The sequence below is a fragment of the Haemaphysalis longicornis genome, unplaced genomic scaffold (assembly GCF_048455015.1).
Source record: "Haemaphysalis longicornis isolate Haplotype H1 unplaced genomic scaffold, Haemaphysalis longicornis Haplotype H1 scaffold_5, whole genome shotgun sequence".
NCBI classification, from domain to species: domain Eukaryota; kingdom Metazoa; phylum Arthropoda; class Arachnida; order Ixodida; family Ixodidae; genus Haemaphysalis; species Haemaphysalis longicornis.
Genome location: NW_027526385.1, coordinates 119470018 through 119524054, shown reverse-complemented (window position 1 = coordinate 119524054; position 54037 = coordinate 119470018). Strand labels below are relative to the sequence as shown.

The window sequence follows — 54037 nt, the reverse complement described above, 5'->3', positions numbered from 1 at the left end:
TAGAAGTGTTTCTACGAAGCATTGTTCTAAATTTCAAGTGCATTGTTAGGACTGGCGTAATTTCAATTTTCATTATATCTATATGACCAGGGGGTACGGTCCAGTTTACGAAATACGCGCCATTTTTTTAGCATACTCTTCAAGCGATTGGCACTTACAAAATAATCATCATGGTTGGAAGAAAAAATCTGCTTTTCTTGCAATAGCGAGTGCAGACCGAAATTGACATAAAATGAGGCTATCGAGAATGCAACCAAGTCGTGCATCAGCTTTGTTCAGTGGGCACCGTCGTAAATCGTTCCTCAATCGCTCCTAGAAGCACCCGTCACCGAGCTAGTCGGTTTGTACTTGGTTACGCAGTCGAACCACGTTAATTCGAACTCCGAGGGGACAGAAGATCTGTTCGAATTACCCGGAGTTCGAACTAGCAGGAGTCCTTTTGATTGGCGATACAGCGCACGCTACCAGTTTTAGAAACGCATGCACCATAAAGTAGACGGTATTGCACGTGCTTCGGGATGCACTTTCAATAATTACGTGCTGAGAAAGGAAAAAAAAAGAAATAGGCAGCTCCAGTGATAGAAAGAAAGCGACCGCCACCCGCAAGCGCACGAAGCGAGGTCGCGTGATCTATGCCGAAACTTTCCAGAAATATACACAGATAAGTGCAAGTGGTGCGGCACCGCAGCCGCCACGCTCCAACACATGGTTTGGGCGTGTCCCAGTAAACCGGAGACACCACATGTACGCATTACGAGGCACGAGCAATGGGAGGCCGCGCTGCTTATCTCCCAACCCGACGTCCAAACAGCAGTCGTCCAGCTGGCGGAAGACGCCGCCAGGGCCCATGGGTTCCTGACCGCCGTCTGAAGGGACGAGGACACTGCCACTCCCAAGCAGTGGCTCCGTCTTAACAGAGACGACTATAATAAAGTTTTTTTCATCATCATCATCATCATCATCAGCTGTTTCAGCGTGCGCGGAGCGAGCACGCTGTTACGGGTTTGCGAAGCTCCGGAGGCTAGTGACGCATTGAACTTTGACCTTCGGTTTTGGATCTCCCGGAAAGTATTCTGTGCGCACGGGCAATACTGTTCGAATTAACCGTGGCCTGTGTTTCAGCTTCGAATTAGCGACAGTTTTCCAACATTCAAATACACGTCACTTTGACGGGACAAATGAAACAGTTCCAATTATGCGACTTCCAAATAACGAGGTTCGGCTGTAACAATATCGCCAAGCCAATCATATCAGAGGTGCAGAGGATACGCTTCCTTCTAATTGACACGTCACTCTGCGTTTGTCACAGTGCCATTTTAAGGGCGCTGCTGAGTCTATAGGGACGACCCCGCGTCGATCCTAGCTGCAGTGCGGGGTCGCTTTTAAGATGGAGAAAAGCGAAAACGCCCGTGTGCCGAAATTTGGGGGCATGTTAAAGATCCCCAGGTGGTCCAAAATAATCCCGAGCCCTGCAGTACGGCTCCCATCATGCTTCGGCGCGTTAAACCCGCGAAATTTGAGTTTAGATTGTGAGGCTGACTTGTCTCTATAGTGCACTGAAAGTGTATAAACTGATTAGCCCAAAATAAAATTCTATGCGTTTTTTTTTCCTCATGAGAATTGTTGCTTTGATCACAACATTTGCTCTTCCCGATGTAATGTTACGCCGTAAGGTAGTATGCATGATGCGTAATTTGAAGACAGAAAAACAGCATGAAACACCCCTGTATCGCAGTAGCTTCCCTACCCGAAAAAATGAAGTAATCAAGCTAAAACTCCCCATCTAAACGTAGAAGATTGATTTGCTGCATGTCTGTAACAGCTGCATGGTAAAAGTAATTTGATTGCAGCGCATACAAAACGTGTTCGTACTGATGTGTTGTCTTGCCCTGAGGTGCACTGGAAACAAGGCACTCAGAGGAGGCCTTTTTAAAGTACACCTCACCTTCACATCTTATTTAGTCCCATATGAATTTTTAGTTAGCTTTAGAGGTCATTTGTACAGCGACCAAAGTTCCGCCAACCACGACAAAGAGTTAACGCTCACTTCACACAAAAATCAACAAAAGCAGATTTATATTTTCCCGTTATATATATGTGACCAAGGCAAGAGCAATAAGGCGCCGCAGAACTGGACACATCTTTTTTTGTGTGTGTGCTTTTGAGGGGCCAAAATAGATCCCAGAAGATAAAAAAAACAAAGTTGAGGTGCTCGTTATCGATCCCAGTACCTCGCACATGCTAAGCAAGCGCTTACTCATTCGAGCTACAACGCCCCCCCCCCCCCCCCCATTTTTTTATTGCATGGGAGAATACGCTCAAACGTAACGACACTACGATTACATCAAATTGTCAATCAAACAAGAGAATACACAAAAATTAGCGCAAGCACAAATAATTGGGGCGTACACACACACGCGTTTTAAAGGATTACCCAGTCAAATAGTTCGTCAAAAGAAATATGCACACTATGTACAAACTTCCCAGTTTCTCGGATATACGGCTTTGTTAATCTCGGTGGCTCGGCAAAAAGTCGGCATGCCTGTCAAAAGATCCCTATATAATCAAGATATCTGGAGCCCTCCACTGCGGTGCGCCTCATAGCCCAGGTTTGGTTTAACTCCACTGTGGGAAGTTAAACACCAATAATATGAAATTTGAATTTGAACTTGCGCCGCTACCGCCCAATGAACGCAGTTGAAGCTTCTGATATGCTGAGTTGTTATATCTTAACTGCAAGCCCAACCCCAACCTTGAAAGCATGATCAGATAACAAAAAGCAAGGGGAAGCAGTAGGAGAAACAAAAAAAGGAGGTCCAGACCAGGTTTTCGGAGGGGGCAAAGTTTCAAAGAACAAGTTTTCCGACGTTATTTTTCGTAACACCAACAATAAATGTATTTGTGATTCGTGAATTGATAATATTTGCATGCGCATCACAGTCAATGCGTAAAAAGGTGGCAGCAAGTGGACTGCGATTATGGCAAACTGAGAGAAATGACCTAGATGCCATCACTGTTTTAACTAAACAGATGCAATAGTAAAATATGATCATTTTTGAACTTCGACATAGCATATTAGTTAGGGAAGTTGCTATGGTTCTGGTTTTATATAAGAGAGCATGTATAGTCAGGTGTTTTCAGAAACGCATTCCGTTTAGTTCTTCTGCGCTGCTAGCTGGCTATAGAACTGAAAGCAACACATTACTAATTTTCAAACTTCAATTTCTAATTATTTTACTGTAACTAACAAACTATGAGGCCAGAAATGTTGGTGTCAGCCCGAATTGACTAATGCATGTTCCATTCACGTATTAATGTGAGCAAGCGTATTGTGTAAACGGACACACAAGCGATTTTTGTCGGGCATATGCTCTCTATTTCAAATTAAAGGGCATCATTAAAACACCTTGAACCGAAACGGTTTCCCAGATAGGGCCGTTTGAGTTCAAAAGTGGAATTTTTAGATTTATCAGCATTACATATTTTGCCAAAACACGCGCTGGCAACAATAACAGTGCGCTGCGGAGCAACATTATTTTAATGCTTTTAAGTGTACGTGAGATGAAGATGTATTTAACAGCTTGTATTTAGCTAAAAGAATAATAAAAATCCAGTCTTTCCTATTACTTATGCAGTTTTCGAATCACACATTAAAACTGGCGGGTTTGTACACGTGCATCAGTGTCCCATATAGACACTGCAAGGCGCCACCATTCAAACTTCAAAATGTTTAGTACCAAATTAAAATAATTGCCACCAATTTAATAAGATATTTTTTGTGGTTACCCTACTATAAGAAACACTCACTTTCATATGCCCTGTGCACTCTTCCACACCGTAAATTTGTTTGCCACGCTCGCTGTCATTTCTGGGGAACAAGTACGCGCAAGAAGACATCCATGTCCTATGCTGCAGTCCGTGCTGTGAATTGTGCATTTTGGTGCCACTGATTGACTTTAATGTGTTCATTTTGTGATTAGGACCCCAAGACTGCAACCGTGTTCATTGTGCGAGTCGTGACCTTGCCCTTTTACCCTCATCCTTGCCCCCCCGGGGCCCCATGGCCCGTCTAGTAAAGTGTTTCCCTCACTCACTCATGCGCTCCACTAACATTGATTGCCTGTCCTTTAAGTTAAAGCTACGTTGTCATGACACCATTGAATCCTCTGCTTTGATGATCAAGGGGCACTGACGGCCACTGTTTGCATCCGTTACTTAATTACAGCTGCCGCGGCTGGAAATTATGTTCATTCATTGGGCACAAATCACAGGATCGCTGGGTTGAACCCAAGCTATACTACATAAGCGAATTCCACTTGACGCCTCATGTCAAACCTGCGGCGTTCTATCACGCAATATTATAGACTGGAGAGGAAGATACTACCTCCTGCGGATCCGCAGCTAAGTAGAAAAGAGGAGATTTACTGGAGACGTTTACAGACGGGAGTTTTCCAGAACCCAGTCCTATATAGTAAGTGGCATCCCAAAGTCGTCGATCCAAGATGTAAGAAATGTAAGGGTCGAGCGGACCTCGTCCACATGGTGTGGACTTGTCCTTCGTACAATAAACCGCACCGAAACGTAGCATCCTGGGAGGCACTACTCCTCAGCCGAACCTCCGAAACCCAGCGCAAGATCATCGGTCTCGCCCTAGAAGCCGCCAAGTCCCAAGGGATACCGGCCGACTGATGGGGGGAGGGAGCACCTAACGCCCCCTTTTTGACTGGTGTGTAATAAAGTTTTCACTGACTGACTGACTGCCTGTAAGGAAACTGAGCCGACATGCTCGAACGCAATAAACAGACCAGCAACCAGGGCCTTAATGTTCCTACACTCTGTCTGGCCCAGTTTTTATGGTGTAAGATTTTTGCAACAACTTTAAGCACATCTTATCAATTCCCGCTGTGCACTCTTCAACACCATAAATTTGTTCGCCACGCTCGCTATCATTTCTGGAGAACAAGTACGCACAACAAGACATTCATGTGCTATGTTTCAGTCCATGCTGCACGCAGCTTTGTTGCATAGGGCAACAGAATGCACATAAATTTTTTAGCACCATACAGCTATTGATGTTTCGCAAGAGTTAACCAGCAGTACTGAAAAGTGGCAGTCATTTCCTCTCTCATATTATCGGTGCAGTGAATAGGGACAACAAAACCACCAAATCAAAATCAGAGCATGGATTATAAAACCGCAATCAGAAAAAGGTGCACAACCACGAGGCAAAAAAAGTAGTGCGAACATAACATCCAAGCGAACGGCTGCAGCAGAGCAACAACCCACAGTGATCAATACAGTTGCCGGGCGCAAGGTAAGTTGCTTCCCTGCTTTTTTGCTTTTTGTTAAAGGGGCCCTAAATGGGTTCACATTTAGGGCCCCTTTAGGGCCATTTAAGGCCCCTTCAATCGCGCAATCGCTAGAGTACCCCTTCACGACAACTTATACCAAATATTACACCTCTGCGTAAAGCAGAGGACGCACAGTCAAGCAAAAAGATCTACCTTCATTTCCTTGTTTACTACCGACCCTCGTCGCCGTACTGCCGCGCTCTGAAGCGCGGCAGAAAGCTCTGACGCAGCCTCTATGACGCATGAACACTGAACAGTACGGTGCCGCTATTGGTGGGCCCCTTTAAAGGCCAACTGCACTCAAATTTCACTTCGACCAAATTTATTTTTAATGTGTTGTAAGCACCCCCAAATCAGTTGGTTTGGATAAAGATAAACCCACTCAATTGGTTTATCTTAGGAGTGTCATTCCCGCTTTCCACCTGATTGTCCAAGAGACATTAGAGGTGAGTGCATTGGCATGTGCGCAAATATTGTTGCTTGACAGCAGCATTACTTTTCGTACCGAATATTTAATGGTCGTACACCTTTGTAGACTGTAGAACTTTTTCATCCACACGATTTTTCCCCAAAAGCACACAGAAGTGATAGGAATTATGTATTCCAAGTCTAATGTTAATTTCGGGGAGAATTGAAAGGAAGCACAGGAGAAAGAAAATGTGAGCGGGATTTCGCCAAGAGTGTAAGAAGTACGACTTGAACGGTTTTAGATTCGAAGCATTTCATGCTCGGGGATGTGTCCCTCCCTCCTTTGTTGTCGTTGTTGGCCGCCGTCCGCACTCTACTGCGCATGCGCGTCTCTTCAGCCCCGTCAGCGTTTGGCCTGACGTCAGCGCAGTCCACTATAAAAACAAATAGTTTGGCGGCGCCCGGTTTCGATCCCACGACTCTCTGGCCGCAACGGGAGGTACGTGGCCCTCTTCCCACTGCGCCGCAAACCGGGAGCATGTTCTACGAACGCGCCTTATGTCCTTCACTCATTCAAACTACGTCGAGAAGCTACTGATACAACGAAGGCACGCGGAGCTGAACGTCAACGGAAACGACGAACTGAAAACTTCAGAGGAGGATGTTGAATTTCCCGTTGGAAAGCTGTGGCGGTAAGCGCCACGCGCCTTGAAGCTCAACCAGAGAAGAGGACGAAGAGGGCGGGCAGCGGGGTGGGAGCGTGAGCACGCAATAAAGAAAGACGAGAACCAGGAGGTGTTCGATCAGGTAACGCGGGTGTCCGTCACTTCGCTGCCTATACATTTCTATACATTTCTCTGTCTATACATGGGGGTTCACACTACGTTCCCATTTGTGCTCCGATAAATGATACAACATAACGGAAACACAATGGAACCTACACGGAACCCCCATGATGCTTCGCATCCTCCTAATGGTTCCCCACGGGAAGATGGTGGAATTTTTCACTGCTATGGGTGCCTACCAGCCCACTGATCATAGAATGGCACATTAGATGGTCGATCGCAGCGCAAACAATAATTTACCGTGTCGTTTATTTTTCTTTGCTGCATCAGCTGATAACAGTTAGCGACTTTATGTGTTAGGGGGACCCAGAAAAGCATTGTGAAGGTGGCAATCAAATGCATTCAGGTGGTAGAACACATAACAAGACATTTTTGAGCCAAGTGTGAGCCCCATACGTTGTACGGATAATTTGTAAACAATTTTTGAAGATAGCCTTTCTCAGCCGATGAGCGCGACGCCGCAGCGAGCCTATCGCTACTGACGCAACGGTGGTCGCGGCTGACGCAACGGCGAGCCGCCCCCTGATTCGCCCAATCGCCGGCCAGGTCGGCCGCCGGCGAAGTCACTGCCATTGGCTTCCGGCTGCTCTTCCTCCTTCCTGCGAGATCCCGGGGCAAAGGCGGATCCGCAGCGATTGACGCGTGCCTAGGCGCAGGAATGTAGCTAGCGCAGAACGGAAGTCGAGCGTCGCGATGTCACATGGCTATTCACAGTGCTTCCAGATGCTTTGAAAGCAGCAGAGAGGGAGGGGGATTCGTTTGGCAAGGAGGAGAGTTGTATTTAATTGCTTCTGGCGCAGCTAATACTGAATGTAGATCAATAATTCCAACGGCATTGCATCGCTATATTGGTGCCACGCGACAATGCAGGCCTTTTTTTAACTTTTACAAAAGGCTTTTCTGGGCCCCTTTAATAGTAAAACACTACATTTCCATAAGAAATTTACATAACAAAAACGTAGATAAATATTGAGACCTTTACATTTTATATAACACATGAGTACTTAATAGGCTCTAAATGTCTCCATCTCTAGGAAATGTTAATTACAAAAGCTTATTTTACCTTGAGTCTTTCAGATCGCCCACTGGAAAGAGTGGCAATACTGAGGTGCAGTACAGGCACGTGCATTTGACAAGCCGCTGATAAAAAACTCTGCCTAAGAGGCGCTGAAGACTGCAGCCCTTTTTTCAGCTTCGAAAAAGCACACAAAGCAATTGAAAGTGAGGTGAACATACAGTAACATATTCCTTCCCTGAGCATAGGCTATCCGTAACATTAGAAAATGATGGTTAGTAGGCTGCGCCCTTCCCTTTAAAAATATAGAGTTATTACTGTGTGTATATGTAAATGTATTTTGTGTTCACATGGCGTTCCCTGTCAAAAGTTAAAAAAATAAAATAGAAATACGGATAACGCAACAACCACCGGTGATTTCAGTGGACTTCCCGCGAATAACTGGAAAGTACGAATAAAAGCCGAGCGCATCCGTGCCAACAATGACACAGTAAGCTTTTTGCCACAAAAATTCCTAGTGAAAATGTAGAGGCAACTCCAAGGAACCTCAAATTATGTAGGTAGCCGAGTTTGGCAATGACATTTCGGGGGCATGGGGGGAGGGGCGGGGCGCAGGCGTCCGCATCAGCGGGCGGAGATCTGCCTTTCCCGGGAGCGTGTTTCCAAACGCTTCGCACGCTGCATGTTCCATGCCACGCTGGATGCAAGTATAGATGCATCTTTCCTGGAGAATGGTATATAGCTATTGCCAATGCACGATGCTTATGCGCAACGGATGCAGCAATGTCCGCCTTCACATTGCCAGTTATCCCACAATGGGCTGGAATCCACTGAAGTGCAATGTGATGGCGCGGTTGTAGAGCTTGGAGATGTAAAGCGTGTATGTCACACACAAGCTGGTCTTTTGGAAAAGATGCTAGACATTTAAGGGCAGCCCTTGAGTCTGTAAAGATGGCCCACTCTCGAGCGGGTTGCTTGACGATATGAGCGAAAGCCATCCTCAGAGCTGCAAGTTCGGTACCCGTAGTTGACGTTCTGTGACTGAGCATGACACTGATGGTAGTACGGGATGACGGTATCCACACCCCGATAGTGGATGATGTTGATGACACCGACCCGTCATCGCGTCATTACGCGCTGTTATCTTTCATCGATCCCAACTGCAAATTTAAAATGCCCGGGACTCTCCAAGCGGGTGCAAGCAATTCTACATCGCATATGATTGAATGTCGCATACACGCGCAACTTCCTCTTCAAGATAAAACAGGCTACGTCGCCACTCTGCCCACACTGTGATGCGCGAGAAACTCTGCAGCACCTGCTCTGTGAATGTGCTCGATTCGGTGCTCGAAGAGTATCCCTCGCAGTGGCTTTGGGACTGCCGTTTTCCGTGGACATGCAGCTAAAGGACGTTTTAGGACCATGGGCTTGTCCCAAACGTGCTTTACGGGCTACCAAAGCTCTGATAGAGTACCTGCAACACACAGGTCTAGACCAGTCGCTGTGAATAACTCGCCGTATATGTACGCATCAACTTCTTGAACATCATCGCCATCATCTTCATCACGTCATCAACTGGCGTAGCAAGTTAGGCATTTTAGCCCAGCTAACATCGCCAGACTTCATTAAAGATCTCTCTCTCTCTCTCTCTCTCTCTCTCTCTCTCTCTCTCTCTCTCTCTCTCTCTCTCTCTCTATCTATCTATCTATCTCTCTCTTTCTCTCTCTCTCTCTCTCTCTCTCTCTCTCTCTCTCTCTCTCTCTCTCTCTCTCCAAACGCTTCGCTGTACAGCCCCCCCCCCGCCCCCTGCGCGCACTATTCTATTTAACTCCTGATGAAAGGAGCCTGTCGTTTTCTCATCTGGAGTTTTGCTTCGGGCTTTCCGCTGCGGTCGGTTAGCCATGATCGAAGATTATTGAGATTTAAGAAACATGGCCTCCTCCCAGGAAAAACGGTGTCGCTGGTGCCTCCGTTAGAGACACCGTTAATCCTGGGAGGAGGCCATGTTCCTTAAATCTCAATAATCTTCAATCATTGCTAACCGACCGCAGCGGAAAGCCCGAAGCAAAAATCCAGATGAGGAACTCGTGATCATTCAATAGAACTGTAGAGGATTTCGGAATAGGAAAAAAAAGGTTGCATCTCCAATTATATCTCCAGTCCCTCGGCCCCGCACCAGTTATTCTGGCTCTTCAAGAGCCTGGAGCACATGCTAAACTTCCAGGGTATAGCTCATTCCAGGGCGGCCCTTCGACTTGCATCCTGGTCTATCTAGATCTGGAAACCGAACAGGAATACAGTAGGGTAAATGTCCTTCCACTTAGACGTCGTAATCCTTCAATACATGTGCTCAACATTTACAGCCCCCCGCACAAGCCGCGCATAACTTTTATTAACGAAGTCTTCTATCGAGCACTTAAATCGGCCGTAAAAGCACCCCTCGTGATAGTTGGGATTTTAACGCCCCCAGCCTTCATTGGGGATACCACTTCGAGCAAGCCAGGGGACGCAAGTTAGCGGAGTTAATCTCCACGCTTCGACTTACGCTGCCCACGGACCCGGCATGTCCCACCCGTATGGGAAACTCGGTAACTCGCGACACGTGTCTCGACCTATCCCTAGTGAGAAATAGTAGAGACGCTACTTGGGAAAACCTGGAGGAGGCAGGCACTCGGTAGCGATCACTGCCTCCTTATAATCACCCTCTTGGCGAAGGCTGCTAGAAGAAAGTGGGGCCAGGCCAAACTAACGAACTGGCATGAATTTAGGCTGCAAGAAGTTCCACCTGTTCTTGTCACAGACAGCTATACGGAGTGGGCAAAACAGATCACCGCCCTACAACAGCAACACGTTACAACAATTCATACAACCGAAAAGAACCCAACTGTGGACAACCATCTGATGCATATATGGGAGGCACGCCGGAGCCTTACTAAAAGACGGAAGTAACAGAAACTTAATCGCAAGCTTAGAGCCCGTATCAGTGAACTAACTGGAAAAGCGGCGGAATACGCTGTCCAACTTAGCGACGCAAATTGGATAGAGAGATGCAATTAGGCTGCCCGTCAAATGGGATCAAAGGGGACATGGCGCCTTTTTCGTAGCCTCATTGACCCAACTCAGACGAGAGGGGAAACGCAACGTCAACTCCGAAGAGACCTACATGGGTACCAAGGTACGACGACCCAACTCGCGGATACTCTATGTGACAGATATCTCTGCCGCACGGAAGACCACAATGGACCTGAGTATCAGTACGCAGGCAAACAGAACCCAGACATGGATGCCCCCTTTACACTACAAGACCTTCGGGCAGCTTTAGCTAAGATGCGCAGAGGTACAGCCCCGGGAAGAGACCGTATAACACCGTCCAACTATTGGCGAACCTATCGGACTCGGCCTACTTCCAACTGTTAGATTACATAAATCAAACCTGGGACGGCCGTCCACTCCCCCTGAATGGAAGACCTCCTTGGTCACTTTTAAACCCAAACCAAGAAAAAGTGTTAATATTGATAATCTGAGGCCAATTTCGCTCACCTCATGCGCGGGTAAGCTCATGGAAGCGATGGTCCGGGATCGTCTCTCTCCACACATTGAGTCTACGGGCCTCTTTGCTGACACTATGTTCGGGTTCCGCCCACATATGTCAGCACAGGACGTCCTTCTCCAGCTACACCGCGACGTAATTCGACCAACTAGAATGCGACACAAAGATAAAGCCATCCTTGCCCTAGATCTCAAGGGGGCATTTGACAACATCCGGCACAGCAGCGTACTTAGCAAACTTGAGCACAACGGATTGTGGTCAGAAAGCCTTCGCGTACGTCAGGGATTTCCTCTCCAAACGTCAAGCATTTCTGAGGATCAAAGATGAGGAGTACGGTCCATATTACATGGGTACAAGGGATACTCCACAAGGAGCGGCTTTGTCGCCGCTACTCTTTAACATTGGTATGATGCAGCTGCCATACAAATTAGCTCGGGTAGAGGGCATACAACATGCCCTTTACGCCGATGACATAACAATCTGGAGCACAGAAGACAGCCTCGGAGAAATGGAAGACCGCCTTCAAAGGGCTGCCAGCATTGTCGAAAGCTATGCTAATGACTGCGGCCTCCAATGTGCCCCAACAAAATCAGAACTTTAGCACATTAAACCTAAGGCTTTATATTTCTTTAACAGGTGGTTCTATCAGAGAAGTGGAAGAAATCAGGATCCTGGGTCTGCTTATTCACAACAAACTTAGCCCAGAGACCACCATTGCCAAACTGAAGCGAACAGGTGAACAGGTCGGACGGATGATACAACGCCGCGTATCCAACAAAGCGCGGCGGGTTACGGGGCAGGGACGCGCTCCGGCTCGCCCATGCCTTTGTGACCAGTAGGATCCTCTTCTCCGCACCCTACCTACGTACGACCAAGCAACGCGAGAATAGCGTTGACGTCATCATTAGGAAGGCCACAAAACGAGCCATTGGCCTCCCGGTGGCTACCTCCAACACCAGGTTATCGGCGCTGGGAGTGCTCCATTCGTATCAAGAGCTGAAACAGGCTCATCTCACAAATCAGTACACGAGACTCGCACAGACGGCGTCGGGGCGCCACTTGCTTAATCGCCTACAAATCAAACACGAGCGCACCCCAGAGGAGGCGCGCAAACTCCCAGAGTTGGGGCGGCACAGGCTCTGGGTGCATTCACTTCCGCGTAACATGGAAAAACACACTCACGAAGGCAGGAGGGAAGCACGCGCTAAGAACCTGGAAAGGAAATACGGAAATAGGCGCGGTGGGTTCCACGTTGATGTGGCAGTACCGTCGCCTCCAGGGTTCTTCACTGCCGCTGTAATTCACAGGGACCAGCAAGTCGATGGGCTCTCCTACCGGGCTCCTAACTCCACGCAAGCAGAGGCGATTGCCATAGCGCTCGCCGCCTCGGAACCGAAGTCAAGGACAATAATCACGGACTCTCGCCGAGCCTGTGAAAGATATTTAGCGGGCACGGTACCACCCTTGGCCTACAGTGTTTTAAAACGAGTGGGGTGGTTCGTAGACCCCGCACCTAAAGAAATTGTGTGGTCTCCGGGGCATCAGGGTCTGAAGGGTAACGAGGTCGCGCACGCGGCTGCCCGAGCGCTACGCACCGGGCGTCTCACCCATGCTCTCCCGGCTCGGAGATTAGCAAACCACGTCTGCTGTTTAGAGAAATTGTAAAACATTACTGCGATAACCGCCGGCTTTACCCAGCCCCTGCAAAGGGTCTGAGCAAGGGCGATGAGCGAATACTGCGGCGCCTGCAGACGAACACATTTATGTGCCCTGCAGTTGCAAAGCATTTCGACCCTAAAACAGATGGGCGGTGTATGCACTGTGGGGAGGTGTCCGACACCTTCCACATGGTGTGGGCATGCCAGAGCAACCCTGCTTTATCCCCCAACCCTTCCCCTACCAGAGAGGCATGGGAGGCAGCCCTGCTCAATTGCTCGGGGCTGGAGTCTTAAAGGGCTCTACGTAGTTCGATGGGCGAGAGCGGCGGCCTTGACCAATGGGGTCCCGGAATAGGGACTACACCTGTGCGGAGGGCCACAGGCCCTAACTCTCTTTCCTTCCTAACAAAAATAAAGTTTCACTCCTCCTCCTCCTCCTCCTCGAGGTAGAGTTCGACGCCTGGATTCGAGTGCCAGCGGGTTTGCTATTCTTCCTTTTTTTTTTTGCAAAATTTGTTTCATACGTGCTGTTTTTAACAATAATGGTGATTTGGTACGTTTTATGTCGTTTAGGTTCCGGGCGCAGCCTATGACCACGTTAATTTGACGTTCTGTATTACTCGAAGACACATGTCAGGTTGAGTGGGTACAGCGAAGCGTTTGAAAACACGCTTCCCGGGAAACACGGGAGAGCTGGTACCCCGATCCCCCCCATGCGGAAAAGGTGGCACAAATACAAGCAAAAATAGACGGCGTCCGAAACTGGCGTTTCCTGCTTCACTGGAACGTGACGTCATGGCCTCTCCTAAGCCTATCTTCCCTCCAAGAGTGCGGCAAACATGGAGGAAAGAATACTTTTCTTTACTACATGGCGGCGAACGACGCTTGTCATCATCATCGTTTTGTGACACCACTTGCCTTGTGTGAAGTTGGCTTTTCTGTAGTGCGTTTTACTCGGACGACCGACACCATCAGTGAGGAATGGGAAGTTTTGCTTAAAGATGCGCGGGCGATAAGAAATTTCTTTTTGCGCTGTTTCTGCGTCAAAGAGCGAGTATTCAACAAGACACTTTTAAAGGGACCATGAAGACAAAACAAAAGTTTGTTTTATTCGAAAGATTAGGTGTTTCATAGTACCCCAAGCGCTTTCACGGAAGCAAACGATGCTTTATTCACTCAGAAATAAGGCAATTTAAGCCAAATTTTTAAAGCTCCCGCTAAATTGTACATTTCATGACGTGAACAATGGCGTCATATGAGCCGGTACATGAAACAGATACTTAGTACGTCGACTCCATATAGCACCCACACGCGGGAATCAAACAGGAACCGGAACTCGTGCCGAAACCGTGATGGCGGCCATTTTAAAAAACCTAGAACACCCGCAGCCCTAGTCATGGAATCGCCTGATCCGGACAACAAAGCTCTCGCCGAGGAGCTGAGGCTTGCATTTAACAACCTCACACCACTTGAACGCTCAATGCTTCTAAGTGCACCAGCAGCAGGTGTTGTGGGATACATGGATGAACCGGAAAGCGACCATTCCGCGATACCCACAACAGACGAACGCCCAGCCGTCGGCACCGCTGCCTCACCAGCCCTGTCACGACGGACGAATACAGACTGGTACGTATGTGCCGTATTTTTATTACGGTTAATAATAGTTCAATTTCAGTAGCAGTATCGCTTATGCCAGTTGGCCGGTGTCATGTACGGGAAGCCGTTCGCGCGAGCTCTCTGCTCCGACCAGAAAGATAGCGTCAATGCGCGGTGTGTGCGGTATGTTTTTTCCAAGCTCAGAGCGCTTTGACGAATTCGGCGACGAGCGGCGGCGTGTCCCAGGAGTGAGCTAACGTAAGGGTCCCTGCCGTAATCACTTCGTCGGAAATGAAGCGAGCACACTCGTACTTCCTTTAACTCCGTTTCTCCTCCTATGCAAAGTTCACAAAACGTAGCCACTTTATCTCTATGCTTCGCCGAGGTTCGTCATTGGGCAGCGCATGAAACAGATCTCTTCACCGGCGGGAATGTCGCACTCCCTCGACGATTTTCCCGTACTACATGGGCATTTCAGGACGCAGCAATGAAATTTCATTTTAAAGTACTCGAACAAACTGAAGTATTCAGTGGTTGTAAACTGAAAACGAGCTCAGCAGCAAGCCAACACGACCACCATTCCGAAACTTGTGCGACGAGTGGCACTATCTCGTCGCTGCTTGCTGTTCCTTTCTCCCCTCGTTTCTATTTTTACCTTTGCTGGTTGGCGATATGACGTCAACTTCCTGTCAACCCATGCTGTCAACGGATTAAGATACCAAGCAAGGTCGCGGCTGTGCGTGCTAGAACGGTTCGTTGGCCCCAAGGAGCCTGGAACCCGAAAATTCGTCTGCGCTACTGCGAGATGCCCAGCTCGGCCGGCGGTAGTTTCGTACGCATTGGCGTACATGTTTGCGTGTTCGTTCGGAACTTCAACCGTTTACTCCACCGTTCTTAGTTTCATAGGAGGAATGTGCAGTATGTTTCACGGGCATATAGCTCACTGTGCAAACTGGCAAGCCCTGCCTAACTTGCGTTCGCTTTTGCCTGTCTCCGCCAGAGCTTTCTAGTATGACATCATAGGTTCTGTTGCGGGAAATGAGCTAGTGGGTCGCATGGTAATTCCCTTTTTTCCTAATTATGTAGTTTATTTGAGCGAAGTTTGCGTGAAAAGTGGTGTCAGTATGCTTCCAACGAGGCAATCTTTCGAATGAACCAAACTTGCGTTCTCTCTTCATGGCTCCTTTAAAGGGACCCTGCAACACTTGCCATCGACTACTAGTAATGTATTTTGGGATAAAGTCTATTGTCCCAGAAATCTCCTCCCGCAAGAATTATGAAAATCCGTTCACAATTAACGAAACTACGCGCGATGAGAAATCGCGCATAATCGTTCCCTCTCAACTCGACCGCGTACAACGCGACGAAAGCTGCGCGCTCTCTCCCGGAGAGGGGGGCGGCTCGCGGCGTTCTCTTCGGCGGCCTTCGATATATCACATGCCGGGTAGTTTTCTCCTTTTCTCCGCAACGCGGAGGGGCCTATTTCCGGTCTGGTGCCACAAAAAAGCAGGCATGGGTGCCTGCTCGCAAGTGCGCGCTCGGGCTGGTGGGGCGTTTTTGAAGCAATAAACGTTTGTAGTCGAGTGGTCCCGTTGAAAGGGAAGTATTGAGCTCATCACTCAAACTCCGCGCGCACTCAAAACACAAAATAAACGGCAAAACTGTGCCTACAGGTTCAGGCATAGAAGAGGTTCGTACACAGCGATGACGACAACGGAAATGGGAGAATCTAGCCGCGAAGTTGACCAGTGACAGCCGATCGGGCAGCCATGGCCTATGTGACGTCCCTCGGGCCATGCATAATGAGGACAACTGAAGAGAGAGCGGTTGGTTTTTCCGCGTCTTTCACATCCATTTGCGCGCTCACCGCTTCACGTGCACGTGTAATATTTGGCTCAGGTATTCCTGGCAGTGTAATCTAAACGTCGCGCATGTTTACTGGCACTGCTCAAAGAGTGTTGCAGGGTCCCTTTAAGCCTTCGCGGACAAATGCACGTCAAAACAGAGAACCACTGGGAAAAACACGTTTGAAAATACGTAATAAATATGAAAGGAACACCAACAAACCTTCCAGCATTGTCGCCATACTCTGCACTAGCAAGGATTAACGACTCAACGCAAAAAGCTTTCAAAACATGAGCACTCTGCGTGGTTGAAAAGGGCAAATCCTGGCTTGCTGCACTCGAGTTTTGAAAGGTCGTTTACATGAACGACTACGGAATAAATAAACAAAATGAATTACGCGTGTAAATGTTCAATAAATATCCCAGAACGCACTAAGTGCACGTCTGGTTCTGCAGACGACACGTAAAACACTACAAAAAAAAATGAGAAAGCACTAACTTTAAATTTTTGCTTTTTTAAAATATAACTTATAATACTTAATAAGAACGTTTGGCTGTTATTACCGCTAAGCTTTAAATTTTAACTTCTAAATAAGTGAGCCTGCGTGTGGCGCCGCCTATGCTTCTGTGCACATTTGCGTTGTCGCGGCTTTCCTTCTATCATCCTGGGAATTCGTCCGCCGCCATCGCGTCTCCTCGAGCATCCCGAGCGAGCGTTTTCTTCGAGTTTTCACCGATCTTCGCTGATCTCGCTGGTTGCTGGTTGTTCGTGCCATCGTATCGTTTCGCCTAGCTTCATCTGCGTGGAACTCTCAAAATGCCTCCCCGAGGAAGAGGTAGGTGGTGGCAAGCCTAGGGCTACGTTGTAGAGGTCCCGAGGCGTGCTGCCGCGTCCTTTTAGTTCACCAGTCATTTCTCGGGTCAAAAAGTTGCACAACATCTCTGCCTAAGCCGGGCGGAGGCTGATCTGGCTGCAGTGTGTACTTTAGTTAGCTCGGTAAAAACTTCAGCACTGCGCTGTGGTCGTGCTTTAGGAAAAGCTCGGTTACCGCGGCATATGTCGCCGCGCTAACAATGGAGACACGCACGGGAGGCAAAGAATTGAACAAGCGTTCACTCTTTCGTCAGTCGCTGGCGTCTTCCCGCCTTTGCGAAAGCAAACTTTCCAGCCGTCGGGCTTTTTTGGTGCCGTGACGTTGAGAGTAACTTTCGCCCTGCGTATGGCGCAGCGGTGCGAGTTTGAATGGCCTCGAACCCCCGCCCGTTGTATCATGGTCCATAATGTATGCAACGATATGTGTATACAAAACGTGATGCTTGTGTTAAGCAATGAATTCATCATTCACTAATCTCTGCGAAACTCGAAACATGTAGTAGTACTGACCGCAAGTCGCTCGATCGCTTTCGGTTCTACGTTCACAAGTAGACCCTCTTACGTCATCCCGCTACGCGTTGTGTGCAAATGTGGTAGGTTATGGGAAGTGATAGGGGAGTGTTTTGTGTTTCGTCGTTAAAATTGTACTTTGGGCTAAGCGCGCAGGCGTTGCTTGAATTTGAGGGATAATTTAAACTTTTGTAGCTTCTGAAAACCAGAGGTTTTCCATTGATAGCGTCGTAATTACTCGAGCAAAAGGAAAAACAAATGTTGTTAGGAATCACACTACGGTGGAACGTTAAAAAGTTGCATTAATTTGTTCATTATATAGTAAAGAGGGTTTTGGGTTGTACAATTTGTGGGGGGACTATTTAAAAAACTTGCCAGTACCAGCTACAAGTCATGTAGAGACCGCTGAATTCCAGGTAAAAGGAAGCTAAATTCTAAGAACAAGTCGCGTGCTACTATCAAACACACGTTAGCGTGCATATTTAGGTAGAGACTGAGAATAAATCGCTTAAACATGAAGAGAGTCAGTCATCGAAGGCCTATTGTGCGTGTGGTCAGAGCTTGTGGGAGGTAGCTTACCAGAATTGGTCGAAGGCCTGGACTTGTAAACGTTGACGTACCTGCCTGAAAAGCGCTCAAACAGTGCATGTGACAGTTTTGCATAGCTAGCGTAATCGGTGTTGCATACACATCTCCCGTGCTCGTCATTTGTTGCAAGGAATGAGAGGTCGGGTGAAATTTTGGCTTTATTGTGAGATCGTGTAGAGGGTGTAATTCTTCCTTTCAAGGATAGCAAGTGTTCAAGTTAAGATTCAAAATATCGTTCTAAAGGATTGAATTGCTTATTCACCATAGCACATTCATGCATTGTCAGACCACAAAAGCTTGCCCAGCAGCTTGTGTGCTGCTAAACAATGGTGCACTGTTCTGTGATGTTTACAGAGCTTCTCTTAGTCTAGTCAACAATAGTGGTTGACAATGGCTAGTTGCTTTCCCGTTGCAGCAGTGTTAAAGCGTCACAGCTGTTTTTGTCAGTTTTCATGAAGACAGTGCAGACAGATTTATCCGTGCATGCAAATCAGAGGGTCCTGTCCTTCAGGGTATTTACCAATTAGGAATTTCTGTTTGTAGGCAGGTTTTATAGAACAACTTGGCCGTTTGGTTCTAGCTGAAGCTTCAGTGAAACTTGTGTGAGGTCCAAGCAAGTTCATAAATTGTCTGCTCGCATCCAACGTTTGCGCAGTCTTTTGGTCATTCTAAAACAAATAAATAAAAGAAGAGATACGACAAACATGCTGTGGGAATGGTGCTGAAGCACAGTCGACGTGCAAGTTAAAAAGGCTTTGATAAGCCTTGTGCACAGCTGCATATCGACGTATACTATACCCGTTGACAACTTAAGAACGGCACCGGAAGTTGCCGCTGTGCCTTATCACCGTAGCCGGATGTTTCTCCGCGCGGCGCAAGTAGGGCGTTACTGGGAATATTTTGAACGTGGCGTGAGACGTTCCCGTGATTTTGTGTACTTAATGTGCTCATAAACGACTCCAGTGACGACAAACAAACTGCGTGAGACAAGGCAGACGATATCACGCATTCATAGCAAACCCCTTTGAAAACGCGCGCGCACTGATGTCACGGGTTCGGCGCTTTGGCGGAGTGATACACTACATGAGGTGGTGCCGTTCTTGAGTTGTAACCGAGTACAGAGGGAAATCTCTTGCTGCAGCTGTGTGCCGTCATGGAAGCCGCCATAGCAGGCCGGAAGCCTTTCTCCTGTACTTGTCTTGACTTGCAACGTGCCTGCTTGTAGCCTGGGTGACAAAGGCAACAACAGGGCCAAAATTTTTTTACTTGTTCAGGTTGCTTGGAGCTCTTGAACATTGCTGGCATATTTTTTTTTTGCAAGTTATAGTTTTATAATATAAAATAACTTTAACCAGTCATTATGGTTTATGTGGCCGCTGGCAACTGTTGAGCCAGTTTGCGAGCTAATCCAAGCAATGCAGAATGCTTCTCATAGTCACATAAGGGCATGCCTGTTGAGGTGTGGCTCCTGTGTACACTAGTGCCAGGTTTTCCTCTAGTATAGATCAGCGCGAAACTTCATGCTTGTGTCATGTGAAATATTATGCATGTGTACTGCCAGAGCTCATTATGGTAGGTCTGTTTAGAGTTAGAGCCGGTTTTACCTAACACAGTGACCTAAGTTATATTACGTAATGAGGGGTTATCAAAGGTAACATCACTATCTGCCCTGTTTGGATTAAGGGGTTCAAGTGTAATATGTGACAGTTAAACTGCAATGTATCTAAAGCTGGTCATGCATTGATGTGCAGTTGGGGCAACTGTGTTTTTTAAAAATTGCAGGCCAAGGGCACTCAAAATTTCAACCTCCTGGAAACGTTATAGTCCGTATAGCCTGCCTAAAAAAATGGCATTTCACGGGGATACCAGTCATGTCCCAGTTGGTTTGGTGGTGCGTACTGTACGTTCAAAGTAAATTTGACCCAGGTTAAGTGCAGTTGGCCTTTAAGCCCCCTTGAGAACAACACTGTTAACCAGCTTTTTCTGTTTGCTTTTGCGAGTCCACAAGTATTTTTATTATAAACAGCTGAGTTTCCCCAATGTCAGAAAGTATGGTATCAAACTTTTTTTTTCAATCTCTTGCTGCCGAAGACCTGTTTGGTGTTTACTATTTTAAAAAGCCAGGCACAAACAGGTTAGGAATATATTTAAATGTAATCCTTTTATACCTGAAGTGGAGCGTTCAAATTTATTCAACGGAACAAGTACCATTGAAAGGAAGAAGGATGTTTTCTTCAAAGCGTTTGGAAAAAAATTTTGCAAAGAGTATTTTCATTGGGAAACTGCAGCCAATTGGAGTTTTGGGGCATTCTTTGCTTATCGTGGTCCGGCTACACTGGGGTGCATTTTAAGATCTGCGCCTCATCCCGACAGCTGGCGGTTCCTCTGCGTGGCACAGAGTGCATTACTGTGGGGGGTACTTTGAACGTGACGCCAATCGTTTCCACGATTTGGACTTAGTCGACTTATAAATACAGCGATGATGAAAATGGACTACAAGAGCAAAAGTGGGAAAAGTTACGCATGTTGTTTTCAACCGGGTTGAATGGCTTTGGCGACCCGCCGTGGTGGCTCAGTGGCTAAAGCATGGTGCTGCTGAGCACGAGGACGCGGGTTCGATTCTCGGCCGCGGCGGCCGCTTTTCTGATGGAAGTAAAATGCAAAAGCGCCCGTGTGTACGAGATTTTGGCGCACTTGGTTAAAGATCCCCGGGTGGTGAAAGTAATCTGGAGCCCTCCATTGCAGCGCGCCTTATTGCCTGCGTTGCATCGGTGCATTCAACCCTACAATCAATCAATCAATCAATCAATCAATCGCTTTGGCGGAGTGATACACTACATGGGCCCTTCTTAGGCCCTTCTTAACATGTACAGGGGTGTAGTCTGCTCCACCACGCTGCCGCATGAGTGTTCTCACCGGCAATCCTGTCCTACCCAAACTATGCGCGTTTTTGCTCTCCTTTAAGGAAGCGAGGGCCTGTATAGCCAGCCTCTTCCTTCCCTTGTCCCTGAATGTGACGAGGGTGCTCTCCTCCCCCTCAGGCCGTGGGAGCAGCAGCCGTGGAGGAGGAGGCCACAAGGGCCAGCGGAGACACTTCACCAACCTGGAGGAGCTGGAGAAGGAGAAGGAGAAGGAGGAGAGGACCCGCCTGTGGAAGGTGAGGAGAGGGCACTAGGGAGGGGGAACACTCTCGCACCCGTCTGCCTGGAGCGAGCGGCTATCTCGCCTGACGTAGTGGCCTCGAAGTGCCACTCTGAACAACTAGATTGATTGCGCAGTTGTGTTCAGAATTACACGGACCGACATGAGTTCTTCTCTCCTCGCCTGCTTGAACTTGGCAGTGTTGGGGAGAATGGGCACGGTGCTTGTGCCGCCTGATTGAGGTCTGAGGCTGTGCTTTTTTTTCTTTTTACCCGCCTATCTTGCTTGCATGTGCAAGCCGAAGCAGTGATCAGTAAGGCTTCGGAACCTCGGACCTTACAGATCAAGCAGAGAGAGGCCGACTGTTCACCGGCAGAGTGGGATTTCAAAGGCCGTGAAACTCAAGACGCGTGCTCTTGGCTTGGGTGTGGCACACAGGCACTCCTGCTGCCTTTCCGTCTCAGCCAATTTGAGCGTTCTTGTGATTTCGACAGTAGTGGAGTTGTCAGTGGCATTCATTTGAGCGTTTTCAAAACCCTGCTTCTTGTGGCGAGTGTGGGGAAAGGAAATGTGTTGAATGTGGCTTACCTGCATTTTAAAGGAGCGCTGAAGTAGGTTCCCAACATTGTTATTTACAGTACCAATTTAAATCCTGGAATGTGTAGGCAATGATCTGAGATTTTTTTTTCTCTCGTTTTGGTCGGTTCTGCATGTTATGCTTATGTTATGCTTATTAGTTACTCACACAAACTGTTATTACTTGTAGTGTCTTGTAACTAAACTAACTTACAGTGTATCACAAAATAGGGTGTGGCACCGTAGAAGCATATCCAAATACGCTTTTTTCCTGCCAAACAGAAGATGAAAACGTCAAGAGGCAAAAGACGCTTACTCAAAACCTTCAGATGCTTGGCTGAAACAAGCGCAGAAATGTCTGTCTTAATCACCTGATGACGTTCCTATGGGACTTGATAATTCATGACCCGCGGGCTTAAAAAGCATCGGGTACTCATAAGAAAAGTTTTACAAGTGCATAGAGATGTTCGCTTCTTCTAGAAATGTATCACTTCTTTACTGAGATATACAATAAGCGGGAAACGTATTTTGGTTTATGGAGTTTTCACCAGATGGCGCTAGCAGTCTAGCAAGCAAGACTTTTCTTTTTTTATTTCAGTACAGAAGTGACATATCTTTAAGATAAGCAAACTAGGCCATTCTGAACATTTATATGTATTTGTAAAGCTTTTTGTATTGGTGCACGATGGTTTTTTGTTGTACTTGAGTCATGAAGTAGTTACTCCCATAGGAATGTTAAAGGAGTACTGACACCAATTTTTGGCATTAACATTATTGCAAAGTTCGCTTCCTTTACTTAACAGAATACCCTGGCTGAAATATGAGCGGCCTGCAATGCGAAGAACATACTTTAATTGGATCTCATTCATCGTGCCGACGGTACAGCACGCGGAGCGGCAGTCAGCAAATGGACATCAGTGTGGCCTCATCCGGTTGTAGCCAAAAGAAGTGACGCGGACAGGGCTCGTCAAAAGCTCGTGACGTCACTTCACGCGGCGAGCGAGTGCTGGCGCATTCACAATTGGTTGCGCTGTACCCCAACCTACAGGCATAACCACTGCCCAGAAAGGTCCCTGTTTGCAAACATAAAGTTCCACACACTGGAAAGGAAGCGATAATAAGGCTCGGAATCGCAATAGAAGTCGCCATCAGGACTTTTATTGAAAGCGGTCATCGAATTTCCGCCGCAATGGTAGGCCTAGCACCTTCAGGCAGCTCAGCCATTCAGCTCCGGCGGCGGCGCGGTCGAAGCAACGCCCCCACCAGCCTCCGCAGTGTTTTGACGTCCTCACAAGGCGGTGTGGTCATTTCGGGATTCTGTCATATGCGCCTTTTGGGATGAAAACGCGTGAATTTGAAAGAAACGATTTTCAGGATGCAATTAATTATCGCGCGCTGAATTATTTAAAGTGCCGTTTCGGGTTCGCCAGACCATTACGCATCGATAAAAACAATAAAAGTGGAACATAAAATCTTCGTTTCAGTAGTACCTTTAACAAGCGAGTCCTCCTTAAGTTCCTGCGCAGGGACGATTTCCGTATTCGATCAGAAAGGTTCTTCTGTCATTGTGCTCTACAGTAGGATGAAAAGGTGCTTGCACAAGTAGGTGCTCCCAAACATGGCAATGATATTCGCCCCTTTCCAACTGAATGCAGCATGCTTCATCCAGAGACTAGTAGAATTGCGGCACTCGCTTGTCCTGAAACGCTTACGTCATTGTGGCACTACGCTGCAGCTCGAGAAATTTCGTCATCGGCTTGCATTGAGGATGGCAGTGAGAAAACTAGGGAGTCCTTGGCGGGGCTGCTTATGTATCCGACTTGCCTCTCAAATTCTTTCTGAGATTGCGTAGAAGTCTGGAAAGCTCAGAAAAGCCGTCTGTGCTAAGGCTATTGTGTTTTTTGGGGAAGTGGAATGTTTTTTTTTTTTTCTTTATGCCGGAATTTGTAGGCTGCGTGTTTGAGACAGTGAGTGTAGGGCGTATTGTAGAGAATTCAGTGTGGGCTTTGGCTCGTTTTATAGGTTTTTATCTTCACGCATACGTAGCTGGTTCATCCAGTGGGCGTCGAAGCCTCATCACAGTTGAAATGAACACTGGCTAGGACAGTAGCGGTCCCAGAGGTCGGTTTTGGGGGGGAGCGATTTTTTTTTGGGGGGGGGGGGCGAGGCGAATAAAGAATCGCTCCCCTCCTTGCGCCAATTCTGCGGAGGTGGTGATAACCATGGAGGCGTGTGCGCGTATGCGGTGCAACCCGCTGGGATTTAACTTCGCGCAAGTGGAATGCTTAAAAAAACTAAAAATAATAAACTGATCGGACCTCTTTGGGGGGGGCGACCGCCCCCTTCGCCCCCCCCTTGGGACCGCCACTGGGCTAGGAAAACTCTACAAAGACAAAAGTGGCTTTGGATCCAGTATGAAATTGTTAAGCAGGGCCTGACACCCGACATTTTTGATGGTTTAGAGAGCGGCAAGTGTGAATAACAGTGAAAGTTTGCTAGGAAGGGAGGGGTGGTAACAACTGTTTAACATGAAACAAGATACCAGCACAAGGCAGGGCCGTAGCTTGGCCCTATTGCATGTTGCTAGCTTCGAAACCCACTCTCCGCATTCTGCTCAGAATTTTTTCACTTTTAAAGGTAACGGGGACGTGCATTTAGAACTCGCTGGTAATGCTGGCAATGGTCAGTGGCAATGAGTGGGGTGTAACAAATAAAAAAGGAGTGGTTGCATTGCACGAGCCACATCTGTAATTCCCTGAACTACTTGGTGTAGTTTCGGCAGACCCAGCTGTGTTATGTTGAGCCAAAACATGCACCGGTTAACATTTCGCTATGTTTTCTTCCCTTAAATGCGCCAAAAGCCTCGGAAGAAAATGAGGGTGGTGTCGTGCAGCTGAGGTGGTTGTTGGCTGGAGAACTGTGCGTGCACTTGCGAGTGTAGTGGCCGACACAGCCCCTACGTGTGGCTGGGACCGCAGTTGTCTTTGTTGGCCACCTGCATTTGCTTATGACGATCAGTTGTGCCTCTTTTATTCGTTGAAAATCTTGCCCAATGTGCAGGCACGAGCCGGTCCTTAATGCCAGCATGCTTCAGCACTTGCCTTCTTAAGGAGGCTCCCCACCCTTCTTGCTTTGTTTATGGAACGTCATTTTCTCACGTGTTCATCTTTCGATGTGGCCCGTCAGTGTGGAGGTGATGTTGAAAGTATAACAGGCAGGGATGCTTCACTGAAAGAGTGAAGTTTGCCAAACTCTGACAGTGTCTCACCGAATCGATACGGCCAGTGCTGCAGGTAGTAGCATCACGTGACAGAGTGAACGACTGTCATTCGTGCTCTTTTTCTTCTTTTTGAGGGGTTGTGTTTCACTCTGAATGTGACGTGTGCTCTCTCTCTCGATGCCAGGCCCAGCGCGGCGAGGGAGACGACGATGAGAGCGGCTCGGGGAAGGGCAGCGGCAGCAGCAGCAGCAGCGACGACAGCTCGAGCGACGAGTCTGAGGAGGAGGGAAAGAAGGGCGCCGGAGAGGACCAGGTGGGTTCCCACGGCCGCTTACGTCTCGCGGGCGTAGTTTATGTATTCACTCGCATTTGGCCAGAGCATAGTTGTATGCTAACATACACCAGAGGGAAATCTGGGGCTTGTGTTTAGGTGAGCCATGGTTTGGCAAGCGTGCCGTTGTGCACCGGTTAGGAATGTTCCACTTGTGCGTGGCATGGCTCATGAACAGGTTTAAGAGTAGTTGTGTGTGACTGCAAAAGAGCAGCAATATAATCTTTAAGGGAATATTGTGAGGCCGTAGTTAGAAGAAGACGGGACCGTTGCTTTCGCAGCTGGTTTATTCGGAGGCGTCAGGCGGGGAAGAACCAAGATGGCGGGCGACCCGGCGTCCTTGCTGATGATGATCAGCTGAAGAAGTTGTGCCGGTGATGATGAGTATGTGGAGCAGATGATGGGGTAGCTGCAAGCTACTGGTGATGATGATTGTTACCGATGGGGACAAATATCTTCCAGCAGGCAGCGAGACACTAACTCAGCTCACAATATTTATAGTAGATGAATTTCCAGAAAGATATTTTTTTGTCAGGGAATATGTGTAGGCGTGATGCGAGACATATAAGAGGAATGTTACCATTTTTTTGTGGATTTGAACTTTGAGAACGAAAAGTAGCCGCATGGGAAGCCAAGCCAATTAGCGGAGGAATGTTGCTGGCTGCTGTGGCAGCACTCACGCAGGCACGTGATTGCAGTGACAGATTTCCCTCTAGTGTACATTAATATGAAACTTAGTCAACCAGAGTGCTTGTCTTTGTAGGTTTGGGATGTGCACTGTGGCTGTGTTGTTGCGGGCTTCTGTGGCTAAACTTGTCTGTGCATTTCTTACAAAAATCACTTGTGAAAGCTTGCGTCTCTGTGGAAGATTCTTGCTCCTTAGGTGGTGTGCTGTTTTTTTTTTTTTTTTTTTTTTTGTGGAGAGAAAAAAAAAATTTAATGCCAGATGCAGATTTGTGACTTGAGCTTCGAACCTCTCTGGTGAAGTATCTTTAACTTTGGCTTATGCCATAATTTTCTTCTTAATGCCATCTCTTAATGCTACTACTATATTTGTAACAGTAGTTGGATGGTTAGATCAGAATTATAGTATGTCAAATCTTCGGTACTCTCATATGGTGGTGGTGTCCTCATCATTGGCAGCCATTCAGAATTACACAGTTTAATTTATTGTCACCAAGTATTTGTGAACTGCTTGTATTTCATTATTTGGAACTACTCTTACTCTGAGTGATCTTTGCATAACAAAACAAAATTAACATTTGTGCCTTTTTCTTATCCGAATACACAATTTCATTATTGCTCCCGCCTACAACTCTGCTTGCATTGAGCACAGGTCCAAGGTGTGGGACTCGTACTCATTCATGCTCAAGACGTGTGACAACTAACACTTCCCCACAACTGCAGCACCAGCATTGCCCATTCAACAGCTTTAAAGGAGCCATGAAGAGAAAACACAAGTTTGGTTCATTCAAAAAGGTTGTCTCGTTAGAATCATACTGACACCACTTTTAACGTAAACTTCGCTCAAATAAGCTACATAATTAGGAAAAACGGGAACGGTCATGCGACCCACCAGCCCATTTCCCGCAACAGAACCTATGATGTCACATGAGCTAAGCTCTGCGATTGGCGGAGGCTGGCAGAAGCAGACGCAAATTAGGCAGAGCTTACAAACTAGACGAACGAGCGATTTGCGCTTAAATTTAGGGCGCATTCTTTACAAAGCAATAAGAATGATGGGACAAACAGTGGAAGTTACGAAAGCACACGTAAACATAGAAGTACTGATGCGTTCTGCTGCTCGTACTGCGCTCAGCATGCTTGGTCTAGCCAGCTGCACAGCACTACGGGGCTTGGGGTTGTCTCAGACGACACTGGCCGATTGACGCAAGCAACGGTGTCTTACGTGACCCCATTTGTCGAGCGAGCACTGTTTCAGGGAACGAATATTTTCTCCCAGAACAAAAACAAGCCAGGTTTAAATGCGGGCAAAAACAAACCAAACGCTTGCCACGGTATGGTGGCGCCATCTAGGTTACGGAACGTAAAGAAACGCGGGAACAAACCAACACCATAGAGTTAATACTACTGTACAGGGTGGAGACAACCTTTGAACGGTCCCGTGCCGCCGCAATTGGGCCAACGGGCTCAACGCGTTATTATTTTCGTTTCCCACGAGACCTAGCAACGCGAAACAGACAATATGATTCAAACTTCTTTAGTAAACCGCGTTGCGGCGGAAATTTTAGCGCGGTTTTGACACAATGACTTGCTTCGGCGGCGAGCGAGCAACCGAAAATGGCGGCGCCAGTGTATACGTGTCTCTACCCTGTACGGCGGATGCGTGAATGAAGGTACTCTAGGCTGCAGAGCGGTCGGTTCCTGTGATGTCATTTGGGGCCACGAAAACGCACGATTGAGTGGGAAAATCAAAATTTTAACCTAAATTGTTTAATTTCTCAGTGAATAAAGCACCATTTGTATCCGGACAAGCGCTGGGGGCACTATAAAACACGAAATCTTTCAAATAAAACCAACTTGCATTTTCTCTTCATGGCTCCTTTAAAGCTGCCATAACTACTAATGTCGTCACCCGTTCATCTCAGAAACACCTATAGGCCTTGAGAGCGTTTGAACAACTGGCTAACACTAAAAATCATCCCTGCTTTGTAACCCTCTGCTCTACAGACTCTTTTCCTCGTAGTAACATTGCGGGCATTTTATTTCACCCAACGACTGTCATTTTTTTTTTTTTTTTTTTACGGCCAGATCTCACTTTTTACCGGGATTTTTTTCTGTGTTCGTTCGGCAGAAATTTTATGCTAGTAATGCACTATAATGCTGTGCAGGGTGTGTGAACAGCTTTTTTAGCATTACCTTATCCAGCAAAAAAGTTGTACACAATGCGAACAAATTAGTACCGAATTAATTACAAAAATAATTAATTACCTACTAACTAGAATATCCGGGTGTTAGGAAGACCTTTTTAAAAGTATGGTGTTCTTCAACACAATGAACCGCAGAGGCAGCTGGCAGCTAAACCCTGACAGCGAGATCCCCTTTGCTGCTTTGGTCGCATCTGACTCACTACTGCCAGCAAGGCGCAGCTGCTGAAATAAGACGGAGCGATACAGACGAAGAAATACGCACTGCACCTGTTGTCGAGAATTTACCTGACACGATCTACACATTTCTGTAACTTCCCAACAGTGGCTCAACGTGCCCACAATAATCTTTTCACACGAGTTTGTCTCAGGAGTGGCAGGGAACGTGCATGTATGGTTGCTCGAGTTACTGCGGGACGAGCAGTGAAAGGGCATAACAAAAATGCTTGTGCTGGCTGCAAATGTCCCCTCACTGACAAATCTTAATTGTGGGTTCAGCAAAGGAATGTGGTTACAAACCTGTACAGAGGGTCAAGACCAAGATTGGGGCTGTAATAAGGAACACGGAGGTTCAACTAGCTTCCATGTGTTTGGGGTAACCGCCTTATTGTTTGTTAACGGCATTATCTCAGTTTCCAGGAGCGCGAGACAAGACAGCTTGTTTTCTCTACGTTCTAGTAGAGAGAAAAAAAGAACAATGCAGGTTTAAAAAAGTAACCAACCTTGTGCGTCATTTCACTGTGCCCATGTGAAGCTAGGCTTTGTTACATAGAGAGTGTTGACAGGGGCAGATTGAGGCAGCCAGGTTATCAGGATGCTAAAATAGGAGCACAAAGGGGCCAATTGCGGGGATAAGGCACTCCCGAAAAGCACCTGTCCTCTTTCCCTTTACCCACGCGTCACCGGTGTCTTGTAGGAAAGCCTGTGCATGTTTGCAACAGTCGACAGGGGTCTAGCGACCGGGAAAAGTCGGGGAATTTTGAGCCACTGGGAAAAGTCAGGAAATTGTCAGGGAATTCTTTTAATCAAGTAGTACCAGTCAGGGAAAACCACTTCGGGTCCTGCCTAGTGTTATTTATTTATTTAGTAAACCTTAGTTAGTGACACTAGGCCTGCCCACACAGTTTTAGAATAGGGGAAACCAGTGTTGGTGGCCCCCCAACAAGTTACCGCACACAACACTTTTGCATGCGATGAAAGCGTGAACTGCATGAAACATTTTCTGGATCTTCTTCTGCAAGCGAAAAATGTGCCGCGCACGTCAGAGGCGCGCTGCCGCCGCCACGGACACCACCCGCACGGTGCGGGCCGAGAGGCAGGCGCCGGCAACATGGCGGTGTCACCGGCTGCGGAGTAGTGCGGTAGCTCCAGTGACCGCTCTTTAAAATGCTACTGAAGGCACGAATGCACTTGCTTGTGCCGGAAAGGAGCCACTGCAGGCATGAAATCGTCGACGTGGCCGTGAAAGTACCGCACATGAATCGCGTGCAAAAACTTGCCGTGCGGTTCACGCAGCTCGCAGCTGGCTTAGGTTGCTGGGTGCACGATGTAGCCCAAATCGCACGCACAACGCGCCCCCTTTTCTTTTTCCAGCGAATTCAGGGGTGAGACAGTTGCGCATATTGCGCAGTTTTGATACGAATTTGTTTTCCTGCGCCAAGCTGCTCCAAAAGCTTGAAAATTGCAAAAATTGCGCCAAACTGCTCCGAAACAGTTTGAGAGCTAAGGATTTTAATGCTCCCGTCAGTTGCAGCGGGAAAAAAATGCTTACTGACGGCATAATTTTCCAGCTCCCCAAGGTAATGGGGTTTGATTGATCATGGAATAAAAAACCCGCATAAAATTGTCCCCGAGATAGTTTTTACGGAAGTCGCAATGTAGAGTTGGACATGTTATATTCTGGGCGTTTTTAAAGTTTTTTCATCAAAAACCATTGCAAAGACCTGTAGAAAAAATACTTATGTGTACTGAGGCGACAAACTACTTGTGCAAGTTGATGAAACAACGGCAATTTTCGGAGCGCTGTATCTCCGGAACGACATTACTGGGCGCCGCCATCTTGGTGTGGTGAAGATTAGAAAGCATGGCCGCCGGGCGAAGCAGTTGCTCGTGGTTCAGGCAGAGTACTCTTCACCGATTCGTACTGTGTTTTTGGTTATGGGGGTGGCTGGATTTACATTTAGTCGTTTGATCTGTGGCGGGGAAGTTCCGCGACTCGAAAGACGGGAGTTCATCGAAAACGACCTGGTGCCCGTGAATTTGCCATGTTTCGGCCTTGACTGTGAGGCGCGGTGTGGGCTTGAAGTGAAATTTCGGACCTCTTGCGGTGTTATAAAATGCTGAGTTATTGCTGCCTTTGACAGCTAGCTTGCGAGCGGCGGGAATGGGACGATCGACACGGAAGAAGTGACGGCGCAGGCTACATCACCGCAAAATGTTCAAGCAGTGTCCTACAGCGAGATGGGCTAATATTACACGCTAGTAGTCATAGGCATGCGCAGAGTTCTCGATTTGGGTGAGCAAAGTCTTACCGCTGCGCCCCCCCCCCCCCCCACAGCAACTCCAGACATCTTCCCACTGAACGGCTAGCGGTCCGAACGCACTGCAAAGAGGGATGGTTATAAAATTTTTATTTCAATGCGATGGAATTGCAACACATACAAAATATTTCTGAGCAGAAATTTTTACTTTAATGTGTTACATTGGCAAAATATGGGCCAATTTGGCACCCCCTTCAGATGATTAGAGGGGGCGGCCGCCCCCCCCTGCCTCCCCTGTGCACAAGCCTATGCTAGTAGTAATGGTTCATCTACCTAAAGTGAAATTTAATGCCAAAAGGGAGGTGGGTAAACATGGCTCAAATTATGATCGTAGTGAACATGTACCTTAGGGATTGAAATGGCAGGGCTGATGGGGTGCGACGACTGTCACCTCGTTTTTCGGAACTTTTGCCGTGGCTCTGTACTTGTGCGTAAAGTCGAGTATGATTACAAAAATAATGATCTCGGCATTCACATGATACCAAAAATGCCTTATGATTGCTTAGTTTTTCAATTCGATATTTGCAACAGCAGTCCACGCTATCTATGCATAATGCCTAAATATTTTTAAATGGTTTGTAAAATGCAGTTCGTACCTTGTGATACTCTGGTAGAAAAAAGTGTATTGAAAGACTGTTTCAGTGTTATGTACGTTAAAAACCGATTAAAAAGTGCGCTCCCCCTCCTCCCACCCTCCCTGAGTAGCCAAAATTTTTATTTTTTAGGCTCCTAAGGTGACATAATAAAAATAGCTAACTGCTCCAAATCAAGGTTCTGCTGCTCCAAAATCGAGATTTCGCCGCTCCAAAAACTGCTCCCAAATCTGATTCAGCTGTCTCACCCCTGTGAATTTTAAAAGGCAGTGCTTTGTGGGAGCTAACCTTGAAAGCACTTCTTTCTTATGACATCAGTAGCCAGAATTACATAATCAAAAAGGAACATGATGTATGGTTTAGGCATCGCCATGTCTTATACATACATGCCTTAGGGTCACGTTGCATGTCAAGCCAGGACAATCGGCAAAAAAAGCGAAAGGTGCTCGCCGAAGCGCAGCTTGAAGCTTCTGCCCTGCAAGATGAAGTAAACTCTCTCAAGCCACAACTGTAGGCAAGCAAACCTCAAACTGAACAAACAAACTGAAGTTAATCAAGGCACATTTTGAGAATGAGCGCAGTTGAAACAAAAATGTTTTTCCCTACGATAGAATGTGTTTTCTCTACGCTTTATATATGCTTCACGGACCATTTCTTCAAAATGGTGGCCGTTGTATCGGTCAGGGAATTTCAACTAAAATGGTCACGGAAAACCTGGAAAAGTCAGAAAAATTGAATTAGGCAATTTGCTAGACACCCTGGTCGATCACAGGTGCTCGTAATGAAATGCACTGAGGGGCAACCTAGCTCAAACGCGTTGCAAACAATATAGTATTTTTATAATGCGCATCCTTAGTGTGGGTTTCTTGTTTTCTTTTTTCTTTTGTGTTTCATAGTGTGTGTTTTTTTTACCAGAGCATTTGCCGTTTCCGGTACACATACCTCGGCAAAACTGGGTGCCACTCATTCGCACTCGCACAAAAAATGTATTTTTCCTCACGCACTCACTCACACTCACGCTCACTGCGCGCCCTCCACCACTCGCGTCCACTTGTGGTCTCCCTATGCAAGCGAGTACGTGCAGCAGACCCTCCAGGAGTCATGAAATCGAACAGTGTCAGTGTATTACGGCATCAGAAGGCCATCCTAATCAAATTCCTAAATCAACACGCCGCCAGAGAATTACTTCTAGGGTGCCCCATAGCACGAGCTCAGTTACGACATATTTCTAACGCAAAAGTTATTGCGCCATTAACCACCATCACAGCAAGCAGCTCCTGTGCCGAATAGCCAACAGCGAGTACAAGCGCAATGATGGAGGCGAAAAGCAAAAACGCCCGTGTGTACGAGATTTCGGCGCACGTTAAAGATCCCCAGGTGGCCAAAACTAATCCGGAGCCCTCCGCTACGGTGCCCCTCATCGCCTGCGTTGCGGCGGCGCGTTAAACCCCACAATCAATCAATCGAGTACAAGCGCAATAGTGGCGCTCACCGTGCTAAGCCCTGCAAATGGCGCGAGTAGCGCGAGTGCACTCGCGAGCGGCGAGCAGGGCTTACTGTGCATGGGGCTCGCACTCACTCGCACTCGCCAGTCCAAAATGATGGCGAGGCTCACTTACGTGACACTCACTCGTGAGTGGTAAGTGGGGGGTGTGTGAGCGCAGTCGTGAGTCAGCCTGCCGACCTATGCCGGCATAGCATAACTGCATGAATGCAAGTTTATTGAAACAACTGCCCGTTTGCATTTTCAAACTTTCAAATGTTTCCCGAATATTCATTTGACAGGAGGTGGAATCCAACGCCACATTATTTGCTTCGAAATTCAGAAGTCCCGATTATTTGCACGCCAGTTATCATCAGTGCTTGTTGTTTGGAGTTGCATGACTGTGGGAACTTTCTGGAAATAAGGTTTGTGATGATGTGTATTCTGGAGATAGCACCCAAGTGCTGTCAATGCCCGTTACAATTGACCTTCTTCATCCAGGAAGAAAATGTCTGCTGTATCCTGCCCGTTACAATTGACCTTCTTCATCCAGGAAGAAAATGTCTGCTATATCCGCAGTACGCAGTATCCAAATAGGGTGGAGGGGGCATACAGGCGTCAAGTGGGAACCATGACCAGTATTGCTCATAAATGCTGCAGACAATCTATTCTTTCTACGTGCCTGCGTCATCTGTGACACCGTTCACACGAGGAGGAGAACTGAGCAACACTACACTTTGATCTTAGCCAAAAGACCCTTTTTGAAGCTTAGCGCTGGCACTTGGAAAACGCCTAAGTAGAGATGCATGCTAAACTGGGGAAATAAAGTAAGAATGTAATTAGGAGGAATTACTAACTGGCTGTAAAGATCAGTTGTCACCAGCAGAATTAGCCAAGGACTTCATGATGAGTTAGCTTTACCAGAGTCTCATTGGTCAAACATTTGATCGCTGCCTAATGTTTGCCAAGACTCTTGCGTATTATGGCTAGAAAAACAGCTCAAAATATCCTAACAGAGTACATCTGTGAAACCAAATATTAGACCAGTTGGATGCTGCACAGCCAATGCACAATGGACGGCAGCCATGTCCTTGCTTGAGGCAGTCCTCACCTTTTTCATCAAACTGGGACAATGTATGCGTGGGAAGAAAAGAATGCCGAAGTTCACTGAACCTGACCTTTTTATTACACAAAATACTGCGTGGTGAAGGAAGACCTGAGCTCAAACCACATCAAAAGAGCAGACCTGAATGCTGGGTGCGCTGCTTCACACATTTAAAAGTGCTTTTTTTTTTGTTTGTTTGATCTCACCGGAGTCACATTTTGTGGTGGCAACCTTGTTGGTGACTGTGAAGGTGACCGTCTGCTTAGACAGGCCATTATTCTGGTGATGTCGGCCTTTTTTTTTTTTTTTTTCCGACTTCTGGCAGTGTTAATTATGCTCAGTTTATCCAACAGAAAAATCTACTTTCCTGTTGTTTATGGCACAGAAAAAAACAGGCCACTGGCACTGACTTAGCTCTGCTGTGCCAGTGACCCTGTTCTATGCTGACAATACTGGCAAGCATAGTAGTTTCCACGTCAAAATATGCATAAAAAGCATATGTAATGTCAGCACCACACAAGTCCATTATTTTTGCCCGAAATTGGGCCTGTTGTAGCCGATACTCTGCTGTAGCCAGGTCTGTTATGAGTACAGTTGATCCCATTTAAAATGCTTGGGGGACCGAACAGCCCGACAGAAGTAGTCTGTTGTTGCTGGGTCCTCTGTAACAAGTGTAGGCTGTATTGCGAGCAGTAGGAAGGCTTGCAAAATGAATTTGTTTACCTACAGAAGTTGGGAAGGAAGCTAATATCATGTGCAGTCACTAAACCTGCCAGGAATGACTTCTTCAAGCCGCCATGAGCAATTGCTGTAGAGAGGATTTAAAACTTTGATGCTTGTGTAAATGAAGTGGTCTAGTTGGACTCCTCAGTGATTTTCGAACTTTTGGTTACCAGAAGAGGCTTGCTGTGGAAAACTTTCCTGCAAACTTTTTATAATGCCCATTGATTGTGTCTCCTTGCGCACGTGAAATTTGTGTTTCCTTACTACCTGTCCATGAGTGTTCACTTGCTTTTAGGGCTACCACCCATTTCTCACTAATGTTTTTTTTTTTTTTTTTTTTTTTTTTTTTTGAGATCACGGTGTTAACATGCTGAAGCTGCAGCCAGACTATGAGGCGCACTGTAGTGCTCTGGATTTATTTCCTCCACCTAGAAGGTGATCTTTTACCATGCCCCTAAATATCAACACACTGGCATTTCCGCTTTTTGCCTCTATCAGAAATGCAGCCGCCGCAGTCGGGATCGAACCTGCCTCCTTGGGCACAGGAGACTGCGTTAGGCACCGAGGCATTTTTTTTTTCTTCTTTTTTTATAATTGAGTGGGATGTTTGAAAAGCAGCAGCAGAAATTGGTGCCTGTCTACCCATGTCCCCAGCTAAGTTTCAACAAAAGTGCGACTGACAGCTGGGCATAAATCATAGTATGTTACAGTAGACTCTCGATAAACGGAACTTCAAGTGACTGGAAAAATTAGTTCCGTTTAACAGGAGTTCTGTTTACTGAGAGAAATGTTCTAAAGTGCAAATTTATGTGCGTACACACTTCTAAGAGCATTTCATGGAACTCTAACCACTAGAAAGTGACTGTAGCTGATAGTTTTCAGAAAGCAAGAAAACTACAAGAAGCGTAGGCACAGCATTCACAAAGTTGATTTGGCAACAATGAGTCGCTGTGCACTACAAAATGCGTCAATTATTTTTGTTTAAGTCCTTGCAACTGCATCTTCACGGAGGCAAGAGGCCTCAACTTCGCGAGTGCTTATGAGCCACCGAATTTAGAAGATGGCAACGTGGTAATAAAAGACGAATAGCACAACGATGGCACGAACAAGGCGTCAGGAGGTGAGCCCTGTAGCCTCGGCGTCTAGAATCGAGACCGAGCGACTGGAACAAGAACTGCGATGTTGCATTCATTTCGCTAACACGGCTGACCACTTACGAGGCTTACGAGGCCGACAAGGCTAAAAAAGCATGGAGGAAGAAAAAAAAAACAAGAAAGAAACAGCTGGAACCGTAAAAAGCTGATTCTCATGCCAGTGGATTTCACAAGAAGTTCCATTTCTGGTTCCGTTTACACGGTGATGCGGAAATTTTAGTTCCGATTACCGAGAGTTTTTTTATGTTATGTGAATACAAAACCAACCAAATTCCAGGCAACTGTTCTGTTTAAGCGATTTCCGTTTATCGAGATTCTACTGTACTTGCTGGAATCACTTGGCTGCAATAGAGCTCCGTTACCAGTGCTGGTTTACTGACTAAAGGAAGGGAGTGTTGAGAAACTGCACTGGAGGGTCTGTGCTGCCGTTGTTGTGCCGAGATTGACATCAGGTTACACTGTTTATTCCTGAAGTGTTTGTTTAAATGGGCCTCCCCCCCCCCTGCCCCCTGCGTGTGCAGTCCAAGGCGAAAGGAGTGGAGCACCTGATCGAGGTGCAGAACCCGAACCGGGTGGAGAAGAAGCCCAAGAAGGTGGCCCAGCTCGACGAGAAGGACCTCGCCGAGGCCCCGCAGCTGTCACGCCGGGAGAGGTGAGGGGCATCCCTTCTCCGCTCCTCTTCCGTTCTATCTGTTTGCTCTGTTTTGGGAGCTGCATGTACTTCTGCTTGGGCGGAGGGAATCTGCTGCTACATGGGGCTGCAACCTGGGGCTCCCCTGGTTGAGGGCCGGCTCCTCCCAGTTCAGAACAACGCGAATACATGCATTTGCATGCCAACACTGCCTTGCTTCCAAACGTCGGTAATGATTGGGCAAATGACGGCAAATGGCAGGGCAGGGCGACATCTCAACTTGGGTGGCGAGCTGTGCACGCTTGAATTTATCGCGACCGCACGCTCACTACTGAGATGGGATAATGCGGGTTCGAGACTAAATACGAGAAACAATATTTTTGCTTGTGACTCTGAACAATGGTAGGGAAAAAAAATGCGACGGCTGCTGCTCACAATGCATACAAGGCGGCGGAGTGGCAGCAGAGCACATTCGTGTGGCGGGATTTCAACTGGATACGGATTGGCTGTAGGCCTGGCTTGCGCCTCATGTAAGGATGGCCTTATCACCACCAAACAATGGTGTCTGTCTGTGAGTTTGTTTTTGTTTATTTTGTTTATGGGTGGGGGTGTGGGCCCACTGCACACATTTTCGGTGAAACTTGGCGCCCTGAATGTATAAAAAGTTGCAGAAGGCTGGCGTATTGTTTTGTTTTGTTTTATCATAACATAAATGTTCAACTTCAGCCCCACTGTGCAAAAATTTCGTTGAAGCGAAAACGAGCCAAACATGGGTTGTTGTGACAAGGACTTTGTTGCATTGACTTGTATGGCTAGCTGATGGGGAATTGGAGATATTTCGTTGAAGTGGAAATTTCATCGAAGTGGAGCTCGTTGTAGCGGGGTTCGACTGTAGTTGTTACAGGGATGGAAAAAGGTGGGAAAGAAAGGAACGGAGCAACCTTGCGGCCTTGAAAGACACTGATAAGCAGATAGCTGAGAGAGCGGGGAGAGAGAGAGTGTCATTAAAGGAAGAAACTTGGGTCGAGCAGGCGAGGAAGGCGGGTGTTTGGCCATTGCCGTGGGGTTACATAATGTGTTTTCATGTTCGTCGGCTTGATGGGAGCTTCAAATTTATGGTCTGCCAGCCACCTGGATTTTGACTTCTCGCGGCTGGTGCATTGGCGTTCTACTGCTGCATGGGGCCGTTGAAGGGTAACTCCTGCCTGCCAGTACCTGCCTGCTCACTTGCGTCCGTTCAGCAAGTGGTCTGGCCTGCGTGTGGATTTTTGTTTATCGAGCAGGTCCAAATAAAGGTTAAGAATAAAGAAAGGTTGGGATGAGGTGGTGAAGTGGTGCAAGATATCCCGCCAGGGTCCGTCGTTTGAAGTGGATTGTGTGCATCCGAGTGTTGTGTAATCGGGGTTTCTAATGCATTGTTTCGATGGGGAGTTTGCCAGGACCGCGGTGATCCGTCGTAAGAAGCGGGTCGTCATAACACCAACGTATCACCAGTGTTCCACCGTACCACTTTCACATGGATCGTGAAGCTGTTGTGCCAACTGCCGCCATAACGCAGTTTCGAGTCAGAGCCCTCGTGGTCGGCAGTGTCAGCGCAGTGGGATGTGTATGCTGCAAAAATCACTGCTGCAGGGCCTCCCACCATTTAGTAGCAATGTTTCGGTGGTGTTGCGAGGGTCTCTGCATTTGATTGCGACCTGAACAACAGCAAGTTCACACTTCTTGCAAGGCACACACATGTCGCTGCTGACAAGTCGGGTCAGTGCCTGCTATGCTGCACACCACTCCCATACCTCGCTACGTCCTCGCCTTGAAATGTTGCCTAGTTCTTCTTTGATGTGTTGAGGAAGGTGAAATCATTGCTGATTAAATCAGCCACGCTTGATTTAGCAGTGCTTGCAATGCTTGGATGATGCGTCGTCATATCGCTGGTCCAAAGAACTCTCCCAAAGAACGTTGGTCGCATTCCTTCACTTGTCTTTGCCATTTCTTGGCATGGCCACACTGTCCCACTCTAGCGGACTCAAAGGTCACACTTCTCATCGTTTAGTACGGTCAAATTGTTTAGCTAAACAAGCAAGTTTTTGTTAGGTGAACAAAAGAAGTTGAGTGCTGCAACGACCACCACCATAAGCCCTGAATCATGGCGGAGGGTCCCCCTTTTATGTCATGTGATTTAATGATCCAATAAGAGCCTGTGAAACAAGCAGAAAACCTCTTTTTTTCTGTTTTTGATTGGACTGGAAAATTTTTGTTGAGTATAAAAGAGGGGGCTTTCTTAGTTTAGAGAGCCATGAGTCAGTGCAGGAGCCTTGGCACCAACATTTAAAAAAATTTCTTTTCGTATGTAGTCGCACAGTTGACAGACATCACTTTCGAATGAGGAAGACAGGCACTAGCCACAAGGAATGGCCACCGTGATGTCCACTTCCGCTTTTGTGGTGAGGTTAAATTTGACCAAATGTGCAATTTGTACTCACTGTGTATCATTCAAATGCTTTTTTTTTTTTCACTAACTTCTCACTCATATTGTTTTATCTTTTTGTTTCTTGAAAGCTGAATAGTCAAAGGTAATAAAGATAAAGCAAAAAATTGACCAATTTAAAAAAAAAACATCAGTTTTACGACTTGCGTCTCCCCATAGCTTACACCAAAACAATCAAAACGGGCATCGCCATTAGTGTTTAGTTCGTTGTGTGGCCGATACTGACGGATCTTTCTCATTGAAGCATCATTGAAGAACTGGTGTCTTTTGAGCTCTCCAAATGGTACAGATGACCATGCAAGAAAGTACGGTGAAACCGTGGCGAAACGATCATGGCTGGTGTTAAACCTGATTGGGCGAAGAGAAGCAGACAAGAGCTGCCGCTCCGAACTACCACCATTTCTTCTTTCTGTGTACCTCTGCTTCTACATTTTGTAAGAAACAGTTGGTATGAATTTCCGGATGATACTAATTTGTGCAGTACCTTGGCCGAATGGTTTTCCAAACTATGAGCCACATTTCAGGTGTTCCGAAATGTGACCGCAAAATTCTCCTGCACACTGGTGTGGATGATACAAATGAGTGGGGTGCAGTGCCACCCAGTGGTGGTGAAGTGGCAGTGAGGTTTCCTTTTCACCCTGTCTGACTTGGTTTACCTATAACACAGATGAACGGCTGAAGAAAGATGGAGCGGACACATTTTTGAAAAAAGAAAAACTGGCATACAGTTTCCATATTCATAGCACAGGGGGTAGGCAAGTGGAAGGCAGCCACTGCACTCATTGTATAGGTTGGAAATGGTGTAGCAGTGCTGGCAGTCCCTTTGCCATTTCTCCACGCTCATGCTTTCTTTTGGGGAAAAGCTGTAGGTCGTAAAGAAGGTCGATGAGGATCTGAAAAGAGAATGCACTGATCTTGCAAAAGAGGTTGGCCTAGCAACATCGATCATGTTCGTTATTGTCAGTCGGTGGTGCCAGATCGTTCAAGGTAAGTAGCGCTTCAGTGCAGATACAAAGGAGGGGAAGACGGCACATTTACAATGTTGTTTGGAGAGGTTACTACTACCAAGGTGAAGGCAGCTGGCATGCTCCTTTGGCATATTTTCCCCCGAAATGTCATCATTGAGTGGCGTGGATGATTTCCGGGCGTCCGATGGATAAAATTAATCACCACCTTAAGGCTGGGCATGGATTTTCTGGCTCTTAAATGGTGATGCGAATTCCTTGGTTGTACGAATTTCAGACATTATGAATAACTTACGCTACACCCTGAGATTCGTATCACCAAGGTAAGGTCTTACTGTAGTTGGGTCAGGTCTAGAGGCTAATATAGGTGAACATACTTTTTTTTTATTTGTTGTATCATTGAACTGGGACCCTTGCTTAGAATCATGACTAGCTTGTAAAGGGGCCATAAAGCAGGGGTGCATGAACTGTGCCATTTGGGGAAATGGCTGCGCTGCGTCAATCCACTTTTCTGCGCTATTCTGTTCCGAAAGGCATAATTGCGCCAAAACTGCTCCATAGAGGCGCCACAAGATGGGACGGAACTGCAATACAATGTTCAGGGCCATTCACATCGCAAAAGGAGCAGTAGGGACTCATTCGTTCACCTGTCATTGGCGACGTAGTGCGCTCTGGCACGCTCGGAGCTGGGAGTCGCTCGTCACAATTTCCGGGTCTCTAAGTGGCGGCGCGGTTTCACAGGACTCGGGAGTGACCGCGGGGTGCGGGCAATGTGCGAACTTTGACGCCAAGTGCAGCTTCACCGCACTGCTTGCTGTGTTGTGAAGCTGCATTTACATAGCGCTACATCTCCGCGGTGCATGCATTGTCGCCAGCAGTCATTGAAATCTTCCCGCCTATTGAAAAAGCAAAAAAGTAAAGTAGTTTTACTGTTCAGTCAGACCCTTGCCATTTTATCTTAACGTGAATGCACTTACCTATCATAACGTTAGGTGTGCCAGCTGTGTTGATCCCTGGCACAAGCGAGAGGTGAGCGTCTGTTGAAGGCCAACCTCACTCAAAATTTCAACATCCTGAAAATATTATTTCCGTATAGTCTCCTAAAAAGGCTGCGAGATTCAAAATATGACAGCTGAAATACACATATCCACGGCGCAAACGAGCATAAAAAATCGGAGGTTTTGAAACCAAAATTGGGCAGAGCACGGCCATTACTCCCACGCTAAAGTGACATTCCAGCCAGCTGTCCGCAAACCTGCGTGCAGCGCTTCGCCCTCACCGCAGTCCTAGGAGAAGCGTGCCCAGCTGAGCTGGACCAGTTCTCTTGGCTGGCTGTAGGAAAGATCGCAGGAGCGGCCGCAAGGGTCACTTCCACTTCAAGGCTGTTGGCATGATCTGCCGGCAGGTGCAGCATTGGTTGCGACAAAGCTGTTTTGAACGCTTATAACTAATTAACAACACAATTCACGGGCTGCCAGTCATGTCGCAGTTGGTTTGGTAGTACTCATCGACCAGATTTAGGGGAAATCCCCAAGGTGAAGTAAGTTTTTGCAAGGGAAAGTTTGACATCCACCTGAATGTACGTACTGTACGTTCAAAGTAAATTTGACCCAGGTGAAATGTGAGTGCGGTTCGCCTTTAAACTAGCAGCTCTGCAAGTAATTAGCTCGGTAGGTGTGGCCTGCCTTACAGCAATGTTTCTTTTCTTGCTCGTCCCCCCTACTTCCCCCTATTGGCCGATAAGCCACTGTGTATGCTTGAAAAAGAACTTAATAAACGCTGGTACATTAGTTTGATTAGACACGATGCAGAATTGCGTGGTATTTTTTTACGTATGAAACTTCATCAGTTGAAGTGGAATATGCTGGGATATTTCTTTCTCGTGTTTTGTGAACGTGGATATTTCTTCTTGATTTTTCTGGAGTCTAGCCAGGTTTACTTGCAGTACATGAAGTTATCTCGTGGTTCCTCATACTTTCTTTTTCTTTTAGTTCTCTTCTCTTAGTTCTCTTAGGTCACTTAGTGTAGTGACCAGGTACTAAGGTGGCTAGGTGGTACAAAAGTGACCATTTCACTTACCTTTGGTCTTCTCAGTGTTGTTTCTCATGTCTGTGACGGTGTTGTAGTAAACACATTATTTTTTATATGTGCGTAGTTTACAGGCATGAGACAGCTGCGCATATTGCGCAGTTTTGATGCGAATTGGTTTTCCTGCGCCAGGCTGCTCCAAAAGCTTGAAAAATTTGAAAATTGCGCCAAACTGCTCCAAAACGGTCTGGGAGCCAAGGATTTTAGTGCTCCAGTCAGTTTCAGGGGGAAAAATGCTTACTGGGGGCATACTTTTATAGAATCTCCTAGGTTGTTAAGGTTTGATGGATTGATCATTCAATAAAAAAAACCCGCATAAAATGGTCCCCGACATAGTTTTCTGGAAAGTCGCATTGTTGGGTTGCACATGTTATATATTCTGTGAGTTTTTAAAGTTTTCCCATCGAAAACCACTGCAAAGTCCTGTAGAAAAAATACTTATGTGTACTGAGGCGGCAAACGACTTGGGCAAGGGGATGAGAAAACGGCAATTTTAGGAGCGCCGTATCTCCGGAATGACATCACTGGGCGCCGCCATCTTGGTGTGGTGAAAATTGGAAAACATAGCCGCCGGGCAAAGCAGTTTCTCGTGGTTCAGCCAGGAATGCTCTTCGCCGACTTCTACCGTGATTTTAGTTCTTGTGGTGGCTGAGTTTACATTTATTCGTTTGATCGGTTGCGGGGAGTTGCGCAACTGGAAAGACGGCAGTTTATCAAAAGCAATGTGGTGCCCGCGAATTCGCTGTGTTTCAGCCGTGAGTGTGAGGCGCTGTGCGCTCTTGAAGTGAAATTTCGGACTCATTGTGGTGTTATAAAATGCGGAGTTATTGCTGCCTTTGACAGCGAGCTTGCTAGCGGCGGGAATTGGACGATCGACACTGCATAAGTGGCGGCGCAGGCTACATCGATGGAAAAAGTTCTAGCAGTGTTTGATAGCGGGACGGGCTATTATTGCACGCTAGTAATAATGGTTCTTCTATCTGAAGTGAAGTTTAATGCCAAAAGTGAGGTGGCTAAACATAACAGCGTTACTGAAATTACGATCGTAGTGAATGTGCACCTTGGGTATTTAAATGGGAGGGCTGGTGGGGTGCAACGACTGTCACCTCGTTTTGCGCAACTTTTGCCGTGGCTCTACACTTGTGCGTAAAGCCCAGTCTGGGATTAAAAAAATAATAATTTCAGCATTCACATGGTAATAAAAACGCCTTACGATTGCTTAGTTTTTCTGTTTGATATTTTCAACGGACCTCCACTCTATCAATGCATAGAGGTTAAGAATTTAAAAGTGGTTTGTAAAAAAGTAGTGCAGTTTGTACCTTGTGATACTCTGGTAGAAAAAAACTCTATTGAAAGCTGTTTTAGTGTTACGTACGTTTAATAAGTGTGCTTCCCTTCCTTCCCCCCCGAGTTGCCAAAAATTTGATTTTTATAGGCTCCTAAGGTGACAATAAATGTCGTTCTTCTGCTCCAAATTAAGATTCTTCTGCTCCAAAATCGAGATTTTGCTGCTCCAAAAACTGCTCCCAAACATGGTTAAGCTGTCTCACCCCTGAGTTTAGGTAGCTGCAGCTATTCAAAGCATTGCTTGCTGTAGTTTTCTTTTAGTTAGTGCTTGCGTCACCTGCAATGTTTTAATTAGGGGAGCTTATATTTTTTAATTTCTCTGTACCTATATTACTACTTCGACCACTTGTCCTGCTTTTCTATATTAAAATTCCACTAGAAGTCCTACTAAAGTGTGGTCAGTTCAGTATTAAATGTTGAGTAAAAGTTACTTGAATTTGTTTTTTTATACGTAGCATAAATTTTTAAGAAACGACAAATAAAAGAAGTTTGACCCTAGACATCTGCACCCAAACAGACTTCCCTGCCCTGAATCTGCCTTTGGATGCTCCAAAGCTGCTCCAAAACTGCCCTTTTATTGATCCAAAGCTGCTTCAAAACAGCATTTTTGCTGCTCCCTGAGCTGCTTCAAAAGGCTCGAGTGTGCTTCCACACCTGATAAAGACAAAATAGACAGCTTTGTTTAATTTAAAAGAGGTGGCCTTTGGGAACACACGGAGTCATGAAAGCCTTTTCTGAAAGTGAAAAACACAAATTTTTAAAAACTTTCAGATTTTCCACTACACATTGTCTGTGGTGACTGAATGGAGGGAACAGTGAAAACGTTAGGTATGAATGCACTAACTGCACATCATCATCCAGATGATACAATCAAATGGAACTAAAGGCTGCACTACAATTGCCCAGTCCTGTTTCTTGGTGGTGGCTGTTGTCTGGCCGCAAACAGCACGAACAATATTTTGTGATATCACGGGGTTCATCAGGAAGTGAACGGGGTGTCGCCACTGCGTGGTTTATTTTTCTTGATCTCTAGTTTGGATGGCAGGAGCGTGCGATAAAGATATAATTTTTCATTGGGACAGGGCAGTCTTTCTAATGAAGCAAACTTGTACATAGCCTCTGTGGCCCTTCATTCGAACATATGCGGCATCTGCCTTCCGAGTTGTACGGGCAGGCGGCGCCAGTGGTGTTCCAGCAATATCTACCCCCATACAAAGTAGCTCAAATTTTAGAAAAGGAGTTCCTCCCCTTCTGGCAGTGTTGCTGTTGTGGGAGTCAGTGGGGAACCCCACTTCACAGTCGCAACGTTATAGGTGTCGTAGTTCCACCACCCTGCTTTCTCTGCTGCAAAGTGTTTCTAGGTGTGGTCATCCTTTGTCTTATCCCTGACGCCCCTCTCTGCCCGCATCTTCCTCGTCACTATCGCAGGGAGGAGCTGGAGAAGCAGCGTGCGCGGCAGCACTACCAGAAGATGCACGCGGCGGGCAAGACGGAGGAGGCCCGCGCCGACCTGGCCCGCCTGGCCCTCATCCGCAAGCAGCGCGAAGAGCAGGCACGCCGCAAGGAGGAGGAGGCCAAGGGTGAGCAAAAGGGGGTGGCTCTCTCCTCTTCCATCCTCCTCTCGCTCTTCCTGTAGGAGAAGGGTCAGGGGGAAAGAGTGGGATGGATGCGCGCGGGCCTTTTTGTCTCGGTTGTGCGTATTGTCTCGGCAGAGCTTCGACACGCTAAAGAGTGTAGAACTACACTGACACTAGGAATAGAGACATTGCCAAAACAGGCACTTGTTCTACGTGCTGTCTATGTCTTTTCATGGTATCGGCAGTTTTTGTACTTTTTCAAGTCTCGGCATAGGTGGAGGAGGAGGGGCTGGACACGCAAGAATGGATTTTGAGGGGAGAGATGTGGGATAGGTGTGACTACGCAAAGCATTTGGTTATTGATCAGTTGATGCTTGCATCAGCTGCAAGGAGTTTTGAAAAAAAGTGCTGGAGTGGAGGTCTCCTATCCTCCTGAGACCCGGGATGCATTTGGGTCCACAAATTTTTTCTAAACTTGCAGAATAAGTAAGTGGAATTATGAAAGTGGAAAGTTTTACATGGTTTTTCAGTAGCTCTCATAGTTTCAGCTCAGCGAGATGTCCTATATATTGGACGCTGGGGTGCTGCTGCCAGGTCTTTCTTTTTCCTCCGGCGTGCATGTAATGATGTACAGGGAGATACTGCGCTGAAACTCGTGCAAAAAGATGTTTGAATTCGAAAGGGACAGTATTTGATAAAAGATTTCGCTCTTGTGTTCACTTCCTGTGGCCAATTTTAAAACTTCTTCTGTCCTTTGCGATGGAAGAAAGAAAGTCGACATTTGATGTGAAAGAACTTTGTTTTCATGTCGCAACCCTGTGGTCTGTAACGGGTAGCGTTGGCAGTGTCTTCCAGCCTTACGAAGTGGCTAGCGCTCTTTTATTGGGACTATCCACGAGATAGTCGAGCCAAGCTTTGATCGCAGATAGCACTCAGCTTTGTCCTCATTCTCTGTTTCATCCTGCTTCCTCCCTGGAGTTGTGAGGACCTCAGCAACAGTTTGGCAAAACTTCGCAAAATTGCTTTAAGCCATCTCATCAGACACGTGAGGCCGGTCTTCTAAATAAAAAAAGACGCGATGTCGCCCACAAGCCTCTAAACACCAACAGCGCTCATTTGCGTTTCGTAACAAGGCCATCACAAACGCTCGGTCAAAATTTCCGTGTTCAGTCCTGGCGTCCAACGTATTGGACACGCAAAATTAAAAGAAGCGCAGAAGAAAGTAAGTGGGCGAACAGTTTAAATTTCGTATTCTGCGTGTTTGCTGTTCCATAAAATTTTTGTAGAATCAAAGATGTGACTTGAGAGCAGCTAGAAATACATGATAACAGTAGTATTTACATTTTCGGCCGGTGCCGTAGAACGCCGCACCGCCGAACGCCACCATTCTGGAAGAGTTTGGTGGGAATGTGAATGACGTATTTTCACCAATGCTGCTTAGATGGCACCAGTGGGTGTCCAACTTGTTGGACATTGGGGTTTTATGGGGATGACTGCCTTGTCATTGGAGTATTACCTCATTACCTATTGTCCAATATATTGGAGAAATCCTCATAGTCGGGTCTCGGGAGGCTATACACGCCCACGTGAACAGTGAAGCCGGGGAAACCAGTTGGTGGCCATCTTGCTCCAGGCAACAGCACGCACAGTTAGCTATTTCGTTACGACGCCTATTCAAATCGATCACCGGTGATTGATGATTTATATTGCCTATTTCGATATGTTATAGTCGTTTCTCGTACACCTGATGCGGCCAGTGGTTAGTCTAGGCACTGCACTTTTAGAATCAGTTTAAATTTTCCTGCTCCGGCGACGTTGAGATTTCTGATGGCATTTTTTGCGAGCTGAGGTGCGTGTACTTTTGAGGAAGGGGGCGTGGCTGCTGCACTTGACAAAAAAGCACGCCGCTGATGGTTAGGTTGCATTACCATAATACTTTTTTTTTCGTCTGTAGGCTCCTGGCAAGTCAAGTACCTAATAAGACTGTCAGCTTCGTAATCCGGCAGCGTTGAGAGGTGATAATTACTTGAAAAGGACACCAGCTATTCACTAGTGATCTTTGGTTGGGGAAAAAGGGCAGCTTTATTCTGTGAAAGCTTATTTTTGATGGTCCCTCGCATGTCTATCAGGTGTGCCTGGCATTTTCAGCCAGTTTCCAGCAGTTTCGGTTTCGTTTTTGCGTTGCGAAAATCTTATTTGGTGCTACTACGCAGTTACCCAACTACAAATGGCGCCTTTGTTGCCCGCTACTGTTCCTCGAAACAAGCGTGCCGCTCGTGCTTCCACTTTACCCACGCCTTACTTCTGCGATAACAGCTTCCGCTGAAGGTCAAAAGATAACACCAAGCCGCCGGGTATCAGTTCAGATGAGGAAAACGCTTCCAATTGGCCTTGAACAGTGCCAGCTGTTCACCAGCCAGTTTCGGTTTCATACGAGGGTATTTCCGGAGTCTAGTGTCGCTGCTTAGTAGAACTGTCTATTCTGACAAAGTCTCCAACAGCCTTGTATTTGTTTCTTTTCGAAATTGTTAGGTGGCGCTGCAATGTAGTAGGCTCGTAGTGCTGAACTCGCTTCATAGCACGACGGCGGCTTGGTGAAAGCTTGCTGGACACGATTCTAGCGCATTGTACCTTATTCTCCTGCAAGCAGGGCTACCATAGCGAGTCAGAACATGACAATAAACCGCAAAGGAAAGTTCTGACTGATAAGTGATCGTCAGAACGTCAACAAGCATCTACCAAAGAGTTTGGTTTTCAACTCCAAGCGGATTTTTTCGCATCGCTTGCTTACCTTCAATGTTGTGCTCGTCATAATCACTGACAAGGTGTTTTTATATCACGTGGAGGCTGATTGGGGCCTTCAATAATGTCAAACCACCAGATTTCTTCTAAAGAACCATCCAAATAGCAAATTTGAAATAGTGGTTGGGTTTCACCGCAAGGCACAAGCACCACGCGGGCTAACATTTTCTTTTATATCTGACAAATTGTACCGTGCGCCTCAATTTTTTTTTTCTGGGATGGCTTTTTGAAATGTTCACTTACAAAATGTATATTCTAAATCTTTTCTTCTACTTGTGGTTTATTATACACAACTTCCCTTTTTTATTATTTTCTTCGGCACCTGGACAAAAATTTCGAAATCGATAATTTTTTTCGCAGTAATTATTTATGGAAACATTATTAAAACTGGTGTCGTTGGAAAGCACGTGGAATCATCTGCATTTTATGTCGCTGCAATGTGTGCCTAACCAATATGTATAGCACAGAAAAAATGCTTTGTTAGACGCCTCAAAATTGGTCAATTTCCCGCGCTAACGAAAGAGTTAAAACGCTGGGAATGTAATGAGCGAGATTTTGCGGAGCGGTTTCAGCATGACTCAGGACAGTTGGAGTAGTCGATTTTTCCTAGATTTTTTTGATGTTATACAACCATGAAATAGTACACAGTGCAGTTGTTTACGCAATAATATGCGAGCTGAAGTTGTTGGCGCATGTGCGTATTCGCTTGCAACATTCCCGACGTGAGGCACACTGTACACCAAATAAAGTAGTAAATGAAATTTCATTTTATCCAAGGCGGCAGGGGCATAGCCAGTGAGTGGGGGGGGGGGGTTTGTGTCGGAACACTCGAACAAATTTTCTGAACGGTGTATTCCTCCCTCTGTCTCCTCCGCATTCCGGCCCTTTTTTCGTCCATGCTGTTCACACTCCGCATCGGTATATAAATATGGAAAAACAAAATAAGAAATTTTGATATGAAATTGAAATATGTTTGCATGTAGGCTCTTCTGCCTTTTAGGATTTTATTTGCTGTATGGTCTATAAGGGAATAATGAAGCAACAAATCTTATAAGGGCTGCCTAATATCACCATACAGTCCATCAGCCAACTAAGTAAATAAAACAGGCACCCTTAAAAACTTAACAGAGCAGAAAAATACAAAAGAATACAAAGTCGAACTAGTGGGCCAGGTTGCTGCTACTATGGTTCTTATGTCATTTACAGATTTATAAAACTTAGTCCTCGCAATCTGCGTTCGTTTAATTCGCTATGCGAGCTTTCTAAAAGTCAATTCCTTTGAAAATTGGCGAAGCCTGATCTTTATACACTGGTTCGCAAACTTCTTTGACAAAGCGTAACTTTGATTTTGAGCGGATCACAGCCCCAGAATGAGGCACCAACTGAACAAATAATGCTTGCTTTTTTCATGGCATCGCCATTAGTTTTCACAGCTGCTGGCAGCTCGCTGGACAGCAGCACAGTGCAGCATTCTTCGCGGAGTGGGCAGCCATGCACTTTCAGTGTCGCACATTCTGATATATATGGCACTAGTGCGCCGACAACAGGCGAGAGGCTTTTCCAGAAGTCTTTCCAACGGGTGTAATCGATGGCAATCATTGCCCAGTGGCCAAAGCAGTCTAGGTTTGAGTGTAGATGTGCGTGGAAAGCCTGAAAAACGGTAGGAGTGCATCCCCTTGTTGCAGCGTTGTTTGGCCTGTCGTGTCAAAGCAGCTGGCTTCAGGCGGCTTCAAGAACAGAACAGGCACATTCTTTGGCATCAAGCCATCCTAGGAACCCGCACATTGTCTTTTGTTTGTGGCACACTGACAGAAACTTATTTATCTTTGTATTCACGAGATAAAAAGGTTCGTAGAGGAAGTTTTCCGTTGCAACTGCGCCTGTGCTGCTCGAATGAGATGGCACGGTGATTGGGACAAGCGATTGAAGGCTGCTGCGGGCATCCTTGCTGATCAAAAATGATTCCTGGCTTCGCTTGATTTGTGCCGCCGAAGGTGACGCACAAGATCACCGTAGGGTTCAGAAGCGTTTGAACACCAGAGGGGTGGAGAAACACCACAACTACTGCGTGGGCCAAAGTGGCCACTTTCACGTTTTCTGCCTTGAGCAATATGGCGGCTGCCGGCTTCAACAGCGGGGCGCTGCTTCCACCCGTTTTTTCTCAACTTCATTGGTCAGCTGGGATGTTTTAATTATGGGGGCATATTTTTAATTTACCGGAAACGTAGTCAGTTCAGTATTAAACGTTGAGTAAGGGCAATATGAAATTTTTGTTTTTGTGTGTTTGTGGGTTTACCGGAAGTTTTAAAAATGCAAATAATTGATGCTTGACCCTGAAAGTCCGCTCCCAAACAGACTTGTCTGCTCCAAAATTTGCCTTTTGGTATTCTCCAAAGCTGCTCCAAAACTCCGCTTTCAGTGCTCCAAAGCTGCTCCAAAACAGCATCATTCCTGCTGCCTGAGCTGCTCCAAAAGGCTCAAGTCTGCGTCCACCTCCGCTATTTTGAACTCTCATTAATCCGAACTGATGTGGCATCCCCTTGGAGTTCGAATTAACAAGCTTTTGCTGTACTATGGCATTGGGATGTTGGCTGTGCTTATATATTGGCCAAAGTCTAGCATTTTAAACCTAATTGAACCTTGGAAGCTGTTTCTCATAGTAGAAACATAAACTGAAGCTTTTTGAGGGTAAAATTGTGAAAGTTATTTTCTCTTTCTCTCTCTCTCTCGCAGCGAAAGAAGCGGAGCGGAAAGCCAAGGCAGAAAGCATCAACAAAGCCCTAGGGAAGAAGACGTGACCACGGCAGCGGCCGCTATCCTCAAAACTCTCGCCCGTTTTTTTTTTACACCGTTTTGAAGACATTTGGAGTGGCGTATTTTTTTGTTTAGGATGCCTCCTGCTACCACCCGTCCCAGTGTGCGTCGTTCGTCCGTTCATTTCTTTTTTCTGCTAATGGACTTCTGCTACGCATTTTTTGTTTTTGTCTAAGTTAAGTCACAGAAAAACGGCGACAAAACAGTGCCAGTGAGAGGCAAGACGCTTTTTGTTGCTGAAGAACTTTGGCCTTCATTTTTTAACCTGCGGAGCCGGCTTGACATCCTTATTTTATTTTTTTGAGAAATTCTTAATGTAATGCTCCGAGTGTGCGCCAACTGAGCTGATGAGTGAGATAAGCTGTGTTACCTTTGAGACCCATGGGGCGGGGTTCTGTAAGTGCCCTAACAAAAAAGAAAAAAAAATAAATGGAGCGTACAAGCCTCTTTTGCACAAGTCTGAGCACTTGTGCAGTTGAACCCGGAATTTCTGTGTGGGTGTGTTTTTTTGCGTTTAGAGACTTGAGTTTTTTGCTTAGAGGAAGGCACAAATGAATGCCCTTTAATTGCCTTACCACACCAAAGTCAGGAATGCATAGTAGTACAGGGTGTTGCGACGATAATTGGAACACTTTAAAAAATTTTCCTGAGTGAACTGCCGCTCTGTTCGCGCTCAAACTTGCCAGGAGGTCGCAATTTGTTGCCTATTTTGTTTGATACCGGGAGCACCGATGGTACTTACCTGTGTATTCTGAAAATAAATAAAAACGATTTTCACCTATGGCGGCTGATTTGGACGTGCGAGCCAGCGCAAGTTGATGTTGGAACGACGGAACCACCTGCAGAGTGAAACGCATGCTTGGGATTCACGTATGGAGCCAAATGGTGCAACAGACGATCAGAAAATGCACCTAGAAATGAGCTAACAGACGATCAGAAAACCCCGTTTTCGGGCTCGCACGTCCAAATCGCCGCCATTTTCCCATAGGCGAATATAGTTTTTATTTATTTTCAGGATAAACAGGTAAGTACCGTCGTCGTTCCCGGTGTCAAACAGAATAGACCACAAAATGCGACCTTCGCGTGAAGTTTGAGCGTGAACAGCGCGGCGGTTCGCTCAGGAATATTATTTTAAAGTGTCCCAATTACCGTCCCAACACACTATGTTCAGAGTTGTTTCAGCTGATTTACGCTTATTTCTTGGTTTGTTTGGGAGGGGCGTTTCTCTCGCACAATCCTGGCCTTTGATTTGCTCACGCCAGCACTGACGGAACAATTGCAAGCCCTTGGAGGTGCGTTTAACCGTTAACTGTGAACAACCAAAAAGTTTGAGTTCACCGCCAGGTAGACAGAAACCAAGATTTGAATACGGAGTTGGCATCATAAAGCAGCGGTTAAATTGTGTGGTACATTGTTTTTCCTGTTGCAGGCAAGCTAAGGCTGATTAAGTGGATTTCCTTTACTTCTGTTAAGTGTTTCTGAGCCTGCCTCAATATATTTTGCTCTGTCTGAGGTTACTTCAAAAGATGTTGGGCTTGTCACGAGTCAATTTATTGCCTAGTTCTGTCGTGAGCAATTATGAGCCATGAATTGATCATAAGCAATTTTGACTGACTGCAGTATGGTTCAGTTCCAGCCCAAACGATTTTAGGTAAGATATGATGTACTAAAATGTGGCTGCTGCTGCCATTACCCGTTTGAGGTGGCTAATACTTGCGCCTTAATTAAGTGCTTCATTCTGCAAAGTGCCACTTTTGGTGACTGCTCAAGAAAATGGCCGCTGCTGTAGAGAATAACGAAAAAACATGCGCAGTATGATGGGATTGGTACGTGGGCCTCCACAGTCGCAGCCCAGTGCACTACCGAGTTTGCTATTCCCGCGTTTTTTATTTTTTTTTTATTGGTCTTTGCTACCTCCGTAAGTTGCCAGTGGTAGAGCAGAAGTTGTCGTCTCTTTGTTCATAGCCCATGCCGACTTGGAGGATCAGGCCAGTATCGGGAGCTTTGGGGGCTAATGTGCTCCCTTTACAAAATTCACAAACGTGTGAATTCGAATTGTAAAAGTTGTGGAATCGTGCCTGCCGCGTGACACTTGAACGTGGTGGGACACGAGTAGTATAGGTGCACAGCAGCCACCCGGAATGCTTGTGCAAGGGAGGTCGTGATGTGTGCTAGCCCCCTGGCTGAGATAATTGCGCAGTAAGATGAAGAAACAGGCGCAAGCATGGTGTAGCAGAGAAGAAGTTACTCGAAGAAATCCATGCCAAAGGAAAAAAAATTACGCCATCTTCGCGTGGGGAACCATGAGGAGGATGCGAAGCATCATGGGGGTTCCGTGTAGGTTTCATTGTGTTGCCGTTATGTTGTTTCATTTATCGGAGCACGAATGGGAACGTAGTGTGAACCCCCATGTAGGGACAGAGAAATGTAGAGACAGTGAAGAGACCGACACCCGCGTTGCCTGATCGAACACCTCCTGGTTCTCGTTTTTCTTTATTGCGTGCTCATGCTCCTACCCCTCTTCGTCCTCTTCTCTGGTTGAGCTGCAAGGCGCGTGGCGCTTCCTGCCACAGCTTTCCAACAGGAAATTCAACATCCTCCTCTAAAGTCGTCAGTTCGTCGTTTCCATTGACATTGAGCTTCGCGTGCCTTCGTTGTATCAGTATCTTCTTGATGCAGTTTGAATGAGTGAAGGACATAAGGCGTGTTCGTAGCACATGCTCCCGTCTCGGTTTGTAGCACAGTGGGGAGAGCGCCACTTACCTCCCGTTGTGGCCAGAGAGTCGTGGGATCGAAACCGGGCGCCGCCTGACTATTTTTTTTTTATAGTGTAGGGGGAGAGGTGTGGATGGACGGACGATGGATGACAGCCGAGAGCAAGAGATGCTTTGCATCTAAAAAGTACGGCCGTTCCACTCAGTGTGAAAGCTGTTGGAAGTGCAGAGCAGTGATGCGCCATAACGGGCTGTGGCGCAGTTATTCGCTCACTCTGACCACCCATCAAGTTCTTCGCCGCCGTCTCATTCCTCTCCCGATGAATTCAACGGAGGTTTCTCCAACAGATTTCAAATTTCCCGCCTTCGCAGTGCTCGGGCGCCCCCTGCCTGATACTGCGCCAGCGGGAGTCCTGTTCTTTTTGTGCTTGCTTTTCCTCCCGCACGTGCCACCGTTGCACTGCCACTTTTGTTTGCTTACCATCGTAAAAACCAATCCAGCGAGCGTTCCCAACTAAATGAATGTGGGCGCTGCAACTTAGTTATGTGTATTTTGCCTCAAATGTACCTGCAGTTTTCTTTGCACTAAACAAAAGGGAAATCTATGACGAGTTCCAGCGG

The 54037-nt window shown here is 46.7% G+C and overlaps 1 protein-coding gene across 1 annotated transcript; it reads left to right on the top strand.

Moving 5' to 3' along the window:
• The first annotated feature begins 16924 nt into the window (after positions 1-16924).
• Positions 16925-51189, top strand: LOC144138702 (uncharacterized). Its single transcript, XM_077671102.1, has 6 exons — positions 16925-17103; positions 21281-21396; positions 25361-25489; positions 36515-36645; positions 44938-45089; positions 50622-51189. Exons 1-6 carry the CDS (start codon positions 17085-17087, stop codon positions 50684-50686), a joined length of 612 nt encoding a protein of 203 aa, XP_077527228.1. The 5' UTR covers positions 16925-17084; the 3' UTR covers positions 50687-51189.
• The last annotated feature ends 2848 nt before the right edge of the window (positions 51190-54037 follow it).

Coding starts and splice junctions, on each gene's coding strand:
- LOC144138702 (XM_077671102.1), top strand. Junction 21,397..25,360: donor AGAGGACCCGCCTGTGGAAG/GTGAGGAGAGGG, acceptor TCTCGATGCCAG/GCCCAGCGCGGCGAGGGAGA. Junction 25,490..36,514: donor AGGGCGCCGGAGAGGACCAG/GTGGGTTCCCAC, acceptor CTGCGTGTGCAG/TCCAAGGCGAAAGGAGTGGA.